The sequence below is a fragment of the Cnephaeus nilssonii genome (assembly GCF_951640355.1).
Source record: "Cnephaeus nilssonii genome assembly, chromosome: 5".
In the NCBI taxonomy this organism is placed as follows: domain Eukaryota; kingdom Metazoa; phylum Chordata; class Mammalia; order Chiroptera; family Vespertilionidae; genus Cnephaeus; species Cnephaeus nilssonii.
Window position 1 is genome coordinate 86,807,198 of NC_137076.1, and position 72,089 is coordinate 86,879,286.

General features: G+C 38.9%; 1 protein-coding gene across 1 annotated transcript; it reads right to left on the reverse strand.

The window, feature by feature from the left end:
- Positions 1–10,189: 10,189 nt before the first annotated feature.
- LOC307099091 (serine protease inhibitor Kazal-type 10-like) lies at positions 10,190–50,868 on the reverse strand (the record flags this gene model as incomplete). The annotated part of the gene is made up of 7 exons (XM_079770284.1): positions 10,190–10,265; positions 11,155–11,270; positions 12,812–12,849; positions 22,420–22,583; positions 30,827–30,942; positions 32,500–32,537; positions 50,793–50,868. The coding sequence occupies 7 exons, from the start codon at positions 50,866–50,868 to the stop codon at positions 10,190–10,192; spliced, it is 624 nt and encodes a 207-aa protein (XP_079626410.1).
- Positions 50,869–72,089: the final 21,221 nt, after the last annotated feature.

Here is a 72,089-nt window from a genome sequence, read left to right on the forward strand (position 1 = left end):
GTGTCATTGCCAGCCAGGCTACCAAGGTAAGAGGGGTTATTATTGGCAATACAGCCACAACACAAACATTGGACCAATACAACATGATAGCATTTTTATGTCTGAATCCTGAAACCCAGAAGTATAAATAAACATTATGGGCTATTTGAATGCAAAGATAATTTCTTAGGTCTGTATGTATTTTAAAAATATATATGTTATTTATTTTTAAATAGAAAGGAAGTTGGAGGAGGGAGAAAGATATAGGGAGGGAGAGAGAGAGAGAGAAAGAAATATTAACCCGTAACCTGGGTATGTGACCTGAAGGGGAATTGAACCAGTGACCTTTCAGTGCATGGAATTGTGCTCACAATCAACTGAACTACACTGGATAGGGGAAGTGTGAATGTTTTTGACAGGATCAAATTTCAAATACATTTTTATGTGACCAAAGGTCTTCATGGACAATTTGGACATGACTAAATCATTGGAAATCATAATTAGGGATAAGAATTATTAAGAGTTATATTTACAGCTGCTTAAGGACTTGGCTCCGACACAGAAAATATTCTTGTCATCACCAACAAGTTCCATGTCATTTACTTTAAAGAAAAGAAACTTTGCAGTTTGGCTAAATATCACAAGCCATTTGCCAAAAGCTGGGCTCAGGCTATCACTCGCATACCTGCTACTGAGGGCATCACCTGTTAGGGAATAAGGGCCTCTTGTGATGCTTAAGGGCTGAGTTTTCTTCATCTAAAATAATGTGTCCACCTTCTAAGGAAGTTCCAAAATGGAGAGGCATGTAATTCTTTCCCCTTCCTCCACCCTGTTAGCTGGCATCTGGGAGAATAAAAAATTTGGTCTTCACATGTTAATTTTGAGATATCTCAATATTAGAGGCCCAGTGCATGAAATTTGTGCACGGGGGAGGGGAGGTGTCCCTCAGCCCAGCCTGCACCCTCTCCAATCTGGGACCTCCTCGAGGGATGTCCAACTGCCCGTTTAGACCAGATCCCAGTAGGATTGGGCCTAAACGGGCAATCGGACATCCCTCTCACAATCCAGGACTACTGGTTCCCAACTGCTCGCCTGCCTGCCTTCCTGATTGCCCCTAACTGCTTCTGCCTACCAGCCTGATCACCCCCTAACCACTCCCCTGCCAGCCTGATTGCCCCTAACTACCCTCCCCTGCTCACCTGATCCCTCCCAACTGCCCTCCCCTGCTGGCAATCTTGTAGCAGCCATCATGTGTCCATATGGGGGCAGCCATCTTTGACCACATGGGGGCAGCCATCTTGTGTGTTGGAATGATGGTCAATTTACATATTACTCTTTTATTAGGTACGATAGAGGCCTGGTACACGGTTGGAGGTCAACTCGTTTGCCCTGATGGGTGTCCTGGATCAGGGTGGGGGTTCCCTTGGGGCATGGGGAGACCTGGGCGACAGGTCTGTGGTGGTTTGCAGGCTGGCCATGCCCCCCGGCAACCCAAGCAGAGGCCCTGATATCTGTGATTTACTTATCTTATATAATTGAAATTTTGTAGCCTTGAGCAGAGGCCAGGGCAGGCCAGGAACTTGGCTTCCTCCATTGCCAGGGAAACACAAGCCTCCTGCTTGCTCCATGGCCACAGCCATTTTTGTTGGGATTTATTTATCTTCTATAATTAAAATTTTGTAACCCTGAGTGGAGGCCTGTGCCACCCAGGGTGTGCAAGAAGCTTGGCTTCCTCCATTGCTGGGGAAACCCAAGCCTCCTGCTTCCTGTGGCCCCAGCCATCTTGGTTGGGTTAATTTGCATACTCGCTCCTGATTGGTTGGTGGGTGTGGCTTGTGGTTGTAGTGGAGGTACAGTCAATTTGCATATTACTCTTTTATTAGATAGGATATTGAGGTATGTCAAATATATATATTTGTCTGGATTTCCCCAGAAGTAGATTTTGTAGTAAAGATTTGAGAACAAATGTGTTGATTCAGGAGACAAAACAGAACCCATTGTGGACAGGAGGCAGGAAAATGAAGGGACTAAATGAACAGTGTGTTTTCTAGCAGGTTAGTTACCACTGTGTGTAAGTGGAGTTCACCCCTTAATGAGACTCTGAAGGTAGTGTGCAACATAAAGGTCAGATTTATCCTACTCTAAATGCAGGGAGACGGCATAATTATATACCAACCCTCATCAGCCAATGATTGAAAGGTGACCACAAGATCTGTTGACTTTCTAGTGCTTCTGGCACTCTGTGTATATGGACACAGTGTTCAGAGAAAGTCCTTTAGCAAAGAGATGCAAATACTGGCAGTTGGAAGTTGAGCCCCATGAACTGAGAGGTAGAGCCCAAATGATTTGAGCAGGACATGAAAGTACTGTGTGGGAATGGAGACATATCAAGAATCTGGAATTTAGAAACAAGGGTTAGAGATACAAATTTGTAGTCATTGATGTAAAATGGAATTAAAATTTATTAGAATGGATAAGATCACTTAGGGAAATAGAAAAGAGAAGAGGACTGCACATTTAGTGCCAGCATCAAAATAACAAATGAAATCAATAAAGCAAACCCATAAGAAACAAGAAATGATAAAGGAGAAACAACAAAAGAGTGTGATATCATTGGAACCAAGTTTTAAAGAGCACATCAAGAAAGAGAGGAGTACTTAGGAAGCACTAAATGAGTATTAGCTGCTAGTATTACTCCTTCCTTTCTTCATTCATTCATTCATTGAATTGATTATATTTTGCTGATTCTGGGGAAAAAAAGGAAAGGAAAGAAAAGAGTAATAAACCATACTAAATGCTGCTGGCATGGGAATAAAAAATGAGATGTGAAACTCCACTCTTATATTTTGAAAATAAAATCCAATTGACAGTCCTAGATGGCTCTTGCCCTTGCAGGCAGGTATTGCAATAACTCCTTCTGGGTTCTATTCTGAGAACAGCACCCTAGTAATGAATTCTAGGAATCTGAAAACAAAATTCAATTGACAGTCCTAGAGGGCTATGCACGTTGCATGGAGTTAAAAGAAAAGCCTATTGGAGATAACTATAAATATTTCTCTCTTTTCTGCATCCAGTGGGGCTAGAGAGCAGGTCCAGTTCCTGAGTAGGGGTGGCTGGGAATTGAGAAATAAAAGAAAGAGACAGACACAGAGATAGAAGGAAAAAGCTAGGACCGGGTGGACTGCTGCCCTGTTCTGATGGAGAGACAGTGACCCAGAGCCAATGCAGCATTTTTATTTTATACCCCACATACCAGGAAGTTTCACCAAAAGGTCAAGACAAAGGAGATTATTTGCATTCTTGAGTAGGCCCTGAGCATTCCTGGTGCTAGGCTGGATTTTGATATCAAACCCAACACCTAGGCTGAAATGAAGGTCAAGCTGACAACACCCTTGCCTTTTTGGCAAGGCATGTTCCCATGGCGTGGCTTTGCCAATGCCACTAGGTTCAGCTGACAATAAAGAATGCCCATGTGCCTTCCCAGGCATTCTCTACAGATAGCATTGGCAAATATGTTCTCCCATGCAGAGGGCTTTCTTGATGTTTTGTTGATGGTTTCTTTTTGGTGCAGAAGCTTTTTATTTTGATGTAGTCCCATTTGTTTCCTCCTTATTTTCTCCTTAATTTCCATGGCCCTAGGACAGTGGTCAGCAAACTGCGGCTCGCGAGCCACATGCGGCTCTTTGGTCCCTTGAGTTTTAAACAAAGGCCAGCTTAGGAGTATCCTACTTAAGTTAATAACAATGTACCTACCTATATAGTTTAAGTTTAAAAAATTTGGCTCTCAAAATAATTTTAATCATTGTACTTGGCTCTGTTGACTAATGAGTTTGCCGACCACTACCTGGGACAGTGAGGGTGAACGTATGACACGCGTGTCAGCACTGACACATGTAGCCATTTCTGATGACACGTGGCCGCATGCCGAGGATGAAACATTTGCTGCTCCTGAGGATGAAACATTTGTGACTAGAGTCCTGGAGTTAGTTTTTTCCTCAAAGTGACACACTACCCAAGTTATGCTCAGTTTTTTGGCGAAGTTTGACACACCAAGCTCAAAAGGTTGCCCATCACTGACCTAGGAGCTGTATGCAGAAAGATATTGATTCTACATATATCTGCTGTTTTGCTGCCTATGGCTTCTTCTAAGATTTTTATGGTTTCTCATCTTGCTTTTAAGTCCTTTATCCATTTTGAATTTATTTTTGTGTATGGTGTAAGTTGGTGGTGTACTTTCATTTTTTTGCATGTATCTCTTCAATTTTCCCAACCATTTATTGAATAGACTGTCTTGACTCTATTGTATGTTCTTGCCTCCTTTGTCAAATATTAATTGAGCATAGTAGCTTAGGTTGATTTCTGGGTTCCTTGTTCTATTCCGTTGGTCTATATATATCTGTTCTTGTGCCAGTACTAGGAAGTTTTGAGAACAGTAGCTTTGTAATATAGCTTGTTATATGGTACTGTGATCCATCCAGATTTGTTCTTCTTTCTCAGGATTGCTACAGCTCTTCAAGGTCTTTTTTTATTCCATATGAATTTTTGGAGAATTTGTTTTAGGTCTGTGAAATATGCTGTTGGTATCTTAATGGGAATTGCATTGAATCTATAGATTGCTTTGGATATAGTATGGACATTTTAATGATGTTGATTCTACCAATTCATGAACGCGTTATATTCTTCCATTTGTTTATGTCTTCCTCTATCTCTTTTTTCGACATCCTGTAGTTTTCCGTGTACAGGTCATTCACCTCCTTAGTTAAGTTTATTAATAACTATATTAATTTTTTTGTTGCAATGGTAAATAATGGTAAATGCGATTTTTTATTAGTTTCTCTTTCTGTGAGAAATATTTCAATATTTCATTATTGGTGTATAAAAAAACCATAGATTTCTGGGTGTTGATTTTGTGTCCTGCTCTATTGCCAAATTCATTTATTAAGTCTAGTAGTTTTTTGATGGAGTCTTTCGGGTTTTTCTATGTAGAATATCATGTTTTCAGCAAATAATGACAGTTTTACTCCTTCTTTTCCAATATGGATGCTTTTATTTCTTTTTCTTTCTTATCACTATGACTAGCACTTCCAGTACTGTGTCGAACAGGAGTGGTGAGAGTGAGTATTCCTGTCTTTTTCCTGTTCTTAGGGGAAATGGTTTCAGAAAACCATTGAATATGATGTTGGCTGTAGGTTTGTCATATATGGCCTTTGTCATGTTGAGATATGCTCTCTCTATTCCCACTTTGCTGAGAGTTTTTATCAAAAACATGTGTTGGATTTTGTTGAATGCTTTCCCTGCATCTATTGATATGATCATGTGATTTTTGTCTTTCAATTTGTTTATGTTATATATCATATTTATTTATTTGGGAATATTGTACCAGCCTTGCATGCCTGGAATAAATCCCACTTGATCTGGAGTATGATCTTGTTAATATATTACTGGGTTTGATTTGCTAATATTTTGTTGAAGATTTTAGCATCTATGTTCATCAGGGATATTGGCCTGTAATTCTCTTTCTTTGTAATATCTTTATCTGGCTTTGAAATTAGGATAATACTGGCCTTATAAAATTTGGGCGTGTTCTTCCTTTTGGGTTTTCTGAAATAGTTTGAGGAGTATAGGTGTTAGTTCTTCCTTGAATGTTTGGTAAAACTACCCTCTGAAGCCATCCGAACTGGGCTTTTGTTTGGTGGGAGTTTTATTTTTTTTTTTAATTACTGCTTCTATTTCTTCAGTTGTTATTGCCCTATTCAGGTATTGTGATTCCTCCTGATTCAGTTTTTGGAGATTATATTTTTCTAGGAATTTCTCTACTTCAACCACATTGTCAAACTTGTTGGCATATAGTTGTTCATAGTATTTTCTTATAATCCTTTGTATTTCTGTGGTGTCAGTGGTTACTTCTCCACTTTCATTTCTGATTTTATTTATTTGGGTCCTTTCCCTTTTTTTCTTGGTGAGTCTGGCTAATGGTTTATCAATTTTGTTTATCCTTTCAAAAAACCAGCTGTTGGTTTCATTGAGTTTTTGTATTGTTTTTTGTATCTGTATTATCAGTTTCTGCTCTAATCTTTCTTTTTTCCTTCCTTTTACGTACTCTGGGCTTTTCTTATTGTTCTCTCTCTAGTTCTTTAAGTTGTAGTATTAAATAGCTTATTGCTGACTTCCCTTGTTTTTTGAGGTATACCTAGAGTCCTATGTATTTCCCTCTCAGGAATGCTTTTGCTGTGTCCCAGAGATTTTTGGCTTGTTGTGTGATCATTTTCATTTGTTTCTAGGAAGTTTTTTTATTTCTTTTTACCTCATTGGTAACCCATTCATTCTTTAATAGCATGCTCTTTAGCCTGCATGCGTTTGAATGTTTTGGGTGTTTCTTACTGTAGTTCACTTTTAATTTCATTGCACTGTGATCTGAGAAGATGCTTGATATGATTTCAATCTTTTTGAACTTGTAGAGTCTTGTTTTGTGTCCTAACATGTGGTTTATCTTTGTGAATGATCCATGAATACTTGAGAAGAATGTGTATTTTGCTGCATTGGGGTGATATATTATATAAATGTTAATTAAGTTCATCAGATCCATTGTGTCCTTTAGATTCTCTGTTTCCTTGTTAAGTTTTTTACTGGAAGATCTGTCCAGTGGAGACTGAGGGGTGTTAAAGTCCCCTACTATGACTGTGTTGTTATCGATCTCTCTGTTAAAGTCCTCCAGTAGTTTCCTTATATATTTATGTGCCCCAATATTAGGTGCATATGTGTTTACCAGGGTTATATCCACTTGTAAGATTGATCCCTTTAGTATTATGTAGTGACCTTTGTTGTCTTTTATTATGGCCTTCTTTTTAAAGTCTATTTTGTTGGATATCAGTATTGCTACTCTAGCTTTTTTTTCTTTTCTTTTCGATTTGCATGGAATAGTTTTTTCTATTCCTTTCACAACTTCTGTGTATCTTGTTTTGAGGTGGTTCTCTTGTAGACTGCATAGAGTTGGGTCATGTTTTTTTATCCATTCACCTACCATATGCTTTTTGATTGGAGCATTTAATCCATTTGCATTTAGGGTTATTATTGATAGGTACTTATTTATTTCCATTTTAATTCTATATGTCTAGGTTTCTCTACTTCTTCTAATCATTACAGCAGTTGATTTAGCATTTCTTGTAATGATGGATTGGTGATGATGTACCCCGTTAGCCTTTTTCTTTTAGTCTGGGAAGCTCTTTATTTGCCAATCTATTTTGAATGATAGTCTTGCTGGATATCGTTATCTTGGTATCAGATCTTTGCTTTCCATTACCTTGAGTACTTTATGCCATTCCCTTCTAGCCTATAGAGTTTCTGATGAGAAATCAGGTGTCAGGTTTATGGGAACTCCTTTGTAGGTAACAGTTTTCTTTTCTCTTGCTGCCTTTAAGATTCTCTCTTTGTCTTTGATTTTTGGCATTTAATTATGATGTGCCTAGGTGTGGGTCTGTTTGGGTTCTTCTTATTTGGGGTTCTCTATGCCTTATGAACTTGTGTGAATTTTATCTTTACCAGGTTAGGGAAGTTTTCTGCCATTATTTCTTCAAACACGTCCTGTATTCCTTTCTCCCTTTCTGCCTCTTCTGGCACACCTGCTATTCTAATATTGTTATGTTTTATGTTGTCTCTTAGGTCCATTAAGCTGTCCTCCTGTTTTCTTTTTTTTTTTTCTTTTTGGTTCTCTGATTGACTGATTTTTTTCAACTCTGTCTTCTAATTCAGTGATTCAATCCGCAGTTTCCCCTAATCTGTGGTGTATTCCTTCCAATGTTTTTTATTTGTGTTATGTCTTCCTTTATCTCAGACTGTTCTTTTTTCATAGTTACTTTATCATTTTTCATGCGGGTGAGCATCTTTATCATCATTACTCTGAACTCTGTTTCAGATATATTTCCTTTTTTTTATTTTATTGATTTTTTACAGAGAGGAAGAGAGAGGGATAGAGAGCCAGAAACATTGATGAGAGAGAAACATCGATCAGCTGCCTCTTGCACACCCCCCACTGGGGATGTGCCCGCAACCAAGGTACATGCCTTGACCAGAATGAAACCCCGGACACTTGAGTCCGCAGGCCGACGCTCTATCCACTGAGCCAAACCAGTTTCGGCTGTTTCAGATATATTTCTTATCTCTGCTTCATTTATCTTCTGTAAAATTCTCTAGGTCTTTCATTTGGAGATTGTTTCTTGTCTCCTCCTTTTGGTTGTCTGTTTGGGTTTGACTATGTATTAGGTAGATCCTCTACACCTCTCAATCTCTAGTGCAGGACAGTGTTAAAGGCTATTTCTTTTTTTTTTTTAATTACTTTACTGATTAAGGTATCACATATTTGTCCTCAATCCCCTCCCCCCATTCCTATCCCAAACCCCTCCACACGCATGCCCCACCCCCCTGTTGTCCGTGATCACTGGTTAGACTCATAAGCAAGCACACAAATCCTTTGGTTAATCTTTCTCCCTTATCTCCACTCTCCCTTACCTTCCCTCTGATGTCTGACAGTTTGATCAATGCTGTTCTTATTCTTCAGTCTATGTTGTTCAGCATTTCCCCTAGATGAGTGAGCTCATGTGATACTAGGAATACACTGCAGATTGCCCACGACCAAACCAGAAAGGGTCGGACCTGCATTACCACTATTTGTCCACCATCCAGAACTGAAATATCATTGCTGTTATGTACACATAAAGAACTGTTGGACATAGAAATTGGGACTCAAAAGAACTGTTGGCCCAGAAAGAAACTCACTATAGACTGATTCATTTGCCTCTCAGCATAACCATTATTGCTTGTCTCATTTTCGGTTCCTATAAGGCTATTTCTGAATAATTAGATCAGGCAAAGACTTAAAGCTTCCAGAGACCTCCTCTGCCTACACACTGATAGGATTCCAAGTTGAATTGCCCCCTATGCATTCATCCTCTTGCGTGTTGAGATTTATTTCAACAGACTGGGCAGTTGCTTGTGCCTGGAGGCTAATTGTTATTTTTAATCTCTTAAGGACATCAAGGCAAGGTATTTTCCAATAAGGTGTGTCAACTATCTTCCCCCCAGGCCAGGCAGATATCTATGTGGGAAAGATGTCCTCTGCTGTGTGAGGGAATGACAGCCCAGGAAACTTGGGGTGTCTGTCTTCTGAGCTCTATCCCCTAGTCCCCTGTCCTGGCTTCTACTCTCACAGCTCCAGTTCACTTTACCCTCCCTCTGCTGGAGCACAGGTGGGTGGCTTCACAGGGCATTTTGTGCATTGGCCCTTTAAGAGGGTGCCTGAATTTTTATCTGTCACTCCCTGGCAGGCAGCACACTGCTGCCTTTCACAGCCAGTTGTAATGTGGGTACCCTTCTCAGGAATGGTGCTCTCTGCTGGGAGGTGGGGGACTTAGCTTGGGGATTATATCTCAGAGTTCCCAGTGGCAATCTCCCACAGCTGGGATATATCTCCAGGACTTCAATTGCTGTCTGTGGGTGCCTGGCCAGCCCTTTTGTCCCTCCACACCTCCTACCAGTCTCTATGCAGTCTCCACTTTTGGTCCTCGAGTCTCAGGGTCTCTCCTGTGAGTTTCCATTGATTATTCAGGAAGTTTCTCTGTATTTTAATTGTAATTCCAGTTTGGTCCTGGGAGCATGTCCATGAAGCATCTACTTACTCTGCCACCATTTTTATTGCAAGGTGGTATTTTTGAAAATGCTAATATCATTTAACATTGTATTGATTTGAAATATTTATGATTGTAAATTGCATTAGGTTTTATATTATCAAACACACGATTAAGGTAGTTTTTCATCTGCTATTTAATAATTGAACAGAGAATGAAAATCAATCAAAAGTTCTTAGAGTTGAGCCGAAACCGGTTTGGCTCAGTGGAGAGAGCGTCGGTCTGTGGACTGAAAAGTCCCGGGTTCGATTCCGGTCAAGGGCATGTACATTGGTTGTGGGCACATCCCTGGTAGGGGGTGTGCAGGAGGCAGCTGGTCGATGTTTCTCTCTCATGGATGTTTCTAGCTCTCTATCCCTCTTCCTTCCTCTCTGTAAAAAATCAATAAAATATATATTTTTTTAAAAAGTTCTTAGAGTTGAGAGACAATTTCAACACTCTATATTCCCTCTTTCATAGCATAGAAGGCTTTGTCTGGTCACCTAGGAATTTAATGCCCTGATTGAAAAGACTCTGATTGGCTGTAGAATTCACTGCAAAATTTGAATGATGTAATCATCCCGGCAATTCCCATAATACCAAAATTTAGGTGGTCTATAAGAGTCTCTGCAAAGGAAAAAGAGAAACAGAAATTGTTATAAACAGCATTCAAAATTAACTGGGTATTGCATTAAGTGCACATTGTGGAGAGGCTGTGCTCCACCTCAACCAGCAGCTGGGACCCACATGTTCCCCAGTCCTGCACACACCCTTCCCTCATGGGGCTACTTGACCCTTCCTACATAGTCAGTCCTGGCTTGGTCTTGGAACCTGCTCAAACTGGAGAGAGGATATGACTGGAGATTGTTTGAATGATTCTCTAGAAGTAGAAGCGAATTGGGGATTAAATAAGAGGAAATAAATTTGAATGAAAGTGAGGAGGAAGCTAAGAAGGCTGGCTGAACCATTAGAATGCAAATTCCTTGGAGTGAAGGATATAGAAAAGGAGGTTGGGTGGAAGTGTCCTAGAATGCCCTACTCTCTAAAGAAGGTTTGCAGTCTATCTTGGAGTTCAGAAGAAAAGGTGGACCAAAATCACAGGATACCCTCTAGCATGAATAGGCCCATTGTGATGGATTTAAAATTTCTGTAGTCAAGTAGTGTTTCTTGCTCAATTATGTTCCCTGTAGCTTGAAGCTACATCATAGAGATTATCAGTTATCATAGGGACTTCAGAATTCAATATATTGGCCATAGACTGACATTTGTAAGTCCTAATGAATAAACTAAATTAATTGATTTGTACATTTGCAAAATATCCAACAGAGTTATATTGAGAGGTCATATACCAAACCGCTTTTGCAAATGAGAACTCCTGGGAAAGGTACCAGTGTGATTTTGTAACTTTTACTGAGATAGTACAATTTTTTTCCCACATATACTGTGCCTAGGCTATCAGAAACTTGGGTTTTCCTATCATTTTTATGATGGTTTATTCAGTATTTTGTGTTCTTACAGCACTTGAGCGCAGAAAACACATTCATTGTAGAAAGTACGACCACGTCTTGTGCAGATTGGATCCACTTTGTTGGGGCAAGTACGTAAGTAACCCTTATATGCATCACAGTTTGGCTGTTAAACATAAAGAAGAACATAAACTTTGTCAGGTAATGAAATTTTTTAGTGAATTGTTCTTTAACCTTAGTACAAGATACCATGCATCAAAATGGAATGAAAATCTTGTATAATGAGGTTTGGAAATGAATCATCCACTTAGTCATAAAATATTATTGATATATGTCTACAAACGCAATATCATTAGTAAAATACAGACAAATGGCTGAATGTATTTGTATAAATTAGCCACCCTTGTTTCACTTCTCCTCCTGCCTGCATCAGATCTCCCCATTATTTCATACCACAAGGTGTAGTAAAATGAAATTTTAAAAATTTCCCTATATTTCTCAATAGTTTTACTATTAAAGTATCAGATACATTTAGATAATCATCAGATATATACATGTTCAATACATTAGTATTTGTGTAAGTATATAAAATTTGGTTAATAATGTCAGTAATGGTAATTTACCTAAATAAACAAAATGGTATGAATTCTGACATACCGGCTTTTAAAATACCTTTAAACTTTAGCTATTTAGATGGTTCTTCCCTCTACGTAATATTCTGCTCTGTGAATATATGAAAATTATTATTTTACCCACCTTCAATTTTTGTAAATATTTGGATAATATTTGTAATCCTCTTGTTTTCCTAGTCTACACAATTCTAAGTTATTCTTTTCCTTTTATTTCTTTTTTTTTTTTAAGGAGAGAGATAGAGAAAGAGAATTTAACTAATGGCTCATGCAGTTGTGGGGACTTGTAAGTTTTTAGGGCAGGCTAGAAATTCAGGTAAGATTTCTGTATTACAGTCTTAGGGCAGAATTCCTTTTTAAAATATTTTTATTGATTCCAGGTAGAAAGGGAGAGGGAGAGAGAGATAGAAACATCAATGATGAGAGAGAATCATTGATTGGCTGGCTTCTGCAAGCTCCCCACTGAGGATAGAGCCCCACAACCCACGCATGTGCCTTTAACTGGAATCGAACCTGGGGCCCTTTAGTCAGCAGGTCCATGCTCTATCCACTGAGCCAAACCAGCTAGGGCCACAATTCTACGTTAAATGCACTGTAACCTTTATCAGATGCTTGCAAATAACAAGGATACCCAATAATGGAATCTTTGAAATATGGGATATTTTTATCTTATCCAAAATACCAAATAGTTTTTTAAGACTGGCTTAATTTCATTTAATCTAGCATAATAATGGCACAATTAAAAAATTCTTTTGAGAATCACTCTTTTACACATTTTGTTTGGTGAATATTTTTTTTATAGAGGTAAGTAAAAGGTGTAGATAGATAGGAATATTAATGAGAGAAAGAGAGACATCCGTTGGCTGCCTTCTGCATACCACAATTGGGGATTTAGCCCAAACCTAGGCATGTGCCCTGACCAGGAATTGAACCAGGCACCTCATGGTTCATGGGTGGAAGCTTAACCACTGTGCAACACTGGCAGAGCATTTGGTGAAATTTGCTATTAAAACCTATAATATGAAACAATTAAAAGTTCACCTTTTTCAATATTAAAATTAATCAAAATTAAACTTACCGGTTTGCGCACACTTGTTTTACGTGCAAGAGAATTTCCTGTAACCAGCACACAAAAGAAAACATAAAAATAAGAAGAATCAGCAAACAATTGGAGTCTCTGTGGGGGGAACCTATACCTTTTAATAGCAAAATACTACACATATTGCCTACTCAGTACCTCCAAGTTCTGAGGTGAGCCTCTTGTGGTAGTATCAAAACAGTAAGTTCACAAAATAGCTCCAAATCTGGAAATAAAATTCCAAATTATTCTCATCTGGGAAAAATATGTGTAAGTGTTGTGCAGCAATCACCACACTCTCCTGTGAAGATAACATGTTTCTCTTTATTCATTTTGTAATAAATGAGACATGCTAGTCAGAGAAGACAATGCCTTGTTTAATGTCTCTAATATGCCTTGCATAAAGTCACCTAACAAAAAGAAATTAATTACCACTTAATGAAATAGTACTTAGTTCTAATATCCGGGGTCTGTTCAACACCTTAAAACTACTTTACACAAATTCTTCAGTCTCCTTGCACTAACGGAAGATAAATTTCCAGGAGAGGGGTCAATGAGTTCTCCCCTTACACAAAGTTTTTACTTTAGTGGCCTCAGAACAGGCAGACAACAAATCAGATTGCCAAGGAATGTCAGATCTAGGAGGCATCATTACTCCCTACACTCTGCATTTAGCAAACATAGAATCTGACCTCCAAAAAGTAATAATAATAATTAGGTAAATAATTTTAGTCATAAATGAACAAGAAGCAAAGTTCTGCTCATTCTAACCCATCTCTCTGCTTCCATTCCTCTAAGGTGGGAAAAGAGAAAAAGCAGTCCACAGATGTAATTTCTTAAAAGGGCTTTGTAACTTGCCCCCTTTCATTGGGCCAGTTAAAATATTACAAACCCAATAAAAGAAGATGCTCCATTTTGAGATAACAGAAGTTGTCTCTTGCAATTTCTATGATATATTAACTGCTTCATCCAGAATTGAAATGTACTCACCAGAATAAAGAAAAAATGCCAAGGCAGTGAAGAAAATAACCTTGATCCATGATGAGAAGAAAGGCATTTTATCAAGTCTGAAGAAAAAACCCAAAAGGAATGTTTACAACACCTGACACACAAACAAATTTCCTCTTTCTAAAGGAAAGTTTCTTACAGGCGAAGGACCTGCTGCTCCCCTAGGTTCCTAATTATATTGGACTTTCCCTTTTTTCTTTGCCCAAACTCACAGGATCAAGGAGACTCACCTGGGAACAGAAGGCATCATAGAGACTTGAGAGAAACACCAGGACAAATTCTCAGCACACTTAAGATGGAGCTGTTTATTCCCAAACCTTGGCTCAGTCCACAGAAGCCTGACACCACTTAAGGAAATGTGCACACTAGAATCTCCATTTCCTCAGAATATAGAAACACTTCAGCAAGGACTGACCTGGACCAGGCCTCACAGCAATGCTGCACACCATGGCCAGCCCATAGATTCCCACCCAACCTCCCTGAAACAGGAGGCAGTGGAGCCTGAGGCCTCCAGCTCTAGAGACTGTGCCCATTTTGTTTCCCTTTCTTTGTCAACCACCTTCACCCAGCTGAGGAGTCTCCATTATTGAATTGCTGTTGAGGAGCTTGATGGGGTTAAAATAGATGGCTCATAGTAACATAAGGCAGAGGTATTCTGTGTTCTGCCTAGAGGCTGTAGAACAGCTTGTGAGTTATGCCACATCAATAACTCTCAATAGGTCTTCCCTCAGTAAGAGATTTGGGATGATATGATATTCTCAGAACTGTGAGATGGGGATAAGGTAATAAACAGTGCTTTAAAACCCTAAAATAGAGAAGAGATGTGAAAGCTTTTCAAGCTACTGAGTTGGAAAGAAAGGAGAATCAAAGCAAGAAAGAGAAGAATAAATTTTGGAAACTGTAATTACATCCATATATACACCTTTGTTATTTTGTAACACTAGGGGCACATTTGACTCCATTGGAGATATGGTTTATTAAACTTTTTGTTTTGAGATAAATGGAGATTCTCATAAAGCTGTATGTAATAGTACAGAGAGTTATCATGTTCCTTTTAATCAATTTTCCCCAAGGGGACATCTCCTAAAGCTATAGTACAATTTCACCACCAGGAATATTTAAAAAGCTCCCAGATGAATATCAGGCAGCCAGCTTTGATTTTTGGCTGGAGTAAAATATGAAATACTAAGATCATGAGAGAAAGAAGGCTCGAGTGAAATTGAATCCACACGGTACAATGTGCTAAATTTTATATTGAATCATCTGATCTGAGGAATAAGTGAAGAAACAAGATCAAGTCAGTATAGCCTAGCTGACTTTAAATAGAGTCTGTGTAGTCAGGCTGACAAAATTAGTTCAAAACAAAGTGCTGAAGCATGAGCAATGAATTTTATTTTAATTAGCCTGAGAACTCATAAATGGATGGATATTTCATGTTCATGAATAGGAAGACTTCCTATTGTCAAGGTGTCAGTTACTTCCATCTTGACCTATAGATTCAATACAATCCAAATCAAAATCCCAGCAAGTTATTGTGTGGCTGCTATTAAACCAATTCTATAGTTTATATGCAAGGCAAAAGATCCAGAATAGCCAATTGAGTATTGAAAGAGAAGACCAAAGCTGGACAATTGATGCTACTCAAATTCAAGACTCACTATAATTAATTCAGTAATCAAGACTGGGCCTTGGCAGAAGAAGAGACAAGTCGATTAATGGAAGAGAACAGACATCCCAGAAACAGACCCCCTTAAATAGTCACAACTGATTTTTGACAACTGAGCCGAGGTATTATAATGAGGCAAAGATAGTTTCTCAAAATAGTGCCTGAACAATAGGATATCCACATTCAATAAAAAAAACTTAAACCCAGACGTTATACCCATCACAGAAATTAAGTCTAAATGAAGCACGGACCTAATATAAAATGCAAACTTTAAAACTCCTAGGCGATAAGATAGGAGAAACCTAGGGAAGGATGAATACTATTAAATACCATACTTTTTTAATAGAAATTCTTACCCAAGGATAATTTTTCCATTGATTTTCAGAGAGATTGGAAAGGACGAAGAGAGAGGTAGAGGGGAAAAACGAGGGAGAGAGAGAGAGAGAGAGAGAGAGAGAGAGAGAGAGAGAGAGAGAGAGAGATCTGTGCAAGAGAAACATTTCTTGGATGCCTCCTGCAGGTGCCCAGCAAGTGACAGAATTGAACCTGTAACCCAGTTACTTGACCTTGAGCATAAATCAAACTGGGGAACCTTCTTGGGAGTAGGGGAGGCTGACACTCCCACCACTGAGTCACAGGAGGCAGGGCTAAACCCCTTTACTTTTCATAGGGAAGACTGATCCCTTTTTTCCTTTTCATAGGGAAGACTGATCCCTTTTTTCCTTTTCATAGGGAAGACTGTTCCCTTTTTTCCTTCTGCACCCAAATCAAATAAAATTAAGCATATTAAGTAGTACATATGGAAAAAAGCTCAATGAAACTATCTCCTGTAGCATTTAAGAATCCATGCAGTTTTCAATGCTCAATCTATCCTTTAGAGATCCAGGAACAATTATTCCTGGAAGGACCAGGGCTGAAGCAGTCCTGACAACAATACTATACAAAAACCACAACAATGTATGTCCCATGTTACCCACCTCAGAAGGCACAATACACAGGGAGACTGCGGATGTCTTGTTTACTTGTGCAGCCTCAGCCAGCTCCTCTATGTTGATTAGCGTATTTTAAATACTGCTATAGGAGAACAAATGTCAGGAGAGAAAGGACATAGAGGAAAGGACAACTTCCCTGGTACTGACTGGGAAGTTGCCACACACAGAGGTCATCAAAGCCATTCTTACAGCAGGAAGTTTAGAGGACAATTCTATCTGATGGGCACAATGAATATGGAGAGGATAAAATGGTAAGTATGTTATAGATCCTAAAATAGGTAAGATAAGAAGTCTTTCTAAGTTAGGGAGCTGTGTAACATCAAGAGATAAGGCATGAAAAGAATGTCAGAAACTACAATTTGCAACTATGTCTGGAACATCAGTAGTTATAAAACATAGATAGCTATGAGAGGCACCTGGAGAACTTTGTAAAATTACCTGAGCCCATGTTCCTTCCCAAGGCTGCAATTCCATTTGCTATGTGAGATCCTAGTAACTGGTATTTTAATAAGTTTCTAAGATGATGGTAACTTGCAGCTACAGTTGAGAGTGACTGAGCTAGAGCCACAGAGCAATCTCTGGGACAGTATTACATCAATCTTCCTACTTCCGTAAACCAGAGCTTTCATAGTTAGTGAATATATACAAACCTGTTTGTGGGTAGCTTTATTCACACACTTATGTTAGGTTTCTTTTGGAAATATAGCTTGTTTCAAATTTCTGTGATCCAGTCTCAGAAAAGGGAAACTCTAAAATGAGAATGATAGGTTATTCTTAAGAATCTAGAGCCAGCCCCGACTGGTGTTTCTCAGTGGTTAGAGCAACAGCCCATGCACTGAAGGGTTTTGGGTTTGATTCCCAGTCAAGGGCACATACCTGGGTTGAGGATCCATCCCCAGCCCCTACTGGGGCACGTGGGGAAGGCAGCAAATACATGTGTCTCTCTCACATTGATGTTTCTCTCTCTCTCTGTTTTCCCCCTTTCCCACCCACTCCCTTCCACTCTCTCTAAAAACCAATGGCAAAAATATCCTCCAGTGAGGATTAACAACAACGAAAAAATCCAGACAACTGTGCTTCATGTCTTAGGTCTGTGGCTTAGTATGACATAAATCTTAAAATATTTATATATTTGATTAAAGTTGACTTATTATAAAAAATGAATTAAAATAAAATAGGTGCATGCAATTGTTAAATGATTTTTACATAAAAAATGCCTAAAAATGCCTGTACCAGATAAGCATAGAATAAGGAGAGAAGCATTTTCAAATAGTTAATGAAAATCTATTACATAAAAGGGCTGTATCATTTATTGACCAAATATCAGCAAATTGAATACTGCAATATTTCTAAAAGATTATTATTAAGTAGGATTTTCCTGAACTCAATGTTGATTCAACATTTGAAAACTAAGAAATGTGATTCAATATATTAACAGAGTAAAGGAGAAAATCATATGACCAGCTCAATAGACAGCTATTCGTGATAAAAATAATTTTGATGACTAAAATGTAAGTAGACACTCAGTTTGATGAAGGACATCGCGAAACACAGCAAACAGCATAATTCATGCTGTAATTTTGATTGCTTCCCCACAAGATGAAGAGATCTCAGTGCAATAAAAAAAGGAAAAAGAAAAGCAGAAGGGCAAAAGAGTTTAAGATTGACAAAGAAAAGGACAATTGTCTCTATTAGCAAATAGTCACTGCAGAATAGCCTAAGAAATGTAAAGGCAATTACAGCCCTAGCCTATTGGCTAGGTGGGTAGAGCATAGGACTCAGGACTGAGGGGTCCCGGGTATGATTCTGGCCATGGGCATGTACCTCACTTGCAGAGTCCATCTCTGGCTTTGGTAGTGGCCCAAGCAAGAGGCAACCAATCAATGTGGCTCTCTCACATTGATGTTTCTGTCTGTCTCTCTCTCTCTCCCCGCTGTGGTAAGGGACCAAAAAAAGGGTGTGAGGGCAATTACAAAAATTAAAAAGAAATGCATTATGGTTAAAGGATACAAGGTCAATATATACTAGCAAAACTAACAAAAACATAAAATAACAAAAACTTACAGTTTACAACATTTTCCCAACAGTTTTGCTCAGGTATAATTCACATATAATAAACTTCACATGCTAAACTGTGCAGTCTGATAAATTTTACATGTATATGCACCCCTGAAACGATCTTCACAATCAAGATCGTGGACGTATCCATCACCCCCAAAAGTTTCCTCCTGTCCCTCCCTTCCTCTCTCCCCAGGCAGCTGATGATCTGTTGTCACTTTAGATTAGTTTGCCTTTTCTAGAATTTTTACATAGATATAATATGCCATATGTATCCTAGTTTGCCTTTTATTCAGCAAAATTATTTTGGGAAACATCTGTGTTGTTGTGTATCAGAACATTTACATTGTTTCCAGTTTGCGATATACAGAATAAAGTTGCCACAAATATTCATATACATGTCGTTCTTAACCATATGCATACATTTCACATGGGTGAATGCCTAGCAGTGGAAGGGCTGGAATACAGGGTAGTTCAAAAGTAAAAAGCTTCTTAATTTTTAAAGAGACTGCCCAATTCTTTGCCAAAGTATTGTCCTTCTTTATATTCCCACCAGTGGTGCCTGAGAGTTCCAGTTGCTCCACATCACCCACTCTTGGTGTGATCAGTCGTTATAATGTTAGCCACTTTGTTAGGTATAGAGTAGTATCTCATTGTGGTTAATTTACATTTCCTTAATAACTTTGGCCTTTGAAGAGGGTTATTTTTAGTGAAATGCAATTGACATAAACATTGTATGATTTTAAGGTCTACAGCATGTTAATTGGATACATTTGTATATTACCTAAGATAAACACCATAGCACTAGATAAACCCCTACCACGTCACATAATCATTTCTTTTTTGTGGTGAGAACACTTAAGATCTAGTCACTTAGCAACTTTGATGTATTGTTGACTATAATCACAATGCTCTGCTCTTCATGTCTTCAGAACTTATTCTTCTTTTAACTCCAACTTTGTTCCCTTTGATCAACAAATCCTTATTTTCCCAAGTCGTCACGCTCTCATAACCACCATTCTACTCTGTTTCTATGTAGTAAGCTTTGTAAGGTTCCATGTATGTGAAAATATTATTCAGTATTTGTTGTTCTCTGTCTGATGTTGCTCACTTGACATAATGCTCTCAAGGACCATGTGTGTTTTCACAAATGGAAGGATTTTCTTCTTTCTCCTGGTTGAATAACATATTATTGTGTATATAACATCTTCTTTATCCATTCATATGTTAGACATAAGTTATTTCATCTCCATTATATTTACAAAGAAGTGGGATTTTTCTGTGTTAGATGGTAGTTCTATTTTTAATTTTTTGAAGAACCTCCATTCTCTTGTGATCTTATTTATACCAACTTAAATTCCCACTCATGATGTATAAGGTTTCCTCTTCTTCACATCCTCGTCAACACTTGTTTGTCATCTTGATGATAGCCTTTCTAATAGGTGTATGGTGATATATTATTATGGCTCTGATTGGCATTTCGCAGAAGAGTTTCCAGCCCATTTCCATGTACCTGTTGGCCATTTGCATGTACTCTTCAAACACTGTCAGTACGGATCCTTTGCCCATTGTTTAAAATTTATTTCAAAGTGAGGAAGGGAGAGGGAGAGAAGCAGAGATGTAAACATCACTGATGAGAGAGTCATTGATCAGCTGTCTTCTGCATGCCCCTATTGGGGATCAAGCCCACAACCCAGGCATGTACCCTGACTGGGAATCAAACCTAGACCTCCTAGTTCATGGGTTGATGCTCAACTACTGACCACACCTGCCAACTTTTCATTGAATTTTTTATTGTTATTTTGTCATATGAGTTCTGTGTGTATTTCAGATGTTATGGGATGCATGGTTTATAAAAATTGCTCCCATTTTGTAGGTGGTCTTTTCATTTGTTGGTTGTTCCTTTTGCTGTGCTGAAGTCCCACATAACCAACAAAACAATTCTGTAAGTTTAAACTAGTGATGAGATCTTCAAGCTCTTTATAGCTAATAGGTGCCGGGTTATAAAAGTGAGTGCCTCTGCAAACTTTCTGGTGGTTTTATCCACCACATTAAACTATTTTAAGAGTGTAACACCAAATTTTAACACATAATATTGTTTTCTAATGAAGTGATTCTTCAAGTAATTTAAAAACCTTACTGTGACTTGGACAGCAAGACAATCTATGAGGATAATAATGTGTTTATTAAAATACCTCCTTTTACTTGAGTTCTGTTTCAATATCTAGAAATCCTGGGAATTTGTGAATGAATTTGTGCTTTGAGAGAACAAATGTGTGATCAGAATGGCCTACGTGATTAGACAAATGCCACCTATCTTAGATGTCAGCTTATTGATACCAGGATAAAACATTAGTGGTCAGATCTAACTGTCTGCTAAATGCCTCATGAATCCAGAGAAAATAAGACAGAGGCCGGGGAAGGAACAGATATGTGGTACAATTCCCTGGTCCGCTTCTTAGCCCTACCGAATCAGAAGTTAAACTGGAGAAGTCTAGGAGTCAGAATTGTTAGTGAGACCTCTTGTGATTCTTACGTAAATAAGAAAAATGCTGATTTCCAAAGTCTTCTAAATGAAACGTAAGATTAAATCCTTGTGCCTTCAAGGTTAGATATTTCCCACCCATAGGTGAATTATGGCCGTACTTCAGCGAATACAGGTCTTTGTAAAACATTCTAAATCATTTGCTTTAGGAGAGATTAATAATTCAAGAACAAATTGAATAAACACAAGGTAATGTTATATCTGGATCTGGGGGGTATATCTGCCACAATTTTATCTTTTTCCTTATCTCTGATATAACACCTCAAACATTCAGTGTCCAGCATTGACATACATGGTCCCTAGTCTTGTAGGACATTTGGTCCTGTCTAAAATGAGCAATGAGATACTTGTTCCCTGCCAAAACAGCCTCATATTTTGCTCTGTCCTAAGCATCCATGGAGACATTTGGTCCATAGTTAATATAAATCCTCCTCTTTTACAAGATCTAAGCCCTGACATATCTACTTGCCCCATGTGTCATTGCCAGCCAGGCTACCAAGGTAAGAAAGGTTGTTATTGCCAGATAGCACAACACAGTCATTGGACCAATACAATCTGAAATCATTTTTATGTTTTAATACTATAACCCAGAGTATAAGTAAACATTATGGGCTATTTGAATGCAAGGATAACTTCTTAGGATGTAATGTAGTTCTTTTAAATGTGTTTTTATTGAGGGTGGGAAGAGAGAGAGAGAGAGAGAGAGAGAGAGAGAGAGAGAGAACAACCCATAACCTGGGTATGTGCTCTGACTGGAAATCAAACCAGTGACCTTGAGGTGCATGAAATGACACACATGCAACTGAGCCCCACTGGGCAGGGCAAGTGTTTATGTTTTTGACAGGATCAAACTTCAGAAACTTTTTGGTGTGAACCAAATGTCTCCAAGGACATTTGGGACAGGACCAAATGACTGGGAATCATAATTAGGGATAAGAAATATTACAGGTTAGCCAAAACCAGTTTGGCTCAGTGGATAGAGCGTCGGCCTGCGGAGTCAAGGGTCCCAGGTTCGATTCCGGTCAAGGGCATGTACCTTGGTTGCGGGCACATCCCCAGTAGGGGGTGTGCAAGAGGCAGCTGATCAATGTTTCTCTCTCATCGATGTTTCTAACTCTCTATCCCTCTCTCTTCCTCTCTGTAAAAAATCAATAAAATATATTAAAAAAAGAAGAAATATTACAGGTTATGTTTATAGCTGCTTAAGGACTTGCTCCAACACAGCAAATATTCTTGTCATTACCAACAAGTTCCACGTTATTTATTTTAAAGAAAAAAGACTTTGCAGTTTGGCTAAATATCACAAGCCATTTGCCAAAAGCTGGGCTCAGGCTATTACTCGCATACATGCTACAGAGGGCATCTTCTATGAGGAAGTAAGGGCCTCTTGTGATGCTTAAGGCTGAGTTTCCTTCATCTAAAATAATGTGTCCACCTTCTAAGGAAGTTCCAAAATTGAGAGGCATGTACTTCTTTCTCCTTCCACCACCTACTAGCTGGCATCTTGGAAAATAAAAAATTTGGTCTTCACATGTTAATTTTGAGATATCTCAATATATGGAGGTATCTCAAATATATATCTTTGTCTGGGATCCCCCAGAAGTAGGTTTTGTGGTAAAGATTTGAGAACAAATGTGTTGATTCAGGAGACAAAACAGGACACATCAGTAGGATATTGGGGACAGGAGGCAGGAAAATGAAGGCAATAAATGAACAGTGAGTTTTCTAACTTGTTACTTACCACTCTGTGGAAGTGGAATTCACTCCTTAGTGAGACTCTGAAGGTAGTATGCAACATAAAGGTCAGATTTATCCAACTTTAAATGCAAGGAGATGGCATAATTATACATCAACCCTCATCAGCCAATGATTGAGAGGTGACCTCAAGATGTGTTGACTTTCTGGTGCTTCTGACCCTCTGTGTATATGTACACAGTGTTCAGAGAAAGTCCTTTAGCAAAGGGTAGCAGATAGTGGCAGTTGGAAGTTGAGCCCCATGAACTGAGAGGTAGAGCCCAAAAGGATTTGAGCAGGACATGAAAGTACGTGTGGGAATGGAGATATATCAAGAATCTGGCATTTAGAAACAACGGTTAGAGATACAAACTTGTAGTCATTGATGTAAAATGGAATTAAAGTTCATGAGAATGGATAAGATCACTTAGGGAAATAGAAAAGAGAAGAGGACTGTACATTTGGTGCCAGCACCAAAATAAAAATGAAATCAATAAAGCAAACCCACAGGAACAAGAAATGATAAAGCAGACACACAAAAAAAAGAGTGTGATATCATTGGAGCCAAGTTTTAAAAAGCGCATCAAATATAAGCATAACCAATGGACAGAGACAGCAGGGGGATGAGGGCAGGTATGCGAGTTTGCTGAGGGGATAATGGGGGATATGGACACATATGTAATGCCTTAATCAATAAAAAATCAGTTTTAAAAAGCACATCAAGAAAGACATGAGTACTTAGGAAGCATTAAATGAGTATTAGCTGCTACTATTACTCCTTCCTTCCTTCATTCATTCATTGAATTGATTATATTATGCTGATTTGAAAAAAAAGGAAAGAGAAGAAAGGAGTAATAAACCGTACTAAATGCTGCTGATATAGGAATAAAAAATGAGATGTGAGATTCCACTCTTTTATTTTGAAAAGAAAATCCAATTGACAGTCCTAGATGGCTCTTGCCCTTGCAGGGAGGTATTGCAATCACTCCCTCTGGTGTCTATTCTGAGAACCTCACCCTAGTAATGAATTCTAGGAATCTGAAAATAAAAAACTCAATTGACAGTCCTAGAGGGCTGTGACTCCTGCAGGGCTTTAAAAGAAAAGCTTATTGGAGATGACATTGGCAAATATGATCTCCCATGCAGAGGGCTTTCTTCTTGTTTTGTTGATGGTTTCTTTTGCAGTACAGAAGTTTTTTATTTTGATGTAGTCCCATTTGTTTATTTTCTCCTTAGTTTCCATTGCCCTAGGAGCAGTATGGGTAAAGATATTATTCTACATATGTCTGCTGATTTGCTGCCTATGGCTTCTTCTAAGATTTTTATGGTTTCTCATCTTACTTTTAAGTCCTTTATCCATTTTGAATTTATTTTTGTGTATGGTGTAAGTTGGTAGTTTAGTTTCAGTTTTTTGGGGGTTTTTTTGCATGTATCTGTTCAATTTTCCCAACACCATTTATTGAAGAGACTGTCTTAACTCCATTGTATGCTCTTGCCTTTTTTGTCAAATATTAATTGAATATAGTAGCTTGGGTCGATTTCTGGGTTCTTTGTTCTGTTCCATTTGTCTATATGTCTGTTCTTGTGCCAGTACTAGGCAGTTTTGAGAACAGTGGCTTTGTAATATAGCTTGATATATGGTACTGTGATTCCTCCAGCTTTGTTCTTCTTTCTCAGGATTGCTACAGCTCTTCAAGGTCTTTTTTTATTCCATATGGATTTTTGGAGATTTTGTTCTAGGTCTGTGAAATATGCTGTTGGTATCTTAATGGGAATTGCATTGAATCTATAGATTGCTTTGGATATAGTATGGACATTTTAATGATGCTGATTCTACCAATCCATGAACGTGTTATATTCTTCCATTTATGTCTTCCTTTATCTCTTTTTGTCAACGTCCTGTAGTTTCCGTGTACAGGTCTTTTACCTCCCTAGGTAAGTTTATTCCTAGGCATATTAATTTTGTTGTTGTTGCAATGGTAAATGTGATTTTTTTGTTTTTAGTTTCTCTTTCTGTGAGAAATATTTCAGTATTTCATTATTGGTGGATAAAAAAGCCATAGATTTCTGGGTGTTAATTTTGTATCCTGCTCTATTGCCATATTCATTTATTAAGTCTAGTAGTTTTTTGATAGAGTCTTTCGGGTTTTCTATGTAGAATATAATGTTATCAGCAAATAATGACAGTTTTACTCCTTCTTTTCCAATATGGATGCCTTTTATTTCTTATTCTTGTCTGATCACTATGGCTAGCACTTCCAGTACTGTGTCGAACAGGAGTGGTGAGAGTGAGTATTCCTCGTCTTTTTCCTGTTCTTAGGGGAAATGGTTTCAGTTTTTTCCATTGCGTATGATGTTGGCTGTAGGTTTGTCATATATGGCCTTTGTCATGTTGAGATATGCTCTCTCTATTCCCCCCACATTGCTGAGAGTTTTTATCAAAAACAGGTGTTGGATTTTGTTGAATGCTTTCCCTGCATCTATTGATATGATCATGTGATTTTTGTCTTTCAATTTGTTTATGTTATATATCATATTTATTTATTTGGGAATATTGTACCAGCCTTGCATGCCTGGAATAAATCCCACTTGATCTGGAGTATGATCTTGTTAATATATTACTGGGTTTGATTTGCTAATATTTTGTTGAAGATTTTAGCATCTATGTTCATCAGGGATATTGGCCTGTAATTCTCTTTCTTTGTAATGTCTTTATCTGGCTTTAAAATTAGGATAATGCTGTCCTTATAAAATTTGGGCTAGTTCTTCCTCTTGGATTTTCTGATATAGTTTGAGGATTATAGGTATTAGTTCTTCCTTGAATGTTTGTTAGACTCCCCTCTGAAGCCATCCAAACTGGGTTTTTGTTTGGTGGGAGTTTTTTGTTGTTGTTTTTTAAATTACTGCTTCTATTTCTTCAGTTGTTATTGCCCTATTCAGGTTTTGTGATTCCTCCTGATTCAGTTTTTGGAGATTATATTTTTCTAGGAATTTCTCTACTTCAACCACATTGTCCAACTTGTTGGCATATAGTTGTTCATAGTATTTTCTTACAATCCTTTGTATTTCCAAGGTGTCAGTGGTTACTTGTGGAATCCCTTGTCACGTCCCGCATGTTTCAGAGATCCCGTTCAGGTCCGGTTTTCTAGAGAAGGCCGCAATCAAAATGAAAAGAGACTGGAAAAGAGTTAATTTGGGTAAATGGGGGGCCAGGCGGGAGTCCACCTCTAGGGGGAGGACTACCACTGCTCTGGCCTTTGCCATCCCTTTTATTGGGGTTCTGAGATACACCCATATCCTTTAGGCAGGAAATTCCAACAATAGACAATCAGCAAAAATTTACATATAATTAACGGGCGAGAGTTGCTTTAACTACCAATGTCTCAACTAAACAATGAGTGACTAGCTCTGACCATTCAGAGCGATTAAGGTTGACCAGCATTCCGGATTCCCTTTTCACATTTAACTTCCAATGTCTCAATGTTCAGTTTCCAGCAGTTACTTATCCACTTTCATTTCTGATTTTATTTATTTGGGTCCTCTCTGTTTTTTTCTTGGTGAGTCTGGCTAATGGTTTATCAATTTTGTTTATCCTTTCAAAAAACAAGCTCTTGGTTTCATTGAGTTTTTGTATTGTTTTTTTGTTTCTGCATTATCAGTTTCTGCTCTAATCTTTCTTTTTTCCTTCCTTTTACTTACTCTGGGCTTTTCTTGTTGTTCTCTTTCTAGTTCTTTAAGTTGTAGTATTAAATAGTTTATTGCTAACTTTCCTAGTTTTCTGAGGTATACCTGTAGTCCTATGCATTTCCCTCTCAGGAATGCTTTTGCTGTGTCCCAGAGATTTTGGCTTGTTGTGTGATCATTTTCATTTGTTTCTAGGAAGTTTTTTTATTTCTTTTTATCTCATTGGTAACCCATTCATTCTTTAATAGCATGCTCTTTAGCTTCCATGTGTTTGAAAGTTTTGGGTATTTCTTACTGTAGTTCACTTTTAATTTCATTACACTGTGATTTGAGAAGATGCTTGATATGATTTCAATCTTTTTGAACTTGTAGAGTCTTGTTTTATTCCCTAACATGTGGTCTATCTTTGTGAATTATTCATGTATACTTGAGAAGAATGTATATTTTGCTGCGTTAGGGTGATATATTCTATAAATGTCAAGTAAATCCATCTGATCCATTGTGTCCTTTAGATTCTCTGTTTCCTTGTTAAGTTTTTTACTGGAAGATCTGTCCAGTGGAGTCTGAGGGGTGTTAAAGTCCCCTACTATGACTGTATTGTTATCGATCTCTCTGTTAAAGTCCTTTAGAAGTTTCCTTATATATTTATGTGCCCCAATATTAGGTGCATATATGTTTACCAGGGTTATATCCTCTGGTTAGGTTGATCCCTTTAGTATTATGTAGTGACCTTCGTTGTCTTTTATTATGGCCTTCTTTTTAAAGTCTATTTTGTTGGATATCAGTATTGCTACTCTAGCTTTTTTTTTTTTCTTTTCCATTTGCATGGAATAATTTTTTCTATCCCTTCACATCTTCTGTGTGTCTTGTTTTGAGGTGGTTCTATTGTAGACTGCATAGAGTTGGGTTATGTTTTTGTATCCAGTCACCTACTATATGCTTTTTGATTTGAGCATTTAATTTATTTGCATTTAGGGTTATTATTGATAGGTACCTATTTATTGCCATTTTAATTCTGTATGGCTAGGTTTCTCTGTTTCTTCTACTCATTACAGCAGTTGCTTTAGCAATTCTTGTAATGCTGGATTGGTGATGATGTACTCCTATAGCCTTTTTCTTTTTTGGGGGGAAGCTATTTATTTGTCCATCTATTTTGAATGATAGTCTTGCTGGATATTGTTATCTTGGTATCAGATCTTTGCTTTCCATTACCTTGAGTACTTCATGCCATTCCCTTCTAGCCTATAGAGTTTCTGATGAGTAATCAGGTGTCTGGCTTATGGGAACTCCTTTGTAGGTAACAGTTTTCTTTTCTCTTGCTGCCTTTAAGATTCTCTCTTTGTCTTTGATTTTTGTCATTTAATTATGATGTGCCTAGGCATGGATCTGTTTGGGTTCTTCTTATTTGGGGTTCTCTATGCCTTATGAACTTGTGTGACTTTTATCTTTACCAGGTTAGGGAAGTTTTCTGCCATTATTTCTTCAAACACGTCCTGTATTCCTTTCTCCCTTTCTGCCTCTTCTGGCACACCTGCTATTCTAATATTGTTATGTTTTATGTTGTCTCTTAGGTCCATTAAGCTGTCCTCCTGTTTTCTATTTTTTTTTCTTTTTGGTTCTCTGATTGACTGATTTTTTTCAACTCTGTCTTCTAATTCAGTGATTCAATCCGCAGTTTCCCCTAATCTGTGGTGTATTCCTTCCAATGTTTTTTATTTGTGTTATGTCTTCCTTTATCTCAGACTGTTCTTTTTTCATAGTTACTTTATCATTTTTCATGCGGTTGAGCATCTCTACCATCATTATTCTGAATTCTGTTTCAGATATATTTCTTATCTCCCCTTCATTTATCTTTTCTTCTATAAAATTCTCTAGGGTTTTCATTTGGAGGTTGTTTCTTGTCTCCTCATTTTGGCGGTCTGTTTGGGTTTGTGACTATGTATTAGGTAGATCCTCTACACCTTTCAATCTCTAGTGAAGGACAGTGTTAAAGGCTGTTTCTGAATAATTAGATCAGGCATAGACTTAAAGCTTCCAGAGGCCTCCTCTGCCTACAGCAGTGATGGGCAACCTTTTGAGCGTGGTGTGTCAAACTTCGCCAAAAAACTGAGCATAACTCGGGTAGTGTGTCACTTTGAGGAAAAAACTAACTCCAAGACTATAGTCGCAAATGTTTCATCCTCAGGAGCAGCAAATGTTTCATCCTCGGCATGTGGCCGCGTGTCATCAGAAATGGCTACCCGTGTCAGTGCTGACACGCGTGTCATAGGTTCGCCATCACTGGCCTACAGACTGATAGGATTCCAACTTGAATTGCCCGCTATGCATTCATCCTCTTACGTGTTGAGATTTTTTTCAACAGACTGGGCAGTTGCTTCTGCCTGGAGGCTAATTGTTATTTTTAATCTCTTAAGGACATCAAGGCAAGGTATTTTCCAATAAGGTGTGTCAACTATCTTCCCCCCAGGCCAGGCAGATATCTATGTGGGAAAGATGTCCTCTGCTGCGTGAGGGAATGACAGCCCAGGAAACTTGGGGTGTCTGTCTTCTGAGCTCTATCCCCTAGTCCCCTGTCCTGGCTTCTACTCTCACAGCTCCAGTTCACTTTACCCTCCCTCTGCTGGAGCACAGGTGGGTGGCTTCACAGGGCATTTTGTGCATTGGCCCTTTAAGAGGGTGCCTGAATTTTTATCTGTCACTCCCTGGCAGGCAGCACACTGCTGCCTTTCACAGCCAGTTGTAATGTGGGTACCCTTCTCAGGAATGGTGCTCTCTGCTGGGAGGTGGGGGACTTAGCTTGGGGATTATATCTCAGAGTTCCCAGTGGCAATCTCCCACAGCTGGGATATATCTCCAGGACTTCAATTGCTGTCTGTGGGTGCCTGGCCAGCCCTTTTGTCCCTCCACCCCTCCTTCCAGTCTCTATGCAGTCTCCACTTTCGGTCCTGGAGTCTCAGGGTCTCTCCTGTGAGTTTCCATTGATTATTCAGGAAGTTTCTCTGCATTTTAGTTGTAATTCCAGTTTGGTCCTGGGAGCATGTCCATGAAGCATCTACTTACTCTGCCACCATTTTTATTGCAATGTCGTATTTTTAAAAATGCTAATATCATTTAACATTGTATTGATTTGAAATATTTATGATTGTAAATTGCATTAGGTTTTATATTATCAAACACACGATTAAGGTAGTTTTTCATCTGCTATTTAATAATTGAACAGAGAATGAAAATCAATCAAAAGTTCTTAGAGTTGAGAGACAATTTTCAACACTCTATATTCCCTTTTTTATAGCATAGAAGGCTTTGTCTGGTCACCTAGGAATTTAATGCCCTGATTGAAAAGACTCTGATTGGGTGTAGAATCCACTGCATAATAGGATTGCCCTATCTATCCGGGCATCTCCCATAATGCCGAAATTTAGGTGGTCTATAAGAGTCTCTGCAAAGGAAAAAGAGAAACAGAAATTGTTATAAACAGCATTCAAAATTAACTGGGTATTGCATTAAGTGCACATTGTGGAGAGGCTGTGCTCCACCTCAACCAGCAGCTGGGACCCACATGTTCCCCAGTCCTGCACACATCCTTCCCTCATGGGGCTACTTGACTCTTCCTACATAGTCAGTCCTGGCTCAGTCTTGGAACCCGCTCATACTGGAGAGAGGATATGACTGGAGATTGTTTGAATGATTCTCTAGAAGTAGAAGTGAATTGGGGATTAAATAAGAGGAAATAAATTTGAATGAAAGTGAGGAGGAAGCTAAGAAGGCTGGCTGAACCATTAGAATGCAAATTCCTTGGAGTGAAGGATATAGAAAAGGAGGTTGGGTGGAAGTGTCCTAGAATGCCCTACTCTCTAAAGAAGGTTTGCAGTCTATCTTGGAGTTCAGAAGAAAAGGTGGACCAAAATCACAGGATACCCTCTAGCATGAATAGGCCCATTGTGATGGATTTAAAATTTCTGTAGTCAAGTAGTGTTTCTTGCTCAATTACGTTCCCTGTAGCTTGAAGCTACATCATAGAGATTATCAGTTATCATAGGGACTTCAGAATTCAATATATTGGCCATAGACTGACATTTGTAAGTCCTAATGAATAAACTAAATTAATTGATTTGTACATTTGCAAAATATCCAACAGAGTTATATTGAGAGGTCATATACCAAACCGCTTTTGCAAATGAGAACTCCTGGGAAAGGTACCAGTGTGATTTTGTGACTTTTACTGAGATAGTACAATTTTTTTCCCACATATACTGTGCCTAGGCTATCAGAAACTTGGGTTTTCCTATCATTTTTATGATGGTTACTTCATTTTTTTGTGTTCTTACAATACTACAGAGCAGAAAACACATTCGTTGTAGAAAGTACGGCCACGGCCTGCGCAGATTGGATCCACTTGGTTGGAGCAAACATTTAATCGACCCTTATATGCACCACAGTTTGGCTGTTAAACATAAAGAAGAACATAAACTTTGTCAGGTAATGAACTCTTTGAATAAAATGTTCTTTAACCTTACTACAAGATACCATGCATCAAAATGGAATGAAAATCTTGTATAATGAGGTTTGGAAATGAATCATCCACTTAGTCATAAAATATTATTGATATATTTTTGCAAACCCAATATTATTTGTAAAATACAGACAAATGGCTGATTGTATTTGTATAAATTAGCTACCCTTGTTTCACTTCTCCTCCTGCCTGCATCAGATTTCCCCATTATTTCATACCATAAGGTGTAGAAAGATGAAATTTTAATAATTTCCCTATATTTCTCAATGGTTTCAGTATTAGAGTATCTGAAACATTTAGATTATCAGCAGATATGTACATATTCAATACATTAGTACTTGTGTAAGTATATAAATTTTGGTTAGTAGTAATGTCTGTATTGGTAATTTACCTAAATAAACATAGTGGTATGTATTCTGACAGACTGGCTTTTAAAATGTATTTGTAAACTTTAGCTATGTAGATGTTTCTTTATTCTATATAATATTCTGCTCTGTGAATATATGAAAATTATTATTTTATCCACCTTTAAGTGGATAATATTTGTAATCCTCTTGTTTTGCTAGTATACACAATTCTACGTTATTCTTTTTCTTTTATTTATTTCTTTTTTTTTTAAGGAGAGAGATAAAGAGATTTTAACTAATGGCTTATACAGTTGTGGGGACTGGTAAGTTTTTAGGGCAGGCTAGAAATTCAGGTAAGATTTCTATGTTACAGTCTTAGGGAAGAATTCCTTTTTTTTTTTTTTTTTAACATTTTTATTGATTCCAGATAGAAAGGGAGAGGGAGAGGGAGAGAGAGATAGAAATATCAATGATAAAAGAGAATCATTGATTGGCTGCCTCCTGAATGCTTCCCACTGGGGACAGAGCCCCACAACCCAGGCATGTGCCTTTCACTGGAATTGAATCTGGGGCCCTTTAGTCAGCAGGTCTATCCACTGAGCCAAACCAGCTAGGGCCACAAACCAGCTAGGGCCACAAACCAGCTAGGGCCACTGTAACCTTTATCAGATGCTTGCAAATAACAAGAATACCCAATAATGGAATCTTTGAAATAATGGGATATTTTTATCTTATCCAAAATACCAAATAGTTTTTTAAGACTGGCTTAATTTCATTTAATCTAGCATAATAATGGCACAATTAAAAAATTCTTTTGAGAATCACTCTTTTACACATTTTGTTTGGTGAATATTTTTTTTTATAGAGGTAAGTGAAAGGTGTAGATAGATAGGAATATTAATGAGAGAAAGAGAGACATCCGTTGGCTGCCTTCTGCATACCACAATTGGGGATTTGGCCCAAACCTGGGCATGTGCCCTGACCAGGAATTGAACCAGGCACCTCATGGTTCATGGGTGGAAGCTTAACCACTGTGCAACACTGGCAGAGCATTTGGTGAAATTTGCTATTAAAACCTACAATATGAAACAATTAAAAGTTCGTCTTTTTCAATATTAAAATTAATCAAAATTAAACTTACCCGTTTGCGCACGCGTTTTACAAGTGGAAGAGAATTTCCTGTAACCAGCACACAAAAGAAAACGTAAAAAAAAGAAGAATCGGAAAACAATCAGAGTCCCTGTAGGAAGAACCTATAGTTTTTAATAGCAAAATACTACACATATTGCCTACTCAGTACCTCCAAGTTCTGAGGTGAGCCTCTTGTGGTAGTATCAAAACAGTAAGTTCACAAAATAGCTCCAAATCTAGAAATAAAATTCCAAATTATTCTCATCTGGGAAAAATATGTGTAAGTGTTGTGCAGCAATCACCACACTCTCCTGTGAAGATAACATGTTTCTCTTTATTCATTTTGTAATAAATGAGACATGCTAGTCAGAGAAGACAATGCCTTGTTTAATGTCTCTAATATGCCTTGCATAAAGTCACCTAACAAAAAGAAATTAATTACCACTTAATGAAATAGTACTTAGTTTTAATATCTGGGGTCTGTTCAACACCATAAAACTACTTTACTCAAATTCTTCAGTCTCCTTGCACTAACGGAAGTTAAATTTCCAGGAGAGGGGTCAATGAGTTCTCCCCTTACACAAAGTTTTTACTTTAGTGGCCTCAGAACCAGAAGACAACAAATCAGATTGCCAAGGAATGTCAGATCTAGGAGGCATCATTACTCCCTACACTCTGCATTTAGCAAACGTAGAATCTCACCTCCAAAAAGTAATAATAATAATTAGGTAAATAATTTTAGTCATAAATGAACAAAAAGCTTAGTTCTGCTCATTCTAACCCACCTCTCTGCTTCCATTCCTCTAAGGTGGGAAAAGAGAAACAGCAATCCACAGATGTAATTTCTTAAAAGGGCTTTGTAACTTGCCCCCTTTCTTTAGGCCAGTTAAAATATTACAAACCCAATAAAAGAAGATGCTCCATTTTGAGATAACAGAAGTCATCTCTTGCAATTTCTATGATATATTAACTGCTTCATCCAGAATTGAAATGTACTCACCAGAATAAAGAAAAAATGCCAAGGCAGTGAAGAAAATAACCTTGATCCATGATGAGAAGAAAGGCATTTTATCAAGTCTGAAGAAAAAACCCAAAAGGAATGTTCACAACACCTGACACACAAACAAATTTCCTCTTTCTAAAGGAAAGTTTCTTACAGGCAAAGGACCTGCTGCTCCCCTAGGTTCCTAATTATATTGGACTTTCCCTTTTTTCTTTGCCTAAACTCACAGGATCAAGGAGACTCACCTGGGAACAGAAGGCATCATAGAGACTTGAGAGAAACACTAGGACACATTCTCAGCACACTTAAGATGGAGCTGTTCATTCCCAAACCTTGGCTCAGTCCACAGAAGCCTGACACCACTTAAGGAAATGTGCACACTAGAATCTCCATTTCCTCAGAATATAGAAACACTTTAGGAAGGACTGACCTGGACCAGGCCTCACAGCAATGCTGCACACCATGGCCAGCCCATAGATTCCCACCCAACCTCCCTGAAACCGGAGGCAGTGGAGCCTGAGGCCTCCAGCTCTAGAGACTGTGCCCATTTTGTTTCCCTTTCTTTGTCAACCACCTTCACCCAGCTGAGGAGTCTCCATTATTGAATTGCTGTTGAGGAGCTTGATGGGGTTAAAATAGATGACTCATAGTAACATAAGGCAGAGTATTCTGTGTTCTGCCAAGAGGCTATAGAACAGCTTGTGAGTTATGCCACATCAATAACTCTCAATAGGTCTTCCCTCAGTAAGAGATTTGGGATGATATTATGATATTCTCAGAACTGTGAGGTGGGGATAAAGTAATAAACAGTGCTTTAAAACCCTAAAATAGAGAAGAGATGTGAAAGCTTTTCAAGCTACCGAGTTGGAAAGAAAGGAGAATCAAAGCAAGAAAGAGAAGAATAAATTTTGGAAACTGTAATTATATCCATACTAGAGGCCCGGTGCACGAAATTCGTGCACTGAGGGGGATTGTCCCTCAGCCCAGTCTGTACCCTCTCCAATATGGGACCCCTCAAGGGATGTCCGTCTGCCCGTTTAGGCCCGATCCCGGATTGGGCCTAAACCGGCAGTTGGACATCCCTCTCACAATCCAGGACTGCTGGCTCCCAACTGCTTGCCTGCCTGCCTTCCTGATTGCCCCTAACGGCTTCTGCCTGCCAGCCTGATCACCCCCTAACCACTCTGCTGCCAGCCTGTTTGCCCCCAACTTCCCTCCTCTGCCGGCCTGGTCACCCCTAACTGCCCTCTCCTGCAGAGTTGATCACCTCCAACTGCCCTCCCTTGCAGGCCTGGTCCTTCTCAACTGCCCTCCCCTGCTGGCCATCTTGTGGTGGCCATCCTGTGTCCACATGGGGGCAGGATCTTTGACTACATGGGGGCAGCTATATTGTGTGTTGCAATCTGCATATTACTCATTTATTAGATAGGCTAGAGGCCTGGTGCACGGGTGGGGGCCAGCTGGTTTGCCCTGAAGGGAGTCCTGGTTCAGGTGGGGGTTCCCTTGGGGCGTAGGGCGGCCTGAGCAAGGGGCCTGTGGTGGTTTGCAGGCCGGCCACGCCCCCTGGTAACCCAAGCAGAGGCCCTGGTATCTGGAATTTATTTTCCTTCTACAATTGAAACTTTATAGCCTGGAGCGGAGCCAAGCCTGGGGCTCCCTCTGAGGCCGGCAGCCATTTCTGTTGGGGTTATAATTGAAACTTTGTTGCCTTAAGCAGGTGGGCCCTGCCAGGGTGTGTGAAAAGCTTTGCTTCCCCTGTTGCCTGCGGCAACCCTGGCCTGTTCTCTCAAGCTCCATTCTGCCGCCATTTGTTTGAATTTGTTTACCTTCTATAATTGAAACTTTGTAGCTTGAGTGGAGGCTTAGGCCTGGCAAGGGCAGGCGGAAAGCTTGGCTTCCTCTGTTACCTAGGAAACCTTACTCTCTGTGGCTGTAGCCATCTTGGTTTGGGCTAATTTGCATGCTCGCTCTGATTGGATGGTGGGCGTGCCTTGTGGGCGTGGTTTGTGGGTGTGTCAGAGGTATGGTCAATTTGCATATTTGTCTATTATTAGGTAGGCTATATGCCTTTAGTATTTTGCAACACTAGGGGCACATTTGACTCCATTGGAGATATGGTTTATTAAACTTTTTATTTTGAGATAAATGGAGATTCTCATAAAGCTGTAAGTAATAGTACAGAGAGTTATCATGTTCCTTTTAATCAATTTTCCCCAAGGGGAAATCTCCTAAAGCTATAGTACAATTTCACCACCAGGAATATTTAAAAAGCTCCCAGATGAATATCAGGCAGCCAGCTTTGATTTTTGGCTGGAGTACAATACAGAAATACTAAGATCATGAGAGAAAGAAGGCTCGAGTGAAATTGAATCCACACGGTACAATGTGCTAAATTTTATATTGAATCATCTGATCTGAGGAATAAGTGAAGAAACAAGATCAAGTCAGTATAGCCTAGCTGACTTTAAATAGAGTCTGCATAGTCAGGCTGATAAAATTAGTTCAAAACAAAGTACTGAAGCATGAGCAATGAATTTATTTTAATTAGCCTGAGAACTCATAAATGGATGGATATTTCATGTTCATGAATAGGAAGACTTCCTATTGTCAAGGTGTCAGCTACTTCCAACTTGACCTAATCAAATACAGTCCCAATCAAAATCCCAGCAAGTTATTGTGTGGCTGCTATTAAACCAATTCTATAGTTTATATGCAAGGCAAAAGATCCAGAATAGCCAATTGAGTATTGAAAGAGAAGACCAAAGCTGGACAATTGATGCTACTCAAATTCAAGACTCACTATAATTAATTCAGTAATCAAGACTGGGCCTTGGCAGAAGAAGAGACAAGTCGATTAATGGAAGAGAACAGACATCCCAGAAACAGACCCCCTTAAATAGTCACAACTGATTTTTGACAACTGAGCCAAGGTATTATAATGAGGCAAAGATAGTTTCTCAAAATAGTGCCTGAACAATAGGATATCCACATCCAAAAAATAAACTAAAACCCAGACTTTATACCCATCACAGAAATTAAGTCTAAATGAAGCATGGACCTAATATAAAATGCAAACTTTAAAACTCCGAGGCGATAAGATAGGAGAAACCTAGGGAAGGATGAATACTATTAAATAACATACTGTTTAAAAAAAATTCTTACCCAAGGATAATTTTTCCATTGATTTTCAGAGAGATTGGAAAGGACGAAGAGAGAGGTAGAGGGAGAGAAAGAGTGGGGGGGGGAGAGAGAGAGAGAGAGAGAGAGAGAGAGAGAGAGAGAGAGAGATCTGTGTATGAGAAACATTCCTTGGATGCCTCCTACAGGTGCCCAGCAAGTGACAGAATTGAACCTGTAACCCAGTTACTTGACCTTGAGCATAAATCAAACTGGGAAACCTTCTTGGGAGTAGGGGAGGCTGACACTCCCACCACTGAGTCACAGGAGGCAGGGCTAAACCCCTTTACTTTTCATAGGGAAGACTGATCCCTTTTTTCCTTTTCATAGGGAAGACTGATCCCTTTTTTCCTTTTCATAGGGAAGACTGTTCCCTTTTTTCCTTCTGCACCCAAATCAAATAAAATTAAGCATATTAAGTAGTACATATGGAAAAAAGCTCAATGAAACTATCTCCTGTAGCATTTAAGAATCCATGCAGTTTTCAATGCTCAATCTATCCTTTAGAGATCCAGGAACAATTATTCCTGGAAGGACCAGGGCTGAAGCAGGCCTGACAACAATACTATACAAAAACCACAACAATGTATGTCCCATGTTACCCACCTCAGAAGGCACAATACACAGGGAGACTGCGGATGTCTTGTTTACTTGTGCAGCCTCAGCCAGCTCCTCTATGTTGATTAGCGTATTTTAAATACTGCTATAGGAGAACAAATGTCAGGAGAGAAAGGACATAGAGGAAAGGACAACTTCCCTGGTACTGACTGGGAAGTTGCCACACACAGAGGTCATCAAAGCCATTCTTACAGCAGGAAGTTTAGAGGACAATTCTATCTGATGGGCACAATGAATATGGAGAGGATAAAATGGTAAGTATGTTATAGATCCTAAAATAGGTAAGATAAGAAGTCTTTCTAAGTTAGGGAGCTGTGTAACATCAAGAGATAAGGCATGAAAAGAACGTCAGAAACTACAATTTGCAACTATGTCTGGAACATCAGTAGTTATAAAACATAGATAGCTATGAGAGGCACCTGGAGAACTTTGTAAAATTACCTGAGCCCATGTTCCTTCCCAAGGCTGCAATTCCATTTGCTATGTGAGATCCTAGTAACTGGTATTTTAATAAGTTTCTAAGATGATGGTAACTTGCAGCTACAGTTGAGAGTGACTGAGCTAGAGCCACAGAGCAATCTCTGGGACAGTATTACATCAATCTTCCTACTTCCGTAAACCAGAGCTTTCATAGTTAGTGAATATATACAAACCTGTTTGTGGGTAGCTTTATTCACACACTTATGTTAGGTTTCTTTTGGAAATATAGCTTGTTTCAAATTTCTGTGATCCAGTCTCAAAAAAGGGAAACTCTAAAATGATAATGATAGGTTATTCTTAAGAATCTAGAGCCAGCCCCGACTGGTGTTTCTCAGTGGTTAGAGCAACAGCCCATGCACTGAAGGGTTTTGGGTTTGATTCCCAGTCAAGGGCACATACCTGGGTTGAGGATCCATCCCCAGCCCCTACTGGGGCACGTGGGGAAGGCAGCAAATACATGTGTCTCTCTCACATTGATGTTTCTCTCTCTCTCTGTTTTCCCCCTTTCCCACCCACTCCCTTCCACTCTCTCTAAAAACCAATGGCAAAAATATCCTCCAGTGAGGATTAACAACAACGAAAAAATCCAGACAACTGTGCTTCATGTCTTAGGTCTGTGGCTTAGTATGACATAAATCTTAAAATATTTATATATTTGATTAAAGTTGACTTATTATAAAAAATGAATTAAAATAAAATAGGTGCATGTAATTGTTAAATGATTTTTACATAAAAAATGCCTAAATATGCCTGTACCAGATAAGCATAGAATAAGGAGAGAAGCATTTTCAAATAGTTAATGAAAATCTATTACATAAAAGGGCTGTATCATTTATTGACCAAATATCAGCAAATTGAATACTGCAATATTTCTAAAAGATTATTATTAAGTAGGATTTTCCTGAACTCAATGTTGATTCAACATTTGAAAACTAAGAAATGTGATTCAATATATTAACAGAGTAAAGGAGAAAATCATATGACCAGCTCAATAGACAGCTATTCGTGATAAAAATAATTTTGATGACTAAAATGTAAGTAGACACTCAGTTTGATGAAGGACATCGCGAAACACAGCAAACAGCATAATTCATGCTGTAATTTTGATTGCTTCCCCACAAGATGAAGAGATCTCAGTGCAATAAAAAAAGGAAAAAGAAAAGGCAGAAGGGCAAAAGAGTTTAAGATTGACAAAGAAAAGGAAAATTGTCTCTATTAGCAAATAGTCACTGCAGAATAGCCTAAGAAATGTAAAGGCAATTACAGCCCTAGCCTATTGGCTAGGTGGGTAGAGCATAGGACTCAGGACTGAGGGGTCCCGGGTATGATTCTGGCCATGGGCATGTACCTCACTTGCAGAGTCCATCTCTGGCTTTGGTAGTGGCCCAAGCAAGAGGCAACCAATCAATGTGGCTCTCTCACATTGATGTTTCTGTCTGTCTCTCTCTCTCTCCCCGCTGTGGTAAGGGACCAAAAAAAGGGTGTGAGGGCAATTACAAAAATTAAAAAGAAATGCATTATGGTTAAAGGATACAAGGTCATTATATACTAGCAAAACTAACAAAAACGTAAAATAACAAAAACTTACAATTTACAACATTTTCCCAACAGTTTTGCTCAGGTATAAATCACATATAATAAACTTCACATGCTAAACTGTGCAGTCTGATAAATTTTACATGTATATGCACCCCTGAAACGATCTTCACAATCAAGATCGTGAACGTATCCATCACCCCCAAAAGTTTCCTCCTGTCCCTCCCTTCCTCTCTCCCCAGGCAGCTGATGATCTGTTGTCACTTTAGATTAGTTTGCCTTTTCTAGAATTTTTACATAGATATAATATGCCATATGTATCCTAGTTTGCCTTTTATTCAGCAAAATTATTTTGGGAAACATCTGTGTTGTTGTGTATCAGAACATTTACATTGTTTCCAGTTTGCGATATACAGAATAAAGTTGCCACAAATATTCATATACATGTCGTTCTTAACCATATGCATACATTTCACTTGGGTGAATGCCTAACAGTGGAAGGGCTGGAATACAGGGTAGTTCATAAAGTAAAAAGTTCCTTAACTTTTAAAGAGACTGCCCAATTCTTTGCCAAAGTATTGTCCTTCTTTACATTCCCACCAGTGGTGCCTGAGAGTTCCAGTTGCTCCACATCACCCACACTTGGTGTGATCAGTCATTATAATGTTAGCCACTTTGTTAGGTATAGAGTAGTATCTCATTGTGGTTAATTTACATTTCCTTAATAACTTTGGCCTTGAAGTTTTTTATTTTTATTTTTTAGTGACATGCAATTGACATAAACATTGTATGATTTTAAGGTCTACAACATGTTAATTGGATACATTTGTATATTACCTAAGATTAACACCATAGCGCTAGATAAACCCCTAACCACGTCACATAATCATTTCTTTTTTTGTGGTGAGAACACTTAAGATCTAGTCACTTAGCAACTTTGATGTATTGTTGACTATAATCACAATGCTCTTTATTTCTGCAGAACTTATTCATCTTTTAACTCCATCTTTTTACCCTTTGATCAACATATCCTTATTTTCCTGAGTCCTCAGGCTCTCATAACCACCATTCTAATCTCCATTTCTTTGTAGTAAGCTTTGTAAGGTTCCATGTATGTGAAAATATTATTCAGTATTTGTTGTTCTCTGTCTGACCTCTCTCATTGACATAACGCTCTCAAGGACCATGTGTGTTTTCACAAATGGAAGGATTTTCTTCTTTCTCCTGGTTGAATAACATATTATTGTGTATATAACATCTTCTTTATCCATTCATATGTTGGAAATAAGTATTTTCATCTCCATTATATTTACCAAGAAGTGGGATTTTTCTGTTTTAGATGGTAGTTCTATTTTTAATTTTTTGAAGAACCTCCATTCTCTTGTCCATCTTATTTATACCAACTTACATTCCCACTCATGGTGAATAAAGTTTCCTTTTCTTCACATCCTCATCAACACTTGTTTGTCATCTTGATGATAGCCTTTCTAATAGGTGTATGGTGATATCTCATTGTGGCTTTGATTGGCATTTCCCTGAAGATTTTCCAGCCCGTTTTCATGTACCTGTTGGTCATTTGCATGTGCTCTTCAACAATTGTCTGTACAGATCCTTTGCACATTGTTTAAAATTGATTACAAAGTGAGGAAGGGAGAGAGAGAGTGAGAGAGGGATAGATGTAAACATCACTGATGAGAGAGAGTCATTGATTAGCTGTCTCTTGCATGCCCCTACTGGGGATCAAGCCCACAACCCAGGCATGTAGCCTGACTGGGAATCATACCTAGACCTCCTGGCTCATGGGTTGATGCTCAACTACTGACCACACCTGCCAACTTTTCATTGAATTTTTTATTGTTATTTAGTCATATGAGTTCTGTATGTATTTCAGATGTTATGGGATGCATGATTTATAAAAATTGCTCCCATTTTGTAGGTGGTCTTTTCATTTGTTGGTTGTTTCTTTTGCTGTGCTGAAGACTTTTAACTTGATGCAGTCCCACATGACCAACAAAACAATTCTGTAAGTTTAAACTAGTGATGAGATCTTCAAGCTCTTTATAGCTAATAGGTGCCAGGTTATAAAAGTGAGTGCCTCTGCAAACTTTCTGGTGGTTTTATCCACCACATTAAACTATTTTAAGAGTGTAACACCAAATTTTAACACATAATATTGTTTTCTAATAAAGTGATTATTCAAGTAATTTAAAAACCTCACTGTGACTTGGACAGCAAGACAATTTATGAGGATAGTAATGAGTGTATTAGAATATCTCATTTTAGTTGAATTCTGTTTCAATATCTAGAAATCCTGGGAATTTGTGAATGAATTTGTGCTTTGAGAGAACAAATGTGTGATCAGAATGGCCTACGTGATTAGATAAATGCCACCTATCTTAGATGTCAGCTTATTGATACCAGGATAAAACATTAGTGGTCAGATCTAACTGTCTGCTAAATGCCTCATGTATCCAGAGAAAATAAGACAGAGGCAGGGGAAGGAACAGATATGTGGTACAATTCCCTGGTCCGCTTCTTAGCCCTACCGAATCAGAAGTTAAACTGGAGAAGTCTAGGAGTCAGAATTGTTAGTGAGACCTCTTGTGATTCTTAAGTAAATAAGAAAAATGCTGATTTCCAAAGTCTTCTAAATGAAACGTAAGATTAAATCCTTGTGCCTTCAAGGTTAGATATTTCCAACCGATAGGTGAATTATGGCCGTACTTCAGCGAATACAGGTCTTTTTAAAACATTCTAAATCATTTGCTTTAGGAGAGATTAATAATTCAAGAACAAATTGAATAAACACAAGGTAATGTTATATCTGGATCTGGGGGGTATATCTGCCACAATTTTATCTTTTTCCTTATCTCTGAGATAACACCTCAAACATTCAGTGTCCAGCATTGACATACATGGTCCCTAGTCTTGTAGGACATTTGGTCCTGTCTAAAATGAGCAATGAGATACTTGTTCCCTGCCAAAACAGCCTCATATTTTGCTCTGTCCTAAGCATCCATGGAGACATTTGGTCCATAGTTAATATAAATCCCACTCTTCTACAAGATCTGAGCCCTGACATATCTACATGCCCCATGTGTCATTGCCAGCCAGGCTACCAAGGTAAGAAAGGTTATTATTGCCAGACAGCACATCACAATCATTGGACCAATACAATCTGAAATCATTTTTATGTTTTAATACTATAACCCAGGGTATAAGTAAACATTATGGGCTATTTGAATGCAAGGATAACTTCTTAGGATGTAATGTAGTTCTTTTAAATGTGTTTTATTGAGGGTGGGAAGAGAGAGAGAGAGAGAGAGAGAGAGAGAGAGAGAGAGAGAGAGAGAGAGAGAGAGAGAGAACAACCCATAACCTGGGTATGTGCTCTGACTGGAAATCAAACCAGTGACCTTGAGGTGCATGAAATGACACACATGCAACTGAGCCCCACTGGGCAGGGCAAGTGTTTATGTTTTTGACAGGATCACATTTCAGAAACTTTTTGGTGTGAACCAAATGTCTCCAAGGACATTTGGGACAGGACCAAATGACTGGGAATCATAATTAGGGATAAGAAATATTACAGGTTATGTTTATAGCTGCTTAAGGACTTGCTCCAACACAGCAAATATTCTTGTCATTACCAACAAGTTCCACGTTATTTATTTTAAAGAAAAAAGACTTTGCAGTTTGGCTAAATATCACAAGCCATTTGCCAAAAGCTGGGCTCAGGCTATTACTCGCATACATGCTACAGAGGGCATCTTCTATGAGGAAGTAAGGGCCTCTTGTGATGCTTAAGGCTGAGTTTCCTTCATCTAAAATAATGTGTCCACCTTCTAAGGAAGTTCCAAAATGGAGAGGCATGTACTTCTTTCTCCTTCCACCACCTACTAGCTGGCATCTTGGAAAATAAAAAATTTGGTCTTCACATGTTAATTTTGAGATATCTCAATATATGGAGGTATCTCAAATATATATCTTTGTCTGGGATCCCCCAGAAGTAGGTTTTGTGGTAAAGATTTGAGAACAAATGTGTTGATTCAGGAGACAAAACAGGACACATCAGTAGGATATTGGGGACAGGAGGCAGGAAAATGAAGGCAATAAATGAACAGTGTGTTTTCTAACTTGTTACTTACCACTCTGTGGAAGTGGAATTCACTCCTTAGTGAGACTCTGAAGGTAGTATGCAACATAAAGGTCAGATTTATCCAACTTTAAATGCAAGGAGATGGCATAATTATACATCAACCCTCATCAGCCAATGATTGAGAGGTGACCTCAAGATGTGTTGACTTTCTGGTGCTTCTGACCCTCTGTGTATATGTACACAGTGTTCAGAGAAAGTCCTTTAGCAAAGGGTAGCAGATAGTGGCAGTTGGAAGTTGAGCCCCATGAACTGAGAGGTAGAGCCCAAAAGGATTTGAGCAGGACATGAAAGTACGTGTGGGAATGGAGATATATCAAGAATCTGGCATTTAGAAACAACGGTTAGAGATACAAACTTGTAGTCATTGATGTAAAATGGAATTAAAGTTCATGAGAATGGATAAGATCACTTAGGGAAATAGAAAAGAGAAGAGGACTGTACATTTGGTGCCAGCACCAAAATAAAAATGAAATCAATAAAGCAAACCCACAGGAACAAGAAATGATAAAGCAGACACAAAAAAAAAAAGAGTGTGATATCATTGGAGCCAAGTTTTAAAAAGCGCATCAAATATAAGCATAACCAATGGACAGAGACAGCAGGGGGATGAGGGCAGGTATGCGAGTTTGCTGAGGGGATAATGGGGGATATGGACACATATGTAATGCCTTAATCAATAAAAAATCAGTTTTAAAAAGCACATCAAGAAAGACATGAGTACTTAGGAAGCATTAAATGAGTATTAGCTGCTACTATTACTCCTTCCTTCCTTCATTCATTCATTGAATTGATTATATTATGCTGATTTGAAAAAAAAGGAAAGAGAAGAAAGGAGTAATAAACCGTACTAAATGCTGCTGATATAGGAATAAAAAATGAGATGTGAGATTCCACTCTTTTATTTTGAAAAGAAAATCCAATTGACAGTCCTAGATGGCTCTTGCCCTTGCAGGGAGGTATTGCAATCACTCCCTCTGGTGTCTATTTTGAGAACCTCACCCTAGTAATGAATTCTAGGAATCTGAAAATAAAAAACTCAATTGACAGTCCTAGAGGGCTGTGACTCCTGCAGGGCTTTAAAAGAAAAGCTTATTGGAGATGACATTGGCAAATATGATCTCCCATGCAGAGGGCTTTCTTGTTGTTTTGTTAATGGTTTCTTTTGTGGGTCAGAAGCTTTTTATTTTGATGTAGTCCCATTTGTTTATTTTCTCCTTAGTTTCCATTGCCCTAGGAGCTGTATGGGAAAAGATATCGATTCCACATATGTCTGCTGTTTTGCTGCCCATGGCTTCTTCTAAGATTTTTGTGGTTTCTCATCTTGCTTTTAAGTCCTTTATCCATTTTAAATTTATTTTTGTGTATGGTGTAAGTTGGTGGTGTACTTTCATTTTTTTGCATGTATCTGTTCAATTTTCCCAACACCATTTATTGAGGAGACTGTCTTAACTCCATTGTATGCTCTTGCCTTTTTGTCAAATATTAATTGAATATAGTAGCTTGGGTCAATTTCTGGGTTCTTTGTTCTGTTCCATTTGTCTATATGTCTGTTCTTGTGCCAGTACTAGGCAGTTTTGAGAACAGTGGCTTTGTAATATAGCTTGATATATGGTACTGTGATTCCTCCAGCTTTGTTCTTCTTTCTCAGGATTGCTACAGCTCTTCAAGGTCTTTTTTTATCCCATATGGATTTTTGGAGATTTTGTTCTAGGTCTGTGAAATATGCTGTTGGTATCTTAATGGGAATTGCATTGAATCTATAGATTGCTTTGGGCAATATGGACATTTTAATGATGCTGATTCTACCAATCCATGAAGATGTTATATTCTTCCATTTGTTTATGTCTTGCTCTATCTCTTTTGTTAACAACCTATAGTTTTCCATGCACAGTCTTTTACCTCAAGTTAAGTTTATTCCTAGGTATCTCAATTTTTTCATTTTTGTTGCAATGGTAAATGGGATTTTTTTTTAGTATCTCTTTCTGTGATTTTATTATCGGTTTATAAAAAAGCCATAGATTTCTGGATGTTCATTTTTTATCCTGTTCTATTACCAACTTCATTTATTAAGTCTAGTTTTTTAATGGAGTCTTGGGGTTTTCAATGTACAATATCATGTCATCTGCGAATAATGACAGTTTTACTTCTTCTTTCCCAATATGAATGCCTTTCATTTCTTCTTCTTATCTGATGGCTATGTCTAGCACTTCCAGTATTGTGTCGAACGCAGTGGTAAAAGTGGGCATACCAGTCTTGTTCCTGTTCTTAGGAGAAATGGTTTTAGTTTTTTCCCATTGAGTATTATGTTGGCTGTAGGTTTGTCATATAAGGCTTTTATTATGTTGAGGTATTGTTCCTCTATTCCTACTTTGCTGAGAGTTTTTATCAGAAAAGGGTGTTGTGTTTTTTCAAATGCCTTTTCTGCATCAATTGATATGATTAAGTGATTTTTGTCTCTCAATTTGTTTATGTGATGTATCATGTTTATTGATTTTTGGATTTTGTACCATCCTTGCATCCCTAGAATAAATGTTATCCCCCATAAGTGTTTAATCTCAAAAAAATTATAGGGAACTCATACAACTTAACAAAAGGAACACAAATAATCCATTTAAAAAATGGGCAAAGTACTTAAATAGACACTTTTCAAAAGAGGACATATAGAAGACCAAGAGACATATGAAAACACGCTCAAAGTCACTAATCATCCTAGAGATGCAAATTAAAATGACAGTGAGGTACCATCTCACACCTGTTAGGATGGCTATCATCAACAAATCAACAAACAACAAGTGCTGGCAAGGATGCTAAGAAAAGGGAACCCTCTTGCACTGCTGGTGGTAATGCAGACTGGTACAGTCACTGTGGAAAACAGAATGGCATTTCCTACTCTATAAGAAATAATAAACGAATCCTTCAATTTGAAGTAAAAAGACAATAGAAAATAAACCAAAGTGACATGAAAATATAAAATTCTCCAGTAAAGGTAAATACATGGACAATTACTGGTATAAGATCTTACTTTATTTTAATTTTTAAAATCCACTTTTTATTCCTTTTTAGGGTTTAAAAGACCAGAGCATAAAACCTAATGTTCAATACAGTGTAGGGAAAAAGTAAGTATGCAGTTGTGACTATGCAATACACACAGGTTATCACCTACTTTTGCCCCACCCTATATAAGTTAATTGGTATGCAATATGAAAAGATAACAGTTTGTGACATTACTAACATAAACTAAGGAAACAGAACTTCAATCAATTTGTTTTTATATGCAGTTGAAATTAGCAGCTTGTAAGAGATTATAACAAGTGTGTGTTTGTGTGTGTATCCTATATAATAAAACCCTAATATGCAAATTCACCAAAGGGTGGAACGACAGGTCGCTATGATGCGCACTGACCACCAGGGGACAGACGCTCAACGTAGGAGCTGCCCCCTGGTGGTCAGTGCATTCCCACTGGGGGAACGCTGTTCAGCCAGAAGCTGGGGTCACGGCTGGTGAACACAGGGAGCAGGCCTAAGCCAGCAGAAGGACATCCCCCAAGGGTTCCCAGACTATGAGAGGGCCCAGGCTGGGCTGAGAGACTCCACCCCCAGTGCACAAATGTAATACACCTGACCCCTGGCTTCTAGTGTGTGTGTGTATATCATGTGCATTAATATTACTACTATTTAAAAATCACACAGAAAATAATAAGTGTAAGGAAGTGGAGAAATTGGAACCCTTGTGCATTGTTTGTAGCAGTGCAAACTAATACAGAATGCAGTAATAAAAAACTTTAAAATGGAATTACCTGCAATTCCATTTCTATGTATATTTCCAAAAGTTGAAATGGGGATCTTGAGGAGATATTACACATCTGTAAATGCAAGGGACCCTGTGTAGCCAAAATAATCTAAAAAAAAAAAAAAAAAAAAAAAAAAAAAAGCAAATTTGGAATATTCACATATTCAGATTTTAACACAAACTACAAAGCTATAGTGATAAAAAATAGTATGCTACTGTATAAAGATGGACATATCCTCTCTAATAAAAGGATAATATGCAAATTAACCATCACTCTGCTACATAAGCCATGCCCACCAGCCAATCAGGGCGAGTATGCAAATAACCCCAGCTAAGATGGCTACCATTGGGTGTCCCCGGCAACAGAAGAAGCTAAGCTTTCCACACACTCTGGCGGGTCCAGGCCTCCACTCAAGGATACAAAGTTTCAATTATAGAAGGTAAACAAATCCAAGCGGCAGCCACGGATCCAGCAGGAGACTTGGCTCTGCTCCAGGCTAAAAAGTTTCAATTGTAGAAGGTAAATAAATTCCAGATACCAGGGCCTCTGCTTGGGTCATCAGCAGCTTGGCTGGCCTGCAAACCACCACAGGCCCCTTGCTCAGGCCTCTCCACGCCCCAAGGGAACCCCACCCTGATCCAAGACACCCTTCGGGCAAACCAGCTGGCCCCGACCCACGCACCAGGCCTCTATCCTCCTATCTAATAAAAGAGTAATATGCAGATTGACCATCAACCCAACACACAATATGGCTGCCCCCATGTGGTCAAAGATCCTGTCCCTATGTGGACACAAGATGGCCACCACAAGATGGCCAGCAGGGGAGGGCAATTGGGAGGCACCAGGCCTGCAAGGGAGGGCAGTTGGAGGCGATCAACCCTGCAGGGGATGGCAGTTAGGGGTGACCAGGCCGGCAGAGGAGGGAAGTTGGGGGCAAACAGGCTGGCAGGGGAGCAGTTATACATCAATCAGGCTGGCATGGGAGTGGTTAGGGGGTGATCAGGCTGGCAGGCAGAAGTGATTTAGGGGCAATCAGGAAGGCAGGCAGGTGAGCAGTTGGGAGCCAGCAGTCCTGGATTGTGAGAGGGATGTCCGACTGCCCATTTAGGCCCGATCCCACTGGGCAGTCGGACATCTCTCGAGGGGTCCCAGATTGGAGAGGATGTAGACTGGGCTGAGGGACACCCCCCCTCCGTACACGAATTTCGTGCACCGGGCCTCTAGTATAACAATAGAATAAAATATACTCAAGATAAATTCATACATATATGCTCAATTGACTTTTAAGACTTAATTTTAAGAACAGTTTTAGATTTAACCACAAAAGTGAGAAAGAAATGCATAGATTTTTCTGCTCAATGCATTTACTGTTTTCCTCATTATCAACATCACTCACCAGAATGGTACTTTATTTTTTTACCAAGGATAAATCTACATTGACACTTCAAAGTCAGACATAGTTTATAGTTTACCTTATGGCTCACTCTTGGTTTGTCTATGGCTATGGACAAAAGTTTATTGAACTCCTTCAATCATTATAAATATCAGATAGAGTATATTAATTCCCTTAAAAGTATTGTGCTGTGCCTATTCATGTCTCTCCGCATTCCTCCTAGAAACCACTGATATTTTTATCTTCACAGTTCTATATTTTATAGAATGTCATAGAATTGGAATCATACAGTGTATAACTTTTTCAAATTGGCTTTTTAGTAATATGCATTTAGGTTTTCTCCATGTCTTTTCATGGCTTCATAGCTCATTACTTTTTATCACTGAGTAATATCCCATTGACCAAATGTATCCAATTTCTTTGTGCGTTCATGTACTCAAGATTATCTTTGTTTTCAATTTTTGGCAATTGGGAATAAAACTACTATATTAATAAAGATTTTTTGTGTGTACATAGATTCTCAACTCTTGGGGTAAAATATCAAGGAACGTGATCGCTCAATTGTATGTTAAGAGTATGCTTAGTTGGGGGGGGTAGGGGTTGGGCAGATAGGGGTAAAGGAGGGTAATGGGGGGTATCTGTAATACAATCCACAATATATATATATATATATATATATATATATATATATATATATATATTGTGGATTGTATTACATATACTAAAGGCCTGGTACACAAAATTCATGCACCGGAGGGGGGGTCTCTTATCCCGGCCTGCACCGTTTCCAATCCAGGAGCCCTCAGGACTGCTGGCTCCTAACTGCTCACCTGCCTGCTGGCCTGATCCCTCTAAATGCTTTCCCCTGCCATCCTGATCCCCCTAACTGCTCTCCCCTGCTGGCCTTATCTTCCTAACTGCTCTCGCCTGCCTGTCTGATCACCTCTAACTGCCTGTGACTCAACCCCGGCACCATGGCTTTGTCCGGAGAGAAGTCTGTAAGGTCATCCAGAAGATGTTCAGTCTAATTAGCATATTACCCTTTTAGTAGTATAGATGCCACCTTGTCCTAAAAATGCAGGTTGTTAGCAGGTATTCCTATCTTGGAAGGGGAGCCCACAGTAGCATCCTGGGGTCTGACCAGGGCTTATGCACTCGTGCTTTATCTCAACAAATGAGATTCCTAGAAGAAGACTCTTGGATGTACCTTGAACATTTCTATCGATTTTGCCAAATCATCCTCCAAAAATGTTGAACCACTTTAAACTCCCACCAGAAACCATGTGTGTGCCCTCTGTCCTAATTTGATGCCAATATTATTGATTTCCCCCTAGAAGCTTCCCTCCCCTCAGCTGGGACTGATTGGCACTTGAGCCAACCTCACTGTTCAGCCCAGGACTTGATTTCCCGAGATAGAATTATGGAGGAGGAAACATAGTTTTCCTCTACCCTTCTGAGTTCTTAGCAGAGGTCCTTGTAATTGAAAGACAGATTGCCAAGAGAAAAACAAATGTTCATTGACATGTGTACCTTGTATATATGTGGGAGATCCCAGGGAAAAATGAATAACTGCCCAAAGTGGCTTAGAACCTCTTTTCTAGGGAAAGGTGACCGGAGATATAGGCCTCTTGGAGGTGAGTAAATGATTTTTAGGAAAGATGAATACGGATTGGGGGAGATAGCTTGTAACAAAGTTTGGGTGTGATGACAACTTCTAGTCTTCTGTCCTATGACAGGAGTCAGTCTTTGCTGGCTGATGACACTTTTCCCATTGAGGGGACCTATGAGATTTAAACTCCTTTTTTTTTGGGGGGGGGGTCCAATTTTAGGCAGATCAGGAGACTTCAGTGAAAGCCTCTCCTTGCATTGGCTGTTTTTGAAGCATCTGCAGCTCAAGATCATCAATATAGCAACATGGCATATGTTAGGGTGGCATGTTCTCTGACCTTCAGAATAAACCCAACAAAAGTTTGTTTCCTCTATGATATGTGTTTCCATAGTAGTGTTATACCCTGGAGACAGTATTCTGACCAGACCTTCCTGGGAATGATCATAACATACCCCCTGCTTGTAGAAAGGTGTGGGCCATATCACTAAATAAATCAGTGTCAGTTTTCTCATCTTGTGGAAAGGGAGATAAAGTTACGATAGTTTATCCCTATTTCCACAAGTTTCCTGTGGGTTTGTTTCCCCACTGCGGCCCCAGCGGCCCCTGTTGCCATCGCGGCCATAGGGCTTGGGGCTGCTGGGTACCAGACCCCTGCAGACTTGTGTCTCTACTCCTCCCACCCCCACAGCAGCGGTGATGAAGCAGGCCCAGAAACCCTCTGTGGATGGGGCAGGGCGGAACGCCTATATCCGGCCCAGCCACCTCCATCTTTGTCGTGCAGTGACTATCAATTTGCATATTCCCTCCTTATTGTCTGTGGGCACCACCATCTTTGTAATGGTGTTACAGTCAATTTGCATATTCAATCTTTATTAGATAGGATATGTGTGTATATATATGTGTGTATATATATATATATATATATATATATATATATATGTATATGTATATACATATATACATATATGTATATACTAGCGTTCCCCTTGCGGGAAAAATCCTGCAATAGGGTTTCCTGCAGCACTCTACCCCAGCCTGCCTGCTCTCCTCCCTTGTCCCCCACCCCGTGATCTCCGCCAGCCCCCCTGCTTTTCTAACTTCTCCGCCAGCCCGCTCTCCTTCCTTCTTCCCTGGCCCCGCCTCCGCTCCTCTCTTCTCCCCCGGCCCGCCTTCTCTGCCAGCCCGCCTGCTTTTCCCTTCTCCCCTGGCCACGCCTCCGCTCCTCCCTTCTCCTCCCCCTGGCTTGCTTGCTTCTCTGCAGCTTTGCTCCCTTCTGCAGCTCTTGGCTTCTTTCTATGCTGTCACAATATGCAAATTAGCCGCCATCTTTGTTGGGATAATTTGCATATTCGTCCTGATTGGTTGGTGGGCGTGGCTTGGCTGGTGGGCGTGGCTTGGGCATAGCAAAGGTGCGGTCAATTTGCATATTTGTCTATTATTCGATTAGATATGTATTTGTATATCCTATATAATAAGAGAGGAATACGCTAATTATTCCTTACGCCCTGAGGCATAACGACAAACCACATAAGACCATATCACAAATCTGCAGGAGGGTGGGGCAGCGAATTATGGAGAATTACTAGGATGGGACAGGGCAGCGAGCTATGAGGGGAGGGGAGGGGGAGCTACAGAAGGGCAGGGCAGCAGGCGGAGAACTACAGGAGGGCAGCAACAACCTACTGGAACACAGATTTGTGAGCAGGGCTAATAGTGTATATATATATTTATTTATTTTAAATAAAACTACCAAAAAAAGAGAAACTGCCAAATTGCCTTCCAAAGTGGCTGAACCATTTCTGATTCCCATCAGCAATGTATGAGTTCTTCTTGCTCTACATCCTCCTCAGAATTTGGTATTTTCAGTGTTGCAAGATTTATCCAGTGCACTAGTGTTGTTGTAGCATCTCATTTTTTAAATTTAAGTTTCTCTGACAACATACAATGTAGAGCATCTTTGCATATGCTCATTTGCCATCTATGCATATTTGATGAGTTTTCCGTTAAAGTCTTTGGCCCATTTTTTTAAAATCAGGTTACTTGTTTTCTTATTTTTGAGTTTTAAGAGATATTTGTACATATTGCATAACAGTCCTTAATCAGATGTGGTTTTTTTGAAACATTTCTCCCAGTCTGTGCCATCTTTCCTCATTCTCTTGATATTGTCTTTCACAGAAAAGTTTTAAATGTTAATGAATTCCAGTTTATCAATTATTTCTTTCATGGACCAAGCCTTTACTTTTGTATCTAAAAAGCCATTACCACCCACGGTCAGCCTGGTTTTCCCCTATATTTTCTTCTAGGTGTTTTATAGTTTTGCACTTTACATTTTGGTCTACAATCTTTTTTGAGTTCGTTTTTGTGAAGGATGTAAGGTCTGTGTCCAGGATTTTTGCATGCAGATGTCCAGTTATTCCAACACCATTTCTTGAGAAAACTATCCTTGCTCCATTGTATTGCATTTCCTCTTTCCTCAAAGATCAGTTTGCTGTATTTATATGAATCTATTTCTAGATTCTTCATTCTGTTCCACACATCATTTGTCTATTCTCTCACCAATATACACTTCTTGACAAATCAATTGATTTTTGACAAGAGTTCTAAGAAAATTAAATAGTCTTCTCAACAAATGATGCTATGACAACTGGATAGCCACATACAAAAATATATAACTTTGTATTCATAATTCTCACCACATGCAAAAATTAACTCAAAATCTATCAAAGCTCTAAATGCCAGTACTAATGTTATGAAACTCTTAGAAGGAAACCTTTGTGCAGATATTTTTCAGTTTGGATTACACAGCAATTTCTTTTACTGAACAACAAAGGTACATGAAATAAAGGAAAAATATAGATGAGTTGGAATTCATTAAATTTGTAAAAATTGCAGCAAAGGGCACATCAATAAAGTAAAAAAGACAAGCTGAATATCAGGGAAAACTTTTGCAAGTCATATCCTATCTAATAAAAGAGTAATATGCGGAACTCAAAAGAACTGTTGTCCCAGAAAGAAACTCACTATAGACTGATTCATTTGCCTCTCAGCATAACCATTATTGCTTGTCTCATTTTCGGTTCTTATAAGTGAATTTCTAGTATCACATGAGCTCACTCATCTAGGGGAAATGATCAACAACATAGACTGATGAACAAGAACAGCATCGATCAGACTGTCATATCTCAGAGGGAAAGTAGGGGAGGGTGGGGATAAGGGAGATAGATCAACCAAAGGACTTGTGTGCTTGCATATGAGCCTAACCAGTGATCACGGACAACAGGGGGATGAGGGCATGCGTGGGGAGGGGTTTAGGATGGGAATGGAGGGGATGAGGACAAATATGTGATACCTTAATCAATAAAGTAATTAAAAAAAAGTAATATGCAAATTGACCATCATTCCAACACACAAGAATGCTGCTCCCATGTGGTCAAAGATGGTCACCACAAGATGACCAGCAGGGGAGGGCTGTTGGGAGGACCATGCCTGCAAGGGAGGGCAATTGGGCGTGATCAGGCCAGTAGGGGAGTGACAGTTGGGGTAGGTGTGAACCTAGGCCTGCAGGGGAGGACAGTTGAGGGGGACCCAGGCATGTAGGGGAGGACAGTTGTGGGGTGGACCAGGCCTGCCGGGGAGGACAGTTGCAGGGGGAACCCAGGCCTGCAGGGAACGCAGTTGGTGGGAGCCAGGACTGCATAAGAGGGCAGTTGGGGGGGACCAGGGCAGCAGGGGAGGGCATTGGAGTGACAAGGCTGGCAAAGTAGGGCAGTTAGGGGTGACTGGTCCAGCAGGGGAGGGCAGTTAGGGGAGACCAGGCCTGCAGGGGAGGGCAGTTGGGGGTGACCTGGCCAACAGGGGAGGGCAGTAAGGGGTAACCATGCTGGCAAGGGAGGGCAGTTAGGAGTGACCGGGCCAGTAGGGGAGGGCAATTAGGAGGGACAAGGCTAGCAAGGGAAGGCAGTTAGGGGTGACTAGGCCAGCAAGGGAGGGTAGTTGCGGGGGGGGGGGGGGAACCAGGCCAGCACAGGAGTGCACTTAGGGGTAACCAGGCTGGCAAGGGAGGGATGTTAGGGGTGACCGGGCCAGCAGGGGAGGACAGTTGGGAGGGACAAGGCCTGTAAGGGAGGGCAGTTGGGGGCAACCAGTCTGGCAGGGAAGGGCAGTTAGGGGTGAACAAGTGGCAGGGAAGGGCAGGTAGGGGCAATTGGGCTGGCAGGGGGGGCAGTTAGGCATTCATCAGCCTGGCAGAGGAGTGGTTAGGGGTGATCAAGCTGGTAGGCAGAAGCGGTTAGGGGCAATCAGGCAGGCAGACAGGTGAGTGGTTGGGAGTCAGCAGTCTTGAATTGTGAGAGGGATGTCTCAGATTGGAGAGGGTACAGCCTGGGCTGAGGGAAAAAACCCCTGTGCACGAATCATGCATTGGGCCTCTAGTCTATATATATGAAAGCCTAAAGGACCAAATTACCAAACAGCTGAACAACCAGTTGACTGGTCACTATGACTCGCACTGACCACCAGGGGGCAGATGCTCAATGAAGGAGCTGAACCCTGGTGGTCAGTGTGTTCACACAGTGGGAATGCCACTCAGCTGACTGACAGGCTCCAGACACCTGGCTCATGGCTGGCAAGCACAGCTGTGGTGGCACAAGCCTCTCGTGCCTCTGAAGCAGCACTACCAAGAGTGACAGAGGCAGGTGCAGCAGAGCTGGGATGAGCAGGAGCAGCAGGGTGCCTGACCTGAGCACAGGCTCCATGCTGGCTGCCTGCCACTTTGTGCACTACTACATTCCTCGGGGGATGTCAGACTGCCAACATCCCCTGAGGGGTCCTAGATTGCAAGAGGGCACAGGCCAGGCCAAGGGACCCAACCGGTGCACGAATTTGTGCACTGGGCCTCTCATATCTAATAAGGGCCTTGGATCTAAATTATATCAAGTACACTAACAACCTTTATCTTGACTGATTTTTGAGTAACTAAGAAGATAATATAATTTTCCCCCAAGCCTCAGAAATTACACAATATCTTTGAATAGACTTTGCAGTTCATTCAATTATATATAAGGCCTATGTTTTAGAATACAAATCCATATTGCATAATATTCATGATTGAAAGATTGACCCTTTGGGTACTTGTTAGAATTCAAGTCCTACATCCCTCTTCTAGAGGCTTTCACTCTTTCTGACAAAGAGGATCCTAAGTGTCTGTAATTTTAATGAACACAGAGGTAATGTATTTTTTTTTACCTTTGAAAGTAGGTATTGAAGTTACCAAAAGTAATCATGTGCTTTAATCCATGAATCAACAAACGGTTGTATTTTAAATAAAGATAATATTATTTACCATTGTATTGATTGAAATATTTATGATTTTTAAATTGTATTAGGTTTTATATTATCAAACACACGATTAAGGTAGTTTTTAATCTGCTATTTAATAATTGAACAGAGAATGAATATCAATCAAAAGTTCTTAGAGTTGAAAGGCAATTTTCAGCACTCTATATTTCATCTTGTATAGCATAGAAGGCTTTATCCAATCACCTAGGAATTTAACACCCTGATTGAAAAGACTCGGATTGGCTGTAGAATCCACTGGAAAGTACGATTGCCATAAAAGCCATATGAGTGTGTAGCTCAGTGAGGGCCACATGACCCAAAATACTTAATTCCAAATGCGCTATTACTTTCTCTGTAAAGAAAAAGAGAAAGAGACATTATTATAAATAGCATTCAAAATTGCCTGGATATTGCACTAAGTGCTTCTAAACGTGCAGCATGATGTGGAGAAGCTGTGGTCCACCTCCACAACCAACTGGGACCCACGTGTTCCCCAGAACCTTCACACCTCCTTCCCTCAACTGGGGCTACTTGGCTCTTCCTACATGGTCAGTCCTGGCTCAGTGGTGGAAACCACCCAAAATGGAGAGAGGAGAGGAATGGAGATTGTTTTGATGGTTCTCTAGAAGTAGAAGCAACTTTTGGGATTAAATAAGAGGAATTAACTTTGAGAGACAATGAAGAGGGAAGTAGGAAGACTGGCTGAACCTTTAGACTGCAAACTTCTTTGGAGTGAAGCATATAGGAGAGGAGGATGTGTGGAAGTGTCCTGGAATGCCCTGCTCTCTAAGGAAGGTTTGCAGTCTATCATGGAGTTCAGAAGTCAGGGTTGACCCTCAGAGGAGTCCCTTCCTATCATGAATAGTCCCATTGTGATGGATTTCAAATTTCTGTAGTCAAGTAGGGTTTCTTGCTCACTTATGGGTCCCTGTAGCTTGGTGCTACATCACAAAGATGATCAGTTATCATATGGACTTCAGAAGTCAATGTGTTGGTCATAGACCCATTAGTAAGTCCTGGTGGTTAAATTAATTGATTTGTACATTTCCAGAATATCCAGCAGTTATATTGAGAAGTCAAATACAAATCGGCTTTTGCAAATGAAAATGCCCAGAAAAGGTACCAGTGTGATTCTGTGGCATTTACTGAGATAGTACAATTTTCCCATATATATTAGTACTGTGTATAGCCTTTCAGAAACATTGGGTTTTCCTATCATTTTGTGATAGTAATCTCATTTTTTTTGAAGAGCCAATATTTATCCTTATATTCTTACATCATTGCACTGCAGAAAACGCATTCATTGGAGTAAGTTTGCATATTCGTTCCGCAGATTGGATCATTTTCTCTAGTGCACATATGTAATCGGTCTTTATACTTATTACAGTCTGGCTGTCAAACATAAAGAACAACATATATTTGTCAGATAGTGAACTTTTTGAAAATAATGTCTTTAACCTTTGTACAAGATACCGTACATCCAAAGGAAATGAAAATATTCTATATTGTGGTTTAGAAACACACAATCTACTTAGTCATAAAATATTATTGATATATTTTTACAAACCCAATATCATTTTTAAAAAGCAGACAAATGGTTGAATGTATTTTTATAATGTAACCACTCTCATCTCCCTTCTACTCATACCTGCATTGGATGTCCCCCATTATTTCATACCACAAAAAATAGTAAAATGGTATTTTAATAATTTCCCTATCTTTTTAATGATTTAACTACTAGAGAATCAGATACATTCAGATTATCACCACATATGTATATATTCATACATGTTAGTATTTGCATATATATGTAAAATTTGGTTAGTAATGGCACTATTGGTAATTTACATAAATAAACAATATGAATATATGAAAATTATTATCTTATCCATCTTTCAGTGGATAATTTTTGCAATCCTCTTGTTTTGCTAGATAAATAATTCTACTATAAATAGACTGTAACCTTTATCAGGTGCTTTCAGATAACAAGGAGACCCAATAATATAATCTTTGAAATAATGGGATATTTTATCTTGTCCAAAATACCAATTATTTTTATATGGCTGACTAGTTTTCATTTATTGAACTTAGCATAATAATGGCACAGTTTAAATAAAATTTGTGAAGGATCATTCTGTTGCACATTTTGTTTGGTGAATTTTTTTTATATATAAAAGAACAAGTGAGAGCGACTAGAGAGATAAAAACACGAATGATAAGAGAGACATCAAAAAGTTGCCTCCTTCAGACCCTCTACTGGGGAGTAAGCCAACAACCTGGGTATGTGCCCTGACCAGGAATTGAACCAGGGGCCCCTTGGTTTATGGGTCAATGTTTAAACACAGAACAACACTGGCAGGGCTGTCTGTTGAAACTTGCTATTAAAACTTACAATATAAAATAATTAAAAGTTGCCCGGCCAGTGTAGCTCAGTGATTGAGCATCGACCTAAGAACCAAGAGATCACGGAACCAATGCTAGTCAGGGCACATGCCCAGGTTGTAGGCTGCATCCCTAGTGTGGGGAAAGCAAGAGGCAGCCTATCAATTCTCTCTCATCATTGATGTTTCTATATCTCTCTCCCTAACCCTTCCTCTCTGAAATCAATAAAAATTATATCTTAAAAATATTAAAAGTTTTTTAATTTCAAAATTAATCAGTATTAACTTACCACTTTGCGTTTTAGTGCTGCAATAAAAGCTTCTGCAACAAGCACACAAAAGAAAATGTAAAAATAAGAACAAGGAAAAGAAATCAGAGTCTCTGATGGGAAGAACCTATACTTTTTCGTAGCAAAATTCTATACAAATTGCCTACTTAGAACCCCCAAGTTCTGAGGTGAGCCTTTTGTGGTAATATCAAAATAGTAAGTTCACAAAATAAATCCAAATTTGGAAATATAATTCCAAATTATTCTCATCTGTGAAAAATAATTTAAAGGGTTGTGCAGTAATCATCAAACTCTCCTATGAAGATACCATAGTTCTTTTTAATCATTTTTTTAAATGAATGAGACATCCTAGTCAGAGAAGACAATGCCACTTAATATGCCATGCATAAGGTCATTTAACATGAAGAAATTATAACTTCATGAATTAGTACTCAGTTCTAATATCAGGGGCCAATTCAACATCTCACAGCTACCTTACTCAAATTGCACTAAAGGAAAATATTTTTTGAATGAGTTCTCACCTTATACAAAGTTTTGACTTTATAGGAATGAGAACTGGCAAACAACAAATCAGATTGCCAAGGATTATCTGATCTAGGAGACATCATTACCCTCCCCCACCTCCACCAAAATCTGTATTTAGCAAACATGGAATCTGACCTCCAAAATAATAATTAGGTAAATATTTTTAGTCATAAATGAACAAAAAGCTAAGTTCTACTGCTCATCCTAACCCACCTATCTGCCTCCATCTCTCGAAGGTGGAAATGAGAAGAAATAATCCAAAAATACATTTTAAAAAAGGTTTTGTAACATGCCTGCTTTCATTTTGCCAGTTTAAGTGTTACAAACCCAATGAAAGGAGCTGTTCCATTTCTAGATAATAGATTTTGTCTCCTGCATTTTCTAAGATGTGTGAATTGCTTCATCCAGAACTGAGAAAGTACTCACCAGAATAAAGAGGAAACGCCAAGGCAGTGATGAAAATAACTTTGATCCATGATGAGAAAAAGGACATTTTATAAAGTCTGTAGAAGAAACCCAAAAGGAATGTTTACAACACCTGACACACAAACAAATTTCCTCTTTCTAAAGGAAAGTTTCTTACAGCCGAAGGACCTGCTACTCCCCTAGATTCCTAATTATAATGGACTTTTCCCTTTTTTCTTTGCCCAACCTCACAGGATCAAGGAGACATACATGGGAACAGAAGGCATCGTAGAGACTTGAGAGAAACACCAGGACACATCCTCATAACACTTAATAAGGAGCAGTTCATTCCCAAACCTTGGCTCAGCCCACAGAAGCCTGATACCACTTAAGGAAATATGCACACTAGAATCTCCATTTCCTCAGAATATAGAAACACTTCAGGAAGGACTGACCTGAAGCAGGCCTCACAGCAATGCTGCACACCATGGCCAGACCATAGATTCTCCACCCAACCTCCCTGAAACAGGAGGCAGTGGAGCCTGAGGCCTCCAGCTCTAGAGACTGTGCCTATTTTGTTCCCCTTTCTTTGTCAACCACCTTCACCCAGCTGAGGAGTCTCCTGTATTGAATTGCTGTTGAGGAGCTTGATGGGGTTAGAATAGATGGCTCATAGGAACATAAGGCAGAGGTATTCTGTGTTCTGCCTAGAGTCTGTAAAGTAACTTGTGAGACATGCCACTCAAATAATTCTCAATGTATCTTCCTTCAGCAGGAAGTTTGGGATGATTTATGATACTAGAGATCCGATGCATGAAATTCCTGCACAAGGGGTTTGGGGAGGTGTCCCTCAGCCCAGGCTGAACCCTCTCCAATCTGGGACATCCCTCCACAATTCAGGACTGCTGCCTCCCAACCGCACACCTGCCTGCATGATTGTGCCTAACTGCTTCTGCCTGCGCCCTGATCACCCCCTAACCACTCCCCTGCCAAACTGGTGGATGCCTAACTGCTCCCTTGCTGGCCCGATTGCCTCTACCTGCACTCCCCTGCCAGCCTGGTTACCCCTAACTGCCCTCCCCTGGCAGCCTGGTGCCCCTAACTGTCCTCCCCTGCCGACCTGCCCCCCCCCCAACTGCCCTCCTCTGCAGGACTGGTCCCCCACAACTGCCTTTCCCTTCAGGCCTGCCACCCACCCCCAGCAGCCCTCCCCTGCTGGTCTGGTCCTCCCCAACTACCCTTCTTTCAGGCCTGGTGCCCCCCCCCCCGAACTGCCCTCCCCTGCTAGCCCGGTCACCCTCAACTCCCCTCCCCTGCCGGCCTGATCACACGCAACTACCCTCCCCTGCTGGCCTGGTCGCCCCCAACTGCTTTCCCCTGCAGACCTGGTCCCCCCACACTGCCCTCCCCTGCAGACCTAGGTCCCCCTCAACTGTCCTCCCTGCAAGCCTGGTCACCCCCAACTGCCCTCCCATGCTGGCCATCTTGTGGCAGCCATCTTGTGTCCACATAGGGGCAGCCATCTAGTGTGTTGGAGTGATGGTCAATTTGCATATTACCTCTTTATTATATAGGATTCTCAGAACTGTGGGGTGGGGATAAAGTAATAAACAGGGCTTCAAAATCTTAAAATATGGAATAGATATGAAAGTTTTTCAAGGTACTAAGTTGGAAAGAAAGGATAATCAAAGCAAGAAATAGAACAATAAATTAGGGAAACTGTAATTAGATCCATACATAGGCCTTTAGTATTTTGAAACACTAGGGGAACATTAGACTCAATTGGAGCTTTGGTTTATTAAACTGTTATTTTCAGATAAATGGAGGGTCGCATTAAGCTGTAAGTAATAGTACAGAGAGTTATCATGTTCCTTTTAACCAATTTCCCTCAATGGGGACATCTCATAAAGCTGTAGTACCAGGGATATAGTACCAATTTCACCACCAGGGAGATTTTAAAAAGCTCCCTGATGAATATTAGGCAGACACCTTTGAACCTGGGCTGGAATACAACATGCCAATAAAAAGATCAGGAGGGAAAGAAGGCTCAGGAGTGAAATTGAGACTACGAGGGATAATGCCCTAAATTTTATATTGAATCATTTGATCTGAGGAATAAGTGAATAAAACAAAATCAAGTCAGTATAGCCCAGCTGCCTTAAAATAGAGTCTGTATAGTCAGACCAACAAAATTAGTTCAAACTAAATGGGCTGGATCATGAGGAATGGATTTTATTTTAACTAGCCTGAGGACTCATAAACAGAGGGATATTTCATGTTCATGAATGGGAGACTCAGTATTGTCAAGATGGCAGTTACTCCCAAGTTGATCTTTAGATTCAATACAGTCCCAATCAAAATCCCAGCAAGTTATTGTGTGGATATTATTAAACCAATTCTAAAGTTAAAGGCAAAAGACTAGAATAGCCAATAAATATTGAAGGAGAAGAGCAAAGTTGGAGGATTGATGCTACTCAACTTCAATAATCAAGACAGTTTATAACTAACTCAAAAATCAAAACAGTTTATTATTAGAAAAAAAAAAGAGACAACTTGATAAATGCAGCAGAATAGAGATCCCAGAAACAGACCCCCATAAATGTAGCCAAATGTTTTCTGACAAATGAGTATGGGTCATATAATGAGGCAAACATAGTTTCTCAAAATTAGTGCCTGAACCACTGGATATCCACATTCAATAAAATAAATGTGAACTTAGACCTTATACCCATCACAGAAAGTAATGCAAAATGAATCACAGACCTAAATGTAAAATGGAAAATATAAAACTCCTAGGAGATAAGAGTAACCTAGATGACGTAAGATATGTACACATATAATACCTTAATAAAAAAAATTAAAAAAAGTGAATAATGTTAAAATATAATGCCAAATGCATGATCCATGGGAGAAATAACTCTAAGCCAGACTTTATTAAAATTAAAAACTACTGTTGTGTGAGAGATGATAATCAGAGGATGAGAAGACAAGCCACAGACTGGGAGTATATATTTTCAAAAGACACATCTGTTAAAGGACTATTATCCAAAATGTACAAAAAAATCTTAAAATTCAGGATTACAAAAACAAAGAGCTTGGTTTTAAAATGGGCCAAAGATTTTAACAGGCACCTGCCAGAAAAAAGTTATAAAGATGTCAAATAACCATGTGAAAATATTCTCCACTGATACATCCAAAAGGAAATGAAAATTTAAAGTGAAATGCGCCCAACACCTATTAGAATACTCAAATTCCAGAAGATTGACAATACCAAATGCTTGCAAGGATATGGAGCAACATAAATTCTCTTTCACTACTGGTAGAAATGCATAATTGTACAACCACTTTAGATAAAAATTTGGTAGGTTATTACAAAACTAAACTTATTTACCATGCAATCCAGTAATCATGCTCTTTGACATTTACCTAAAAGGTGAAATCTTATGACCACAAAAACAAACAAACAAACAAACAAACAAAACCTGCACACTGATGTTTAGAACAGCTTATTCATAATTGCCAAAACATGGGAGCAATCAAAATGTCCATCAGTAGGAGAATGGGATAAACTGTGGTACATCCAGCTGATGGACTGTTATTTAGATCTAAAAAGAAATGAGTTATCAATCATGAAATGACATGGAGGAGCTTTAATGTATTTACTAGATGAAGGAAGCTAATTTGAAAAGGCTACATACTGTACAATTCCAACTATATGATATTCTGGAGAAGGGAAAATTATGGAGACCGTAAAAGATCAGCGGTTGTCAGGCATCGGGAGATGGAGTGAGTGATGAGTAAGTGGGGCACAGAGGAATCTAGGGCAGTATAAATATATAATACCATAATGATGAATATACACCATTATATATTTGTTCAAACTCATAGAATATGCAATACCAAGAGTAAACTGTAATGTAAACTATAGACATTGTGTGAATGTGAAGTGTCAATGTGTTTGCATCATTCTTAAGAAATGTACCACTCTGTTGTAGGTGAGGCATGTGTGTAGGGACAGTGGAGAATAGGGTATATAGGAAATATGTGTACTTTTTTCTCAACTTTGGTGTGAACCAAAAATTGCTCTTTAAAGTAATTTCTTAATGAAATTTTTAATATGCACAAAGTTAATTATTTCCTGATGCATAATCTGTAAATGAAAATGTTGGAAACATTTATATATATCGAATATAAAAGATTGAATTATCTCTTGTACTTTCACAAAGTAGAACACTATACAGCTCGTTAAGAAGGCATGAATATGTATAGGCATGAATATGTATGCTCCCTAATTGCTGGAATTTCTATATTTTCTCTGGAGAAGGCAATAACTTAGGATTTTACTATGTAATATACCATTATTAATACAAGAATTTTTCCATATCAGTTTGTTTTTTAATAATTAATAGAACTGAAATGTTTCCCATTTCATAATTAGTGAGAGGTAATCTACCCACATCATAAAAATCAAAGTGTTTAGCCGATTTAGTTCCTGCACAAATAAAACACTTCAAATAACTTGGTATCTCCAATGATATTTCCATATCTGTTGTGAGAAGACATGGGTGCAGTTTTTTTAATGAGGACACAACAGGGCATGAGTGAGACTTCTCTGGCATTGACTATGGATAGGAAAGTCCATTTGCCAAACTGTAAACAATGCTAATTTCTACAGTAGATCTAACTTTGCCCCAAAACACATTGTATTATTTAAACCCAATAACACCTTCATTTGAAGATATCATTTTCAGATGAAGAAACTGAAGAGTAAGCAAGATAATAACTTGCTAACATCATTCTGATATAAAGGGAATTAATTGAAACTGATTAGTTCAATGCTGTTTCCAATGCAGTTGCCTCCCCATAAACAGTCCATGCAGTTGCCTCCCCATAAACAACTCTCAATTTCAAGACAGATGAATTGCCCCTAGAGAGATCAAAAAGGGTTTGCCTAAGGTAAGGCTTTGATGTTAGAACTGATAACTAAAAATACCAGACCTGAAAGAGATTATTCCAACAAATACCATTGGAAAATATGACCTCCAAAACAGATAAGGATTTTTCAAGTACTTTAGCTCTAGAGATGGGAAATAGGATGAATTTCCATGCCCCATTATCCAGTGGCCATTCAAATCCAGTATAGTTTCTTACCTTTTACAATATAGGGATTTTTAAAAATCTATTAATATACTCTTAAAGGGGCATGTGCACTGTTCTCTATTTGGTTTACTTATTCAAGGATTCTAAACCAAATGGAACAACCAATTTTGTTCCTAGATGACACCAAATATTGCCTGCATTTTCTAGGATTTGAGAAATACTCTATCCAGGGTTGGAAAATGTACTCACCAGGAGAAAATGGAAGTGCCAATATGATGATAAAAAAATAAAAAAGATGGCATTGATATTCAATGAGAAGTTAGCGATTTGAACTCCTTAGAAAGTTGTAAAGAAACCAGAATGTTTATGACAAATTCCCATAAAGAGTTCAATAAACACAACCAGAGAGGCCACTTTCTTAATCCTCCAACTTGAGAAAGAAGAGCCTCAACTCCTGAGTTGTTAAAATCTTTTACTATTGTCTTTTTTTTAATTAATTTTCACCCAAGAATATCTTTCCCATTTATTTTCAGTGAGAGTGAGAGAGAGAGAGAGAGAGAGAGAGAGAGAGAGAGAGAGAGAGAGAGAGAAGAGAAACATCTTTGCAAGAGAGACACATTTCTTAGTTGCCTCCTGTAGGTGCCCAGACCAGGGCCACCATACAACTGGCAACCAAGGTACTTGCTCTTGACCAGGAATAGAAGCCAAGAGACTTTTCTCAAGTTACCCACCTCAAGAAGACACAATACCAAGGCAGACTGCAGATGTCTTGTTTACTTGTGCAGCCTCAGCCAGCTCCACTATGGTGAGCAGTGTATTTTAAATACTGCTATAGGAAAACAAATGTCAGGAGAGATAAGACACACAAGATCATATGTCCAGGCAGTGACTGGAAAGTTACCAACAAAGAGGCAATCAAAGCTATTCCTACAGCAGGAAGTTTAGAGGACAATTTTATCTGATGGGCATAATGAATGGGGAGGGGAGAAAATAATGTGTACGTTTTAGATCTAAAAATAGATAAGATGTGAAGTCTTTCTAAGCCAAGGAGCTGTGTAGGATCAGGAGATAAGGCAGGAAAAGAATTTCAGTAACTATAATTTACAAATATGTCTGGAACCTCTGTAGTTTGAGAACATAGATAGCTATGAGAAGCACCTGGAGGACTTTGTTCAGTTACCTGTGCCCATGTTCCTCCCCCAAGGTTGCCATTCAGTTTTCTATATGAGATCCTAGTAACAGGTATTTTTTAAAGTTTCTAAGGTGGTAATAACATGCAGAGTGACTGAGCTAGAGCCACAGAGCAATCTCTGGGGCACTATTCCATCATGCTTCCTACTTCCCTAAACCAGAGCTTACATAGTTAGTGAAGTATATACCAACCTGTCTGTGGCTAGCTTTATTCACACACTTAAATTGCAGTCATTTTGGAAATTCAGCTTGTGTCAGGTTTCTGTGTTCCAGTCTCAAAGGAAGGAAAATAAACTCTAAAATGATCATGAGAGCTTAGTCTTAAGAACCTAGAGCTAGCATTGCCCGGTTTTTCTCAATGGTACAGCGTCAGCCCATGGATTCAAGTGTTCAGGTTTGATCCACCATCCAGCCCACACTACCTGCATTGCAGATCCATCCCCAGGCCCTAGCAGGGCATCTGAGGGAGGCAACCAATCCATGTGTCTCTCTCTCATCTGTGTTTCTCTCTAACTTCCAAACCCCTCCCACTGCCTCAAAAAATGTATGGAAGAACTATCTTCCACTGAGTTTTAATAACAACAACAAAAGGATCTAGAGCCAGACAACTGTGCTCCTGGTCTCAGCTCTATGGCTTATTATGTGAGGGACCTTAAAAAATTGTACATGTTATCTGATTATAAGTTAACACATTTGTAAAATAAATGAGTTAAAATAAAATAGCTGCTTCCATTGTTAAATATGTTACATACAAAATGCCTAAAAGTGCCTGTACCAGATTAGCATAGAATAAAGACAGAAGCATTTTTAAGTAGTTAATGAAAACCTGTTATATGAAAGTCCTGTATCATTTATTGACCAAATATCGGTGAATTGAATACAGCAATATTTTTAAAGATTAGTATTAAGTAGGATTTTCCAGTACTCAGGGTTGATTCAGCATTTGAAAACTAAGACATGTAATTCAGTACATTAACATATAAAAGAAAAAATCATATGACCAGTTAAATAGACAGCTACTCATGATAAAAAAAAAAAAAGGAAAAAACAACAACTTTGGCCCTAACTGTTTTGGCTCAGTGGATAGAGATTCGGCCTGCTGACTGAAGGGTCCCTGGTTCAATTCTGTTCAAGGGCATGTACCATACTTTCCGACATATAAGACGAATGGGCGTATAAGATTTTCCTGGGTTAAAAAGTCGTTTTATACGCCGGAAAATACGGTATATTGGACTATATTGATGGGAATAGATATAATGGATTAGATATATTGGACTACCGTATTTTCTGGCGTATAAGACGACTTTTTAACCCAAGAAAATCTTATACGCCCAGTTGTCTTATATGCCGGAAAATACGGTACCTTGGTTGCAGGCACATCCCCAGTGGGGGCATGCAGGAGGCAGCTATTTGATGTTTCTCTCTCATCAATGTTTCTCACTATCTTTCTCCCTTCCTCTCTGAAAAAAAAAAAATCAGTAATATATATATATATATATTAAAAACTTTGATGATTTAATGTAAGTAGGCATTTAATGAAGGGCATCACAGAAGACTGCATAATTTATGCTGTGATTTTTATTGCTTTCCCACAATAATAGGAGGTCTCAGTGCAATAAAGAACAGAAAAAGAAAATTCAGAAGGACAGGAGAGTTTAAGATTGAAAAAGAGAAGTAAAATTATCTCTTCTAGTATTAGCAAATGTTTTTTGCCTAAAAAGTGTATATTTTAAAAGGCAATTACAAAAATTAATAAGGAATGCATTATAATCACAGGATACAAGGTCAATATATACTAGCAAACATAACAAAAACAAAAATTTACAATTTTTCCTAACAGCTGTGCTGAGATATAATTCACATACAATAAACTTTACATACTAAACTGTCCTGTCTGATAAATTTGCATGCACCAATGAAACAATCTTCACAATCAAGAGCGTGAACATATCCATCACCTCCCAAAGTTTCCTCCTGTCCCTCCCTACTGTCTCCCCAGGCAGCTGATGATCTGTTATCACTTTAGATTAGTTTTATTTTTATAGAGTTTTACATAGATGGACTGTGCCATATGTATCCTAGTTTGCCTTTCATTCAGCATAATTATTTTGAGAAACATCTGTGTTGTGTGTATCAGTACTTCCTTGCTTTTTATTACTGAGTAATATCCATTGTATGGATAGGCCATAATTTGTTTATTCATTTGCCTGTCCATGATCATTTATCATGTTTCCAGTTTGCACATATACAAAATAAAGCCGCCACAAATACTCATATACATGTCTTTCTTAAGCATATGCACACATTTCACTTAGGTAAATAGCTATCAGTGGAAGGGCTGGAACAAAGAGTAGTTCATAAGGATAAAAGTTTCTTAATTTTAAAATAGAATGCCATATTCTTTGCCAAAGTATTGTCCTGCTTTGCATTCCCATCATGGGGCCTGAGAATTCCAGTTGCTCCACACCCTCACCAACACTTGGTGTGATCAATCTTTCTAATGTCAGCCATTCTGTTAGGTATAAAGTAGTATCACATTGTGGTTAATTTATATTTCCTTTAAAATTTTGGCCTTTGGAGGGGGTTATTTTTAGGGAAATACCATTGACTAAACATTGTGTGATTTTAAGGTTTACAACATGTTAATTGGATACATTTGTATGTTACATAAGATTAACACTATATCGCTGGATAAAACCCTACTACGTCTCATAATCATTTCTTTTTTTGTGGTGAGACATTTAAGATCTAGTCTCCTGGCAACTTGGATATATTGTTGACTATAATCACAATGTTCTACTAGAGATCTGCAGAATTTATTCATCTTTTAACTCCAACTTTGTACCTTTTGATCAACATATCCTTGTTTTCCTGAGTCACCAGGTTCTCACAACCACCATTCTATTCTCCGTTTATATGTATTGTTAGAAATGATCTTAACAAAGTTATAGGAATGAGACAAATACTGGAAACGGGATCTGCAAGGCATATTTACTCCTCACAGAAGGGTACTGTTGCTAGCTGGAAATCATGGGCAAAGCACACGAATGAGAAGTCCATTTGGGTTTTATTTCCTGACTCAGGTCTGCCCTGCCCCTCACTCTGAACTCTGACTTGATTGGTCAGGGCTCAGAGCTAGGGTCCCCATTATTGCATGATTGGCTAATTGAAAGGAAGGGGAGGGGTAAGGCGGAGCCTAAGATGGCAGCTCCCTGAGAATCTGAAGATCATGTCAAAAATGGTGGTACCTAAGATCGTGGCGAGTTCCCTTCTTAGAAAAGATCGCTAGTTCACGCTCACATGTATTAAGCGTTTTGAGGTTTCATGTATGTGATATTATTATACAGCATTTGTTGTTGTCTGTCTGACCTCTCTCATTGACATAACGCTCTCAAGGACCATGTATATTTTCACAAATAGATTTTCTTCTTTCTTGTGGTTGAATAACATACTATTGTGTATATAACATCTTCTTTATCCATTCATATGTTGGACATAAATTATTTTTGAGTCTTGGCTGTTACAAATAATGCTGCATTGAAAAGGGGAGTGTAGATATTGTTTCAATATTCCATTTTCAACTCCATTATATATATCAAGAAGTGGGATTTTTCTGAGTTAGATGGCAGTTCTATTTTAACTTTTTGAAGAACCTCCATTCTCTTGTCCATCTTATTTATACCAACTTAAATTCCCACCCATGGTGTATAAGGTTTCCTTTTCTTCACATCCCCGTCAACACTTGTTTGTCATCATGATGATAGCCATTCTAATAGGTGTATGGTGATATCGCATTGTGGCTTTGATTGGCATTTCCCTGAAGATTTTCCAGCCCATTTGGAAATGTACCTGTTGGCCATTTGCATGTGCTCTTAAAAAATTGTCTGTACAGATGCCTTGCCCATTGTTTAAATTTTATTTCAAAAAGAAGAAGGGAGAGGGAGAGGGAGAGAGTGAGAGATGTAAACACCACTGATGAGAGAGTCATTGATCAGCTGTCTTCTGCATGCCCCTATTGGGGATCAAGCCCACAACCCAGGCATGTACCCTGACTGGGAATCAAACCTAGACCTCCTGGCTCATGGGTTAATTCTCAACTACTGAGCCACACCTGCCAATGATTAATTGAATTTTTTATTGTTATTTAGTCATATGAGTTCTGTATGTATTTCAGATGTTATGCAATATATGGTTTACAAAAATTGCTCCCATTTTGTAGGTGGTCTTTTCATTTGTTGGTTGTTCCTTTTGCTGTACTGAAGACTTTTAACTTCATGCAGCCCCACATAACCAACAAAACAATTCTGTAAGTTTAAACTAGTGATGATATCTTCAAGCTCTTTATAGCTAATAGGTGCCGGGTTATAAAAGTGAGTGCCTCTGCAAACTTTCTGGGGGTTTTATCCACCCCATTAAACTATTTCAAATTTTAACACATAATATTGTTTTCTAATAAAGTGATTCTTCAAGTAATTTAAAAACCTTACTGTGACTTGGACAGCAAGACAATCTATGAGGATAATAATGTGTTTATTAGAATGCCTCCTTTTACTTGAGTTCTGTTTCAATATCTAGAAATCATGGGAATTCATGAATGAATTTGTGCATTGAGAGAAACAAGGTGTGATCAGAATGGCCTACTTGATTTAGACAAATGCCACCTATCTTAGATGTCAGCTTATTGATACCAAGAGAAAACATTAGTGGTCAGATCTAACTGTCTGCTAAATGCCTCATGAATCCAGAGAAAATAAGACAGAGGCCGGGGAAGGAACAGATATGTGGTACAATTCCCTGGTCCTCGTTTTAGTCCTACTGAATCAGAAGTTAAACTGGAGAAGTCTAGGAGTCAGAATTGTTAGTGAGACCTCTTGTGATTCTTAAGTAAATAAGGAAAATGCTGATTTCCAAAGTCTTCTAAATGAAAGGAAGATTAAATGCTTGTGCCTTCAAGGTTAGATATTTCCCACCCATAGGTGAATTATGGCCATACTTCAGTGGTTACATTTTTCACTACCACAGGTCTTTTATAAAACATTCTAAATTATTTGCTTTAGGAGAGATTAATAATTCTAGGAACAAATTGAATAAGCACAAAGTAATGTTATATCTGGATCTGGGGGTATATCTGCCACAATTTTAGCTTTTTCCTTATCTCTGAGATAACACCTCAAATATTCAGTGTCCAGCATTGACATACATGGTCCCTAGTCTTGTAGGACATTTGGTCCTGTCTAAAATGAGCAATGAGATACTTGTTCCCTGCCAAAACAGCCTCATATTTTGTTCTGTTCTAAGCATCCATGGAGACATTTGGTCCATAGTTAATATAAATCCTCCTCTTTTACAAGATCTGAGCCCTGACATATCTACTTGCCCCATGTGTCATTGTCAGCCAGGCTACCAAGGTAAGAAAGGTTATTATTGCCAGATAGCACAACACAGTCATTGGACCAATACAATCTGAAATCATTTTTATGTTTTAATACTATAACCCAGAGTATAAGTAAACATTATGGGCTATTTGAATGCAAGAATAACTTCTTAGGTTGAAATGTAGTTTTTTTTAACGTGTTTTTACTGAGGGGAGAAGAGAGAGAGAGAGAGAACATCAACCCATAACCTCGGTATGTGCTCTGACTGGGTATCAAACCAGTGACCTTGAGGTGTATGAAATGACACTCATCCAACTGAGCCTCACTGATCAGGGTAAGTGTTTATGTTTTTGACAGGATCAAATTTCAGAAACTTTTTGGTGTGAACCAAATGTCTCCAAGGACATTTTGGACAGGACCAAATGACTGAGAATCATAATTAGGGATAAGAAATATTAAGAGTTATGTTTATAGCTGTTTAAGGACTTGGCTCCAACACAGAAAATATTCTTGTCATCACCAACAAGTTCCATGTCATTTACTTTAAAGAAAAAAGACTTTTCAGTTTGGGTAAATATCACAAGCCATTTACCAAAAGCTGGGCTCAGGCTATCACTCGCATGCATGCTACAGAGGGCATCTCATGTGAGGGAGTAAGGGCCTCTTGTGCTGCTTAAGGGCTGAGTTTCCTTCCTCTAAAATAATGTGTCCACCTTCTAAGGAAGTTTTGAAATGGAGAGGCATGTACTTCTTTCCCCTTCCGCCACCCTGGTAGCTGGCATCTGGGAGAATAAAAAATTTGGTCTTCACATGTTAATTTTGAGATATCTCAATATTATCTCAATATACTGAGGTATCTCAAATATATATCTTTGTCTGGGTTCCCCCAGAAGTAAATTTTGTGGTAAAGATTTGAGAACAAATGTGTTGACTCAGGAGACCAAACAGTACCCATTAGAGGATATTGGGGACAGGGGGCAGGAACATGAAGGGAATAAATGAACAGTGTGTTTTCTAACAGGTTAGTTACCACTGTGTGTTAAGTGGAGTTCACTCCTTAGTGAAACTCTGAAGGTAGTGTGCAACATAAAAGTCAGATTTATCCTACTCTAAATGCAAGGAGATGCCATAATTATATGCCAACCCTCATAACCAATGATTGTGAGGTGACCATAAGATGTGTTGACTTTCTGGTGCTTCTGACACTCTGTGTGTATGGACACAGTGTTC